Raw genomic sequence first — 72,089 nt, 5'->3', positions numbered from 1 at the left:
CGGTGCAAGGGTATTATTGATGAGACGTGGTCGGGTATATCGATACGAGGGACCTCAGCGACAGGTAGAAAGAGGTTCGGATGACGAGATGGAGGATGCGAACAACATTATAGGAGTTGTTCGGGAGACTGCTCTTGATTTAGGCGTTCGTATGGAGGATGAATACATGACGAACTATGATAGGCATATGCAGTACGAGGCATGGCAACGCCGGAATGACTACGAGCATTCCCGGCAACGAGAGCATGGCCGATGGGATTATCATCAGCGCCAAATTATAAGCCAGTTGCAGCCTGGCGAGATGTATTATCCGACCCGACCCGCATACTATCCCGCACATCAGCCAGAAATGAGACCACCCTATGATTCATATGATTATGACGCAGCATACCAGTTCACCTATAATCAGCCATGGAACCCGGACGCGAACATGAATTGGGATCCATATCCTAATTTTCCTCCTAACCCACCTCCTGATCAGTAGAGATAAGTTGGTAATTTTATTTTTATTTTAAACACTTAACATTTTATTACGTTTATGTAATGTTTGATATTCTTATTATTATTGTGTACTAATATTTTTCTTATAGTTTGAAAGTGGGATGCCAAAGTTCCATTTCAAATTGCATGTATGATTATATTTGTATTGTATGTATTCTCTTTTATGCACAAAACAGGGTAAAACAAAGCGTTTTCAAAGACTGGCATTAAGTTCAGCAAAAGCAAGTAATTTTGATGACAATGATGCAAAATGTATGTGAAATAACAACAAGACGGAATGAACAAATGACGTGCACCATTTATCATTCAGCAAACAAACGCCAATATATTTGGAAACTTTGGTAAAAATTTAATCATTTTCACACAAATCACCCTCAATAATTTAAATTGTTACTGATTTCTTGCAAATGAGGGCATTGCAAGATCTTAAGTGTGGGAAGGGGTTAAATTCTTTCGGATTTTAAAATTTTTATATTAAACACTTGGTTACCATTAAAAATACTAGTAAAGCAATAGTTGTATTAGAATCTAGTGCTCTCTGATAAAAAAGAACAGCCCTAGTCTTATATACTAACTACCCAATTCTAGTAAATTTTTCAAAATTTTCAATTAAATGAATTCAAAATCATGTTTATACATATTTATGAACGATAAAACTAGGTTTTAACACCGAAATTATTGTTACCTCGGAAAGGACATAAATTGAGAAACAAACTAAAATGTTAAAATTCATTTAAAATGGAATAGAGGACGATAAAAAGGAAAATAAAAGCCAAGTGTGGGAAAATTTACCAAGTTATTTTAAACATATGTCACATATATCTGTAACAAATAACTAAAAATACTTTTGCTTTGGACTAAACTAAACTGTTTTACCCGATGAAAGAAAAGAAGAGATGGATCTACACGATGAATCAATTCCATCACTAAAAGGAAGTAAAGTCTTCCGAAAAAGACACGCGCTTCTTGATTTAGGTCATGAAGTTGTCGTCCAGACCAGCTGTAGGTTGACGAAAAATCTAGAAAAGTCATCACTAAAATCAGCTGGAAATCCACGGACCTCAGCATTAAACAGGGTCGCCAAGTGGTCAGATTTATCCTAACCATGAGAAGGATTTATCTCGTACAATGGGGGGGCACCATGCAAATTAGCTGGATAAGACTAATGAATCAGATCCCCAGAAAGGATAATCTCCTTAAAGATTAAAAATCAGCTTTTAAGACTGATATTACTCAATCCTAGAGATTGACCTTAAAGATTGAGAATTACAAACTCATGGAATTCGATGATATCTAAACTCGAGCTTAAACGAGAAAATATTTTGATCAAAATTACAAACCGATTTGTTTTCTGAAAACCCTATTTTCAATACGTTCATTACCATTGAACGTAAAATCCTAGGAATTCACCTGGAATTCATTAGGTCACCTGAACTAAATCGGGTATCAACCGTAAGAACGGTGGTTGCATAACATGGTCAAAGACAGGACCTTGTGCCAGACCGAAAAATCAAAGGATGATCTTTACTATTGCTCCTACCAAGGATAGTTCTAGCATCCGACACGTTAATTAGACCATGAACAAATGCATGTCATTAGACATTGCCTTAACAGTTTCTTGTTCATCGCTTTCCTTTACAACCGGACGGTAGTTTACCGAAAGGTAATATACGGGACAAGTAAACTGGACGTGTTGCTTTCCAAATACAAGGTTAGCAAGTGGGTGACACAAAACCGCAAGTTTTGAGCTAAAATTTTCAAATCTGAAACCCACCAAACCCACAAAAATATTTTGCAAACACCGGTAAAGGGTTATTCCGGAAAACTTATCTAGGGTAAAAACTAGATTTCGAAAGATCAAATGTTTTCATAAAGATCCAATTTCCTTAATGGATCTAAATTTTTATAGTCATGTGGGACTGTAAACCATATCGTTACTACCATTGTTTATACCGCCGTATAGAAATCACTGATGTACAAAGTGTGAAGAATAAAGAAGTGATTCTAGTATTTCAAGACGATATTGCTTGAGGACAAGCAACGCTTAAGTGTGGGAATATTTGATAATGCTAAAAACGAACATATATTTCATAGCATTATTCCTCAAGAAAGACAAGCTTTTAGTTGCAATTGTTCTATTTACAAGAGATATTCGTTTAAATAATAAAAGGTGAAGACAAAAGACAGATTCGACGAATTGAAGACGCAAACGACCAAAAAGCTAAAAAGTACAAGATACAACTAAAAAGGTTCAAAATATTGATGAGGAACGTCTCAAAATGACAAAAGTACAAGTTACAAGACGCAAAGTACGCGATATAAAATAATACGCGAAGACGTCCGAAAATCCGGAACCGGGACCTGAGCCAAGAAGAAACGCCCGACGCAACGGACCAAAAATATCTAGTCTACTATGCACAAGAATATAATATAATATATATATAATTATATATAATTATATATTATATATATTATTATTATTATATTACGTCGGCAAGAAGAAAACAAATCCATTTGGCTGGATCCAGGCTGGCCATGCGACTCGCATGGCCAGAAGCACAAATCCATGCGAGTCGCATGGAGTGAGATTGCTGGTCAGGTCCTATATAAAGCCAGTTTTCTGCCGAGTTTTGATCATCTTTTTTCTCTTCCTCTTCATACGTAAATATATTTATATTTATAATTTATATTTTAATTTTAATTATAATTCTAATAATAAGGGTATGTTAGCGAATGTTGTAAGGGTGTAAGTCGAAATTCTGTCCGTGTAACGCTACGCTATTTTTAATCATTGTAAGTTATGTTCAACCTTTTTACATTAATGTCTCGTAGCTAAGTTATTATTATGCTTATTTAAAACGAAGTAATCATGATGTTGGGCTAATTACTAAAATTGGGTAATTGGGCTTTGTACCATAATTGGGGTTTGGACAAAAGAACGACACTTGTGGAAACTAGACTATGGGCTATTAATGGGCTTTATATTTGTTTAACTAAATGAAAGTTTGTTAATGTTAATATAAAGATTTACAATTGGGCGTCCCTATAAACTACCATATACACTCAATCGGACACGATGGGCGGGGTATTTATATGTACGAATAATCGTTCATTTAACCGGACACGGGAATGGATTAATAGCCACTAGAATAATTAAAACAGAGGTGAAATTACATTCAAGGGTAATTGGTGTAATTGTTAACAAAGTAGTAAAACCTTGGTTTACACGCAGTCGATAACCTGGTGTATTCATTAAACAAAGTATTAAAACCTTGTTACAATTCGAATCCCCAATTAGTTGGAATATTTAACTTCGGGTATAATAATAATTTGACAAGGACACTTGCAATTTATATTTATGACTGATGGACTGTTATGGACAAAAACCAGACGGACATATTAAATAATCCAGGACAAAGGACAATTAACCCATGGGCATAAAACTAAAATCAACACGTCAAACATCATGATTACGGAAGTTTAAATAAGCATAATTCTTTTATTTCATATTTAATTTCCTTTATTTTATATTTAATTGCACTTCTAATTATCGCACTTTTATTTATTGTTATTTTATTTAATCGCACTTTTAATTATCGTACTTTTAATTATCGAAATTTAATTTTATCGCATTTTTATTATTCGCAATTTCATTATCGTTATTTACTTTACGCTTTAATTTAAAGTCTTGTATTTATTTTATATTTTACATTAGGTTTTAACTGCGACTAAAGTTTTAAAATCGACAAGCCGGTCATTAAACGGTAAAAACCCCCCCTTTATAATAATAATATCACTTATATATATATTTGTATTTTTATAAAAGTAAACTAATATAGCGTTGAGCTTTATTTAAAGATTTCCCTGTGGAACGAACCGGACTTACTAAAAACTACACTACTGTACGATTAGGTACACTGCCTATAAGTGTTGTAGCAAGGTTTAAGTATATCCATTCTATAAATAAATAAATATCTTGTGTAAAATTGTATCGTATTTAATAGTTTTTCCTAGTAAAATATAAGCTATTTTATATACACCTCGTTCGACATCACCTTCTCATGGTTAGGATAAATCTGACCACTTGGCGACCCTGTTTAATGCTGAGGTCCGTGGATTTCCTGCTGATTTTAGTGATGACTTTTCTAGATTTTTCGTCAACCTACATCTGGTCTGGACGACAACTTCTTGACCTAAATCAAGAAGCGCGTGTCTTTTTCGGAAGACTTTACTTCCTTTTAATGATGGAATTGATTCATCGTGTAGATCCATCTCTTCTTTTCTTTCATCGGGTAAAACAGTTTAGTTTAGTCCAAAGCAAAAGTATTTTCAGTTATTTGTTACAGATATATGTGACATATGTTTAAGATAACTTGGTAAATTTTCCCACACTTGGCTTTTATTTTCCTTTTTATCGTCCTCTATTCCATTTTAAATGAATTTTAACATTTTAGTTTGTTTCTTAATTTATGTCCGTTCCGAGGTAACAATAATTTCGGTGTTAAAACCTAGTTTTATCGTTCATAAATATGTATAAACATGATTTTGAATTCATTTAATTGAAAATTTTGAAAAATTTTACTAGAATTGGGTAGTCAGTATATAAGACTAGGGCTGTTCTTTATTATCAGAGAGCACTAGATTCTAATACAACTACTGCTTTACTAGTATTTTTAATGGTAACCAAGTGTTTAAGATAAAAATTTTAAAATCCGAAAGAATTTAACCCCTTCCCACACTTAAGATCTTGCAATGCCCTCATTTGCAAGAAATCAGTAACAATTTAAATTATTGAGGGTGATTTGTGTGAAAATGATTAAATTTTACCAAAGTTTCCAAATATATTGGCGTTTGTTTGCTGAATGATAAATGGTGCACATCATTTGTTCATTCCGTCTTATTGTTATTTCACATATATTTTGCATCTTGTCGTCAAAATTAGTTGCTTTTGCTGAACTTAATGCCAGTCTTTGAAAATGCGTTGTTTTACCCTGTTGTGTACATAAGATAAACTGCAAACATATATACATATTTTTGAAGTTTGGTATATTACCCCACATTCAAAAATTATTAAAATCTAAGAATAAAAGTTAGACAATTATAAAAATGATTACAATATTAACAAAAGTATTAAACGTATCAATAATTACAAATTACAAAATAAAAAAAATAATAAGTAAACTAAGGATGATATTGGTACCAATAGGGGTTCCAGGCATAACCATAAGTGCTATAGAATGCTTCGGCAGGGTCATACGTAGGATATGGTGGCTGCATCTCTATAGACCAAGGAGGGAAGATGGGTTTCGGTGTAGGAATATAGTTTCTACCTATATGTTGTCAATGAGCTATGATTTGGTTCTGATGAACTTGCCAATCTTCAAATGCTCTCTGTCTAGCATTTTCGTATTCCTGAGAAGCTATAAACCTATGCATTTCTTGCATCTCATTCCCCCCTCCTACATTACCTTGCTGCTGGTTTCTCTCCACCTGTGGATGTCTACCATGGTATCGTACTGCGGCGTTATTTCGCCTCTTCAAAACTTTCGCACCATGGTATACATTTAAACCTATAGTATCGCGGGGTTCTGGTTCTTCTACTAATAATCCCCCCCGACTTATATCCACACCGAGATATTCACCAATCAAAGTAATAAAAATACCACCTCCTATTATGCTATGTGGTCGCATCCCCCGAACCATAGCTGATAAGTAATAACCCACACAATATGGTATACTTACAGCGCTTTGTGGGTCTCGAATACACATATGGTAAAACAAATCCTGTTCATTTACTTTTTCCTTGTTTTTACCCCTTTGTGTAATCGAATTAGCTAAAAACCTATGTATCACTCTTAATTCGGCTCTATCTATATCCAAATAAGAGTAATTTCCCCCTTTGAAACGGTGATGGCTTGTCATTTGACTCCACACACCGTGTGTATCAAAATTTTCATCTATCTTTCTACCGTTTAGTATCAATCCTCTACAATCGGCAGACGCTAACTCCTCAGGCATATATATACGTAAAGCCTGAGCCATGTCCAGTAGAGACATGTGGCGCATCGAACCGCCTAACAAAAATCTAATAAAAGAACGATCGGTTAAACTAGCTACCTGATCATTTAACTCTATACTACATAACAATTCTTCACACCATACTTTATATACAGGTCTACGTATGGTGAATAAATGTACCCAGTCATTAAAAGAAGAATTACCATACCTCTGTACAAGTAATTCCCTAATTGGCCCGGCCAATTCTACAGCTTCTAAGGGTCCCCATTCTATGACCCTCGGTACCTCAACAACCTTGGAATGAAGAGTATGCAAACCCCGTTGATATTTTGGATAATCTATCCAAAGTCTGTCAAATCTCAGGTTCGGGTGCAACTCTTCCAAGTGCATATCGGAAAAGGTCATGACTGGATGAGGTACATCCTGCTTGTAGTAGTTATCCACCTCCTGTTGTTCCAAATTCTCAGCAGGAGCATTGCGGGCTTGGGATGAAGATTCACCCCTTTCATTCTGCAAAACACATCAAACACAATTTTTGTGCATCCAAATATGCATTAGTGTCAGCAAAATCATCAATCAAAATAATTACAATGACATTATCAATTTATATCAAACTTAAGCTCATTTTCACATTTTTATCAAATCTACACTTTTTCAAATAAGCATATACGAAAATGTTCGCCAAGTTCATAAGCATTTAACTCAAATAACATGTCAAAATAATCATTACTAGCAATTAAACAAGTCTCAAACGGCATTATCTTTCAAAAATCAAGTTCATGAATTTTAGACTTGAAAAAGTCCACTTTAATTCTCAAAATCATGTTTAGGCTCAAAGTTTGGATCATTTAACTACCTAGACATGTTACACTACTCAATTTAGCAACAATTAATGACAAAAATCGGCCATAACCTGTTTATATCAAAAAGCCCCAAATTTGCTCAAGAACACAAACCCTAGATTATTCAAAATTTGAAGTTTAAGGCTTCTAATCATGTTAAACAGCATCAATCTAGGTTATACAAGCATAATACATAAACAATTTAAGCCTAATTACACTAAAAAGCATCAAAATCAAATTGGGGAAAAAATAGCTCAAGAACACCAAATTTCAGATTAAATGGTGTTTAGGTGTAGAAATTTACCGTTTTTCTTGAGTAATTCTTAGATAGCATCCTTCTCAACATGATTTTAGCAAAAAATTTGGTGATTAACGGTTAAAAATTGGGATTTTGGGGTGTATTTTTCGGGTTTTTGGGGTTTTTGTTCGCTGCTGTGTTTTTGAGTTGTGGAGTTGTGTGTCCATAAACTGATCGTTCAGCTCTTTTATTTTTTTTTCTGATTTTCGGTCCCTCCGCGAGTCGCGGGGATTAACCCTCCAAACTCCGCGACTCGCGGAGTTTGGTATTTTTTTTTTTTTTTTTATAATCATTAACTTATTAAAACAATTAAGTACTTAATTTTAAAATTTTGTTTCCCTTGTTATTTAGGACGAGGTCGTTTCGGATCGATGTCCTAGTCCGTCCTTCGACAAAATTTTAAAATTTGTCTTTTTGTAGCGATTGTTTTAAAAGCTAAGATTTTTGGGTTTTTTAATGTTTTTGGCATACTTTAAATCAAAAAGATTAAAAATAATGATAATAAAAGTTCTCGTCCCTCCCTTGGGTAAAGCAATTTCGGTTCAAAGACCTAGTCTTCAACTTACGACGAATTTTAAAAATCATATTCTTAACTTAATGAGATAAAGTAAATTTTTGTTTTTAAATTCACACAACTTAAATATAAAATTCAAAATTATTATTAAAAATTCACACCAAACTTAAAATTTAAAATGCATAAAATTAAAAATTAATATTTTAAAAATTAAAAATTCACACCAAACTTAATTTAAAAATTTATAAATTCATACTAAACTTATATTAATTTTTCAAATATTTACAATTTTAAATATATTGTTTTTATAAAGTTTACAATATTAATTTAAGATTTAAATATTAATTTTAAAAATATGGTAAAAATAAAATTAAAAAAAAATTTTTTTTTTTTGTCTTTTTATCCCACTTTAATCAATCAAATATTATCAAAAATATGCGCCCCTCTTTTCGGTAAAGTAATTTCGGTTCCAAGACCTAATTAAACTCATGACGAATTTTTGAAATATTTTGGGTTGATTGATTAAAGATATTTATACCTTAAGAATAAACGTTAAATTTCGCAGTGATGTAATAAATTTTTGAATGATATCAATAATTTCGGTGGCCAAACCTAATTTTATTTAATACCAATTTAATACTTTTTAGCGAACAAATTAGCGTTTATTATCAAAAGGTTAAAAATAAAAATAAAAATAAAAACTGTACAGACATACCTGTGAAATAGATTTCTTAGTTATATGATCTATCCCATTCATAAGATAGTCGGTTTAATTGGTTTTCCATGGCTACATAGGCGTAACCTCGAGCATTCAGTGTCTTTTCTTCTAAACATATGAACGGTCCGTCTCTGCATAAAGTAACAAATTCGGTATTTGAATAGGTTTGATTATTTGAACATTTACCTCCATGTGACCATTTTCCGCATTTGTGACATCGTTCTAGGTGTCGTGCTCTTCTTTTCGCTGCGAATTTTGATTTTCCTTTACCAAATTGTAACTTATTATCTTCGCATCTGGATTCTTTTCTAACTCCGTCCATTCTTTCTCTGATTACTGATACTATTTCACTCGGGAGTATGTCATTATTACGTTTAGTGATCAAAGCGTGTAGCATTAGACCATGGTTTAGTTCACAGGCAGTCTTCATTTTGTAAAAACCTAAAAAAAAAAAAAATTCAGAATGGGGGGAGAAGACTAGTTCTTTAGGGTCTGCTATGGAAAGACCATTCGGGTTCCATTTTCAAGAACTATACGAAAACAGACAATCTAACTCTAACAGAAATACATATTATCCTTTAAAGACTTGATTCTCCCCACACTTAGTTAGCTGTGGTGTCGAAATTGTGATTAACTTCGTTGTCGACTTCCATCGGACCATGTATGTAATGTTTAACTCTGTGACCATTAACTTTAAATTCCATCCCATTTGAATTTATTAATTCTATCGTTCCGTATGGGAAAACTCTTTTGACTATGAATGGTCCAGACCATCTTGATTTCAATTTTCCAGGAAATAGCTTGAATCGTGAATTGAAAAGAAGAACTCTGTCTCCTTCTTTAAATTCTTTTGAACTTCTGATTCTTTTATCATGCCATTTCTTCGTTCTTTCTTTATAGATTAACGAATTTTCGTATGCTTCATGTCTTAATTCTTCTAATTCGTTTATTTGACTTAATCGTAGACGTCCGGCTTCATGTAAATCAAGATTACATGTCTTCAAAGCCCAAAATGCTTTGTGTTCAATTTCTACTGGAAGATGACATGCTTTTCCATAAACAAGTCTAAAAGGTGTGGTTCCAATTGGAGTTTTGTAGGCTGTTCTAAAAGCCCAGAGTGCATCCTCCAATTTAATGGACCATTCCTTCGGATTTGATCCTACGGTTTTCTCTAGAATACGTTTTAAAGCTCGGTTTGTATTTTCAACTTGTCCACTTGTTTGTGGATGATATGCGGTGGAGATTTTATGAGTTACTCCATATCTTTTAAGAACTTTCTCAAGTTGATTATTACAGAAATGAGTACCCCGATCACTTATTAAAGCTTTCGGTGTTCCAAACCTTGCAAAAAGACGTTTTAAAAAGTTGACTACAACTCGTGCATTGTTAGTTGGGAGAGCTTGTGCTTCCGCCCATTTAGATACATAATCAATGGCTACGAGTATATATAGATTATTATGAGATTTTGGAAATGGACCCATAAAGTCAATACCCCAAATGTCAAATACTTCACATACTTGGATGACATTTTGTGGCATTTCATCACGTTGACTTATTTTTCCGGCCCTTTGACATGCATCACAGGATTTGCAAAGAAGGTGTGCGTCTTTGTAAATTGTAGGCCAATAGAATCCAGCTTCATAAACTTTTCTTGCTGTTAGTTGAGGCCCATAATGCCCTCCTGTTGGTCCTGTGTGACAATGGTTTAATATTTTACTAGCTTCATCTCCAAATACACATCGGCGTATTATTCCATCGGGACAACTTTTAAACAGATGTGGATCTTCCCAGAAATAGTGTTTTATATCACTGAAGAATTTCTTTCGTCTTTGGTACGATAATCCTTTTTCAAGGAATCCACAAACTAAGTAGTTTGCATAGTCTGCAAACCATGGGATTTCTTTATAATCTATCTTCAATAGATATTCATCAGGAAAGTTGTCTTGTATGGCTGATTCATTTAGAACTTCTAATTCGGGATTTTCAAGACGAGAAAGATGATCAGCGGCGAGATTTTCTGCTCCTCTTTTATCTCGGATTTCAATATCAAACTCTTGTAAGAGTAAGATCCAACGGATTAATCTTGGTTTAGCATCTTGTTTTGAAAATAGGTATCTAAGAGCAGAATGGTCGGTATAGACCACCGTTTTTGCTAGAACGAGATATGATCGAAATTTATCAAAAGCAAAGACAATAGCAAGGAGTTCTTTTTCAGTAGTTGTATAGTTCGTTTGTGCTCCTTGTAACGTCTTACTAGCATAATATATAGGTTGAAATCGTTTTTCAATCCTTTGTCCTAAAACGGCTCCCATTGCAAAATCACTTGCATCGCACATTAGTTCAAATGGTAGATTCCAATTTGGTGTTATCATGATCGGCGCATTAGTGAGTTTTTCTTTAAGAATATTAAAAGATTTGATACATTCATCTGAAAAGATGAATGGCGCATCCTTTTCTAGGAGTTTATTCATAGGAGTGGCAATTTTAGAAAACTCTTTTATGAAACGTCGGTAAAAACCGGCATGCCCTAGAAAACTCCTAACTCCTCTAACATTGGTGGGATGTGTAAATTTAGCAATTACATCTACTTTAGCTCTATCCACTTCAATTCCTTCTTTTGAAATTTTATGTCCAAGAACGATGCCTTCTTTAACCATGAAATGGCATTTCTCCCAATTAAGTACTAGATTTGATTGTTCGCATCTAATTAGCATTCGTTCCAGATTAACTAGACATAATTTAAATGTATCACCGAAGACTGAAAAGTCATCCATGAATACTTCCATGCATTCTTCTATCATGTCGTGAAAAATCGCCATCATACACCTTTGAAAGGTTGCAGGGTCGTTACAAAGTCCAAATGGCATTCTTTTGTAAGCAAAAGTACCATAAGGGCACGTGAATGTGGTTTTCTCTTGATCTTCGGGTGCTATTGGAATTTGAAAATATCCGGAAAATCCATCTAGAAAACAATAGTAACTATTTCCGGCTAATCTTTCCAACATTTGATCTATGAAAGGTAAGGGAAAGTGATCTTTTCTGGTGGCGTCATTTAATTTTCTATAATCAATACATACACGCCATCCTGTTACAGTCCTAGTAGGAATAAGCTCATTTTTCTCATTTGTAATGACAGTCATGCCACCCTTCTTAGGTACGCATTGAACTGGGCTTACCCATGGACTATCAGAAATTGGATATATCAAACCTGCATCTAGCAGTTTAATAATCTCTTTCTTAACTACATCTTGCATATTAGGATTTAGTCTTCGTTGGCGTTGTACATACGTTTTATGACCTTCTTCCATAAGGATTTTATGTGTGCAATACGAAGGACTTATTCCTTTAATATCATGAATCTTCCATGCAATGGCTGGTTTATGAGCTTTCAACACAGAAATGAGTTGTGATTTCTCATTTTTAGTAAGAGAAGACGATATTATTACAGGTAATTCAGATTCACCATGTAAATAAGCGTATTCCAAATGGTTTGGAAGTGGCTTTAACTCTAATTTCGGAGGTTCTTCTATCGATGATTTATATCGATATCTGTCTTCTTCTTTTAGCATTTGAATTTCTTCTGTTGTTGGTTCATATCCATTAGCTATAAGTGTAGCTAACATTTCAGCTTCATCAATTGGTTCATTACCTTCTCCCAAAGAACATTCTCCTGTTCCTTGTAATTCTGGAAATTCTTCTAATAATTCTGCATGTGCATCTATAGTTTGAATATAATAACATGTATCATCTGCAGATTGTGGTTGTTGCATTGCTCTATCAACTGAAAAGGTAACACTCTCATCCTCTATACTTAGGGTCAGTTTCTTACCGAACACGTCTATCATTGCTTTAGCCGTGTTTAAGAATGGTCTTCCTAATATGAGAGGAACTTGAGAATCTTCTTCCATGTCCAAAACAACAAAATCTACTGGAAATACTAAAGTACCAACTTTAACTAGCATGTTCTCCATTATCCCTCTAGGATATTTTATTGATCTATCGGCTAGTTGTATGCTTATTCTGGTTGGTTTCAATTCTCCAAGGTCTAGTTTAGCGTATAGTGAATACGGCATTAGGTTTATACTAGCACCTAAGTCTGCCAATGCTTCTATTGAACTAAGACTACCCAGAAAACATGGAATTGTGAAACTTCCTGGATCAGATAGTTTTTCTGGTATCTTATTCAACAGCACTGCTGAACAATTAGCATTCATAGTAACAGCCGAGAGTTCTTCCATTTTCTTTCTATTTGAGATTAGATCTTTCAAGAATTTAGCATATCTTGGCATTCCTGAAATCACATCAATGAAAGGAAGATTTACATTTATCTGTTTAAACATATCCAAAAATTTGGATTGCTCGGCTTCAAGTTTCTCTTTCTTCATTTTACTCGGGTAAGGAAGTGGTGGTTGGTATGGTTTAACATAAGGTTTATCCTTAACTGTGTTATTTTCATTAACTTTTTCAACTACCGGTTCTTTTTCCTTATCTTGATCAGGTTGTGGTTCTTGTGGAGTAGGAATAGTTTCATCAGAAGTTACAGGTATTTCAGGTGGTTTAAGTGTTGTACCACTTCTTGTGGTAATAGCTTTAGCTGTTTCATTCCGGGGGTTAGCATTTGTATCACTAGGTAGACTTCTCGGTTTTCTTTCACCTATTAACCTTGCTAGGTTACTCACTTCTTGTTCCAGATTTTGAATAGAAGCTTGTTGATTTCTAAATGCTTGAGCATTTTGTTCATTGGTTTGTTTCTGAGATGTGAAAAACTGCGTTTGAGTTTCAACTAGCTTCGTCATCATATCTTCTAAATTCGGCTTTTTATCATCGGTTTGTTGTGGTGGTTTGTTTTGAAAATTAGGTCTTTGCTGATTATAAGTATTATTGGATACTTGTTGATTGCTAGGACCTTGTTGGTTGTTGTATGGAATATTTCGGTTATAATTCTGGTTTTGATTGTAAATCGGTCTTGTCGGTTGATAATTATTCTGATAATTATTTCCAGGCCTTTGGTTTATGTATGAAATATTCTCTCTTTGTTCCATTGTTAATTCAATACTGAGACAATCTTTTGTCAAATGTGGTCCTCCACACTGCTCACAACTAATTCGTATTGAGTGAATATCTTTAGTCATCTTTTCCATTCGTCTCTCCACAGCATCTATTTTTGCGGAAATGGAATCTAAGTCATGGCTAGAATCGGCTCTAGCTGCTTTAGATGATCTAATGATATCTTTTTCTTGGTGCCACTCATGTGAGTGGGAAGCAGTGTTATCAATAATTTTGTAAGCATCAGTTTCGGTTTTCTTTATAATAGAACCACCAGCTGCTATATCTATGTCTTTTCTTGTAGTGATGTCGCATCCTTGGTAGAATATTTGTACTATTTGACAGGTGTCTAAACCATGTTGCGGACATCCTCTTAACAACTTTCCATATCTTGTCCACGCCTCATATAGAGTTTCATTTGGTTTCTGTGTAAACGTAACAATTTCTGCTTGAAGTCTTACGGCTTTAGATGCAGGAAAGAATTGTTTAAGAAATTTGTCAACTAAAACGTCCCATGTATCAATCGCCCCTTCAGGTAACGATTCCAACCAATCTTTGGCTTCTCCCTTTAAAGTCCAGGGAAATAACATGAGATATATCTGTTCATCCTCTACTTCTCGGATTTTAAATAGTGTGCAGATCCTATTAAAGGTACGTAGATGTTTATTTGGATCTTCCTTCGGCGCACCACTAAATTGGCATTGATTAGTCACCATGTGTAGAATTTGTCCTTTGATTTCATAATCTGGCGCATTAATGTCTGGATGAGTAATTGCGTGACCTTGGCCAGTGCGTTTAGCTCTCATTCGGTCTTCCATACTTAAAGGTTCCAGATTTTCCATAATTGAATTTGTTGAATCGGTATCACTAGATGATTCTGATTTAATGGTTCGTTCCTCAACAATCTCTGTTTGAATGATTGGTGGCTCCGGAGGAAAGTTTAATGGTTCAGGATCTACGAACCGTTCCTGAATATTTTTCGGATTCTCAATTGTGAGGTCGGGTTCAAAAAATGGATTATCGGAAATTTGAACTGAAGTACTTGGTCTACTGGATGACGATTCTAAAGAAAAATCAACGGCGGTTATATTTGCTAAATGTCTTGATCTAGTTACAGGTGGTGAATGTACAAAAGGTGATGAACGTCTTGCTCGGTGCATTCACTGAATATCCTATTAGTTTTAAAAAGGAAAGAAAAATTATAATAAGTTATCCAATCAATAGACTTTTCTGATTTTGCCCACGTTTCGAATAGCCAAAAGATGCAGCAGAGGGGCAGGATTCGTTTGGTCTCAATATAATTGAGGACTGTTTGGCTCCAATAACCCGGTCCACGTACAAATCCAACTATTACTACGAACCAGAAAATTTTGATGTCTATTAATTTAACCACTTAAAATAAATTTTCGTAATTTTAAGAAATTTAGATAAGAAGTAGAAAAAAAATCTATGTCCTAAAAACTAGAATAGCGAGAAATAAGAGAGAAAAAGAGTTCGTCGAAAAAGGTCGAAAAAGAAAAAAATGGTTGAAAAATAAAAGGTGACGGAAAAATAAAAGAAACTTATAAAAATTTAAAAATACTTAACTAACCTAATCTTATTACTACAACTAACTTAAAATTATAATCGCAAATTGAAATTACTAATTGGAATGATAATTGATACATAGTAAAAGGTCTAAAAATATTAAAGCTTACAAGGAAAAACTAAATCCCAAATGGAAATAACTTAAAAAGAAACTAAAACTTAAAAAGGCGTCGCAAAATTCTAAAGCACCTAAATCTTAGTCTAAAGAAAAAGCACTTAAGAAATTCTACGGCAAAGCCTAAAAATCTAGGAGTAAAAATAACTATAGCAAAAACTAAGTTTAAAATTAAATATGAGAGAAAAATACAAATATTATGCTACAGCGATTAAAAAGGGACAAAATATAAAAATATACAAAAAGTTGTAAAAAGTACAATTTTTATAAAAATATTATTTTTATATTATTTATTTAATAAAACTATTAATTTTACAATTTAAATAAATTAATTAAACTAAAAATACAAATTAAATAAAAAGTAAATCTTAAAATAAAACTAATAATAATAATAATAATTATTAGGGTTAAATAATAATAATAATTAATTAATACCCGTAATTAATGCTGGTTTAGGGTTTTTTGTCGCCTGACAGAGAAGCTCCGCGAGTCGCGGCAATTAATGCAGAAAACCCCGCGAGTCGCGGGGTTCAAAAATTCAGATGACAGCTTTAAATTCGACGCGTTTTTTCTTTATTTATTTATTTTTTTTCTTTTTCTGTTTTCTATTTTTATATAAATAAAAGATATTTAAATAAAACTTATATTTTTATAAACTAAAATAAAAATAAAGAAGCTTATAAAACTTAAATATTTAACAAAATCTTAAAAATGCTTATATTTTTGTTTTTCTTTTTATATTTTTGAATAATTAAAACGTATTTTTACAAAAACGAATTTTAATAAAAGTAAACAAAAAATCCTTTTTTTTTTATATATATTAGCGTTGCGCTTCCGGCTTTTAAGAGATGTTATTTCCCCGGCAGCGGCGCCAAAAATACTTGATGTTATGCGAGGTGTATATAAAATAGTTTATATTTTACTAGGAAAAACTATTAAATACGATACAATTTTACACAAGATATTTATTTATTTATAGAATGGATATACTTAAACCTTGCTACAACACTTATAGGCAGTGTACCTAATCGTACAGTAGTGTAGTTTTTAGTAAGTCCGGTTCGTTCCACAGGGAAATCTTTAAACAAAGCTCAACGCTATATTAGTTTACTTTTATAAAAATACAAATATATATATAAGTAATATTATTATTATAAAGGGGGGTTTTTACCGTTTAATGACCGGTTTGTCGATTTTAAAACTTTAGTCGCAGTTAAAACCTAATGTAAAATATAAAATAAATACAAGACTTAAATTAAAGCGTAAAGTAAATAACGATAATGAAATTGCGAATAATAAAAGTGCGATAAAATAAACTTGCGATAATTAAAAAGTACGATAATTAAAAGTGCGATTAAATAACAATAAATAAAAATGCGATAATTAGAAGTGCAATTAAATATAAAATAAAGGAAATTAAATATGAAATAAAAGAATTATGCTTATTTAAACTTCCGTAATCATGATGTTTGACGTGTTGATTTTAGTTTTATGCCCATGGGTTAATTGTCCTTTGTCCTGGATTATTTAATATGTCCGTCTGGTTTTTGTCCATAACAGTCCATCAGTCATAAATATAAAGTGCGAGTGTCCTTGTCAAATTATTATTATACCTGAAGTTAAATATTCCAACTAATTGGGGATTCGAATTGTAACAAGGTTTTAATACTTTGTTTAATGAATACACCAGGTTATCGACTGCGTGTAAACCAAGGTTTTACTACTTTGTTAACAATTACACCAATTACCCTTGAATGTAATTTCACCCCTGTTTTAATTATTCTAGTGGCTATTAATCCATTCCCGTGTCCGGTTAAATGAACGATTATTCGTACATATAAATACCCCGTCCATCGTGTCCGATCGAGTGTATATGGTAATTTATAGGGACGCCCAATTGTAAATCTTTATATTAACATTAACAAACTTTCATTTAGTTAAACAAATATAAAGCCCATTAATAGCCCATAGTCTAATTTCCACAAGTGTCGTTCTTTTGTCCAAACCCCAATTATGGTACAAAGCCCAATTACCCAATTTTAGTAATTAGCCCAACATCATGATTACTTCGTTTTAAATAAGCATAATAATAACTTAGCTACGAGACATTAATATAAAAAGGTTGAACATAACTTACAATGATTAAAAATAGCGTAGCGTTACACGGACAGAATTTCGACTTACACCCTTACAACATTCGCTAACATACCCTTATTATTAGAATTATAATTAAAATTAAATTTAAAATATAAATTATATATATATATTTTACGTATATATGAGAGAAGAGAGAAATAGATTATGAATTGTGATCAGAATTCGGTTGGCTTTATAGGGAATTTCGATTTTTGGGGCTCCGCGACTCGCGGTGAATTTTGCCTTCAAACTCCGCGAGTCGCGGAGGTTACTTTTACAGCTCAGAGGAGTTTGGCTCTTTGTTTACCGACGGTTTATAATATATATATAATATATATATAATTAATATAATTAATTATATATTATATTATATTTATATACATAGTTAACTTGTAATTTTTAGTCCGTTGCGTCGAGCGTTAAGAGTTGACTCTGGTCCCGGTTCCGGATTTTCGAACGTCCTTGCGTACAATTTTATATTTTGTATTTTGCGTTTTGAATCTTGTACTCTTGTAATTTTGAGACGTTTCTTATCAATAATTGGAACCTCTTTGATTGTCTTTTGTACTTTTGAGCTTTTTGGTCGTTTGCGTCTTCAATTCGTCGAATCTGTCTTTTGTCTTCACCTTTTATTATTTAAACGAATATCACTTGTAAATAGAAAAATTGCAACTAAAAGCTTGTCTTTCTTGAGGAATAATGCTATGAAATATATGTTCGTTTTTAGCATTATCATGTATATACATTTTAACTGAGTCGTTAAGTCATCGTTAGTCGTTACATGTAAGTGTTGTTTTGAAATCTTTAAGTTAACGATCTCAATTAATGTTGTTAACCCATTGTTTATTATATCTAATGAGATGTTAAATTATTATATTATCATGATATTATGATATATTAATATATCTTAATATGATATATATACATTTAAATGTCGTTACAACGATAATCGTTACATATATGTCTCGTTTCGAAATCCTTAAGTTAGTAGTCTTGTTTATATGTATATAACTCATTGTTAATATACTTATGGAGATACTTACTTATCATAATCTCATGTTAACCATATGTATATCCATATATATATCGTCATGTCGTTTTTACAATTTTTAACGTTCGTGAATCGCCGGTCAACTTGGGTGGTCAATTGTCTATATGAAACATATTTCAATTAATCAAGTCTTAACAACTTTGATTGCTTAATATGTTGGAAACATTTAATCATGTAAATATCAATCTCAATTAATATATATAAACATGGAAAAGTTCGGGTCACTACAATTACGGGGCTGTTGGACATTACGAAACCCTTGTCCTTTTGACGACATTACTACATGCTGCCTAGCCAATGGTCATAACGGTTACTTTTCACAAGACCAAGGATGGGAAGTCGTCTTAGTAAAACCAGAATGCATGACTTGTTTCTGGACTTATGAATTACGTGTCTTTATTTCTTTTGATGAACAACTTGCGTATTAACTAGAATTGCCTTTATAGCTGCCGAGTAGCAAAGTTATTATGTGCTATATTTCATCCTATATGTATAATAGTGGTATTGTAAGTTTGTAAAATATTGTATAAAATTTGAACGCGAAATATTATTGTAATCAGTTTTTTCATATAGAATTATAGTAGTTGAATTGTATATTAGCTACTAAGTATGAACTTAACAGGTAGGTACTACCCGAATTAAAACTATAAAACGCTAATATGAAGAAAAAGCTTTTATAAATGAGTTCATACTATGCTACGGAATACTATTGACTACTCTTAAAATTCTATATGATTAACTTAATTCTTTTGGGCTATATTTGAAGGAAATGGCACCGACTACTCGTCAGAATTTGAACATGAGCGAGGAAGACTTCCGTGTTTTCCTTGCTGCGAACATAGTCGCAGTGCAGGCTGCAATGCAAAATAACAACAATAACTCTGGATCTAGCAGTGGAACTAATTCCACAAGAAATCGTGTAGGATGCTCCTACAAAGAATTCACTGCCTACAAACCTTTGGAATTTGATGGAACCGAAGGACCAATTGGATTGAAACGGTGGACCGAGAAAGTCGAATCAGTGTTTGCCATAAGTAAGTGTACTGAATAGGACAAAGTTAAGTATGCTACGCATACCTTCACAGGTACTGCGTTAATGTGGTGGAACACCTATCTCTAACAGGTAGGACAAAATGCTGCTTACGCACTACCGTGGTCGGCATTCAAGCAATTGATGAACGAGCAGTACCGTCCTAGAAACGAAGTCAATAAGCTCAAGGTAGATCTTAGAGGGTTACAAACACAAGGATTTGATATTACCACGTACGAACGACGATTCACAGAGTTGTGCCTATTGTGTCCTGGAGCGTTCGAAGATGAAGAAGAGAAAATCGACGCATTTGTAAAAGGGTTACCAGAAAGGATTCAAGAAGATGTGAGTTCACACGAGCCCGCCTCCATACAAAAAGCAAGTTGAATGGCTCATAAACTCATAAATCAGATTGGGGGAAGAATTAAAAAGCAGGCGGCCGAAGAAGCCAACACGAAACAACTCAAGAGAAAGTGGGAAGAAACCAGTGACAAGGTTCACCAATACAACAACAACAACAATCACACCCATAATCACAATAACAATCATAACAACCGCAACAACAATCGCAACAATAACCGTAATCCTAACAATAACTACAACAAACGTCCCAACAACAACAACAATTACAACAATCATTTCAACAACAATAAAAATCCCAACAACAACAATGGCAACAACAATCAGAACAATAAATGTCTAAGGTGTGGAGGGTATCATCCAGATAAGTTCTGTGTAGTAGTGTGTACCAAGTGTAATAGAACCGGACATAGTGTAACGAAGTGTGATGTCTATGGACCAAAGGCATATAAAAATAACAGAACAAATAATTCCATTATTTGTTACAGATGCGGAAAGCCGGGCCATTTCAGCAAAGAATGCCCTAATCAAGGGAATAATAATGGGCAAGGCCGTGGACGAGTCTTCAACATTAATTCGGCAGAAGCGCAGGAAGACCCGGAGCTTGTTACGGGTACGTTTCTTATTGACGATAAATCTGCTTATGTTTTATTTGATTTGGGTGCGGATAGAAGCTATATGAGTAGAGATTTTTGTGCCAAATTAAATTGTCCATTAATGCCTTTGGATAATAAATTTTTACTCGAATTAGCAAACGGTAAACTAATTACAGCAGATAAAGTATGTCGGGATAGAGAAATTAAACTGGTTGACGAAACATTTAAAATTGATTTAATACCAGTCGAGTTAGGGAGCTTTGATGTAATAATTGGCATGGACTGGTTGAAAAAGGTGAGAGCAGAGGTCGTTTGTTACAAAAATGCGATTCGCATTGTGCGTGAAAAAGGAAAACCATTAATGGTGTACGGAGAAAAGAATAACGCGAAATTAAATCTTATTAGTAGTATGAAGGCGCAAAAACTAATAAGAAAAGGTTGTTACGTCATTCTAGCACACATCGAGGAAGTTAAACCTGAAGAAAAGAACATCAGTGATATTCCCATCGCAAAAGAATTTCCCGATGTATTTCCGAAAGAATTACCGGGATTACCCCCACATCGATCCGTTGAATTTCAAATAGACCTTGTACCAGGAGCTGCACCAATAGCTCGTGCTCCATACTGACTCGCACCCAGCGAAATGAAAGAATTACAAAGTCAGTTACAGGAACTTTTAGAGCGTGATTTCATTCGACCAAGCACATCACCGTGGGGAGCTTCTGTTTTGTTTGTCAAGAAGAAGGATGGTACATTTAGGTTGTGTATCGACTACCGAGAGTTGAACAAACTTACCATCAAGAACCGCTACCCACTACCGAGAATCGACGACTTATTTGATCAACTACAAGGCTCGTCAGTTTATTGGAAGATTGATTTACGTTCTGGTATCATCAAATGCGGGTGAAGGAGGATGATATTCCAAAGACTGCTTTTAGGACGTGTTACGGTCATTACGAGTTTATGGTTATGCCGTTTGGGTTGACTAATGCACTTGCTGTGTTCATGGACCTCATGAACCGAGTGTGTGGACCATACCTTGACAAGTTTGTCATTGTTTTTATCGATGACATACTTATTTACTCAAAGAATGACCAAGAGCACGAAGAACATTTGAGAAAAGTGCTAGAGTTGTTAAGGAAAGAAAAATTGTACGCTAAGTTTTCAAAGTGTGCATTTTGGTTGGAAGAAGTTCAATTCCTCGGTCATATAGTAAACAAAGAAGGTATTCAGGTGGATCCAGCAAAGATTGAAACCGTTGAAAAGTGGGAAACCCCGAAAACTCCGAAACATATACGCCAATTTTTAGGACTAGCTGGTTACTACAGAAGATTCATCCAAGATTTTTTCCAAAATAGCAAAACCCTTGACTGCATTAACGTAAAGAGAAGAAATTTGAATGGAAAGATGAACAACAGAAAGCGTTTCAATTGTTAAAGAAAAAGTTAACTACGGCACCTATATTGTCATTACCTGAAGGGAATGATGATTTTGTGATATATTGTGACGCCTCAAAGCAAGGTCTCGGTTGTATTAATGCAACGAATGAAAGTAATTGCTTATGCGTCTAGACAATTGAAGATTCACGAGCAGAATTATACGACGCATGATTTGGAATTAGGCGCGGTTGTTTTTGAATTAAAGACTTGGAGGCACTACTTATATGGAGTCAAAAGTATAATATATACCGACCACAAAAGTCTTCAACACATATTTAATCAGAAACAACTGAACATGTGGCAGCGCAGGTGGATTGAATTGTTGAATGATTACGACTTTGAGATTCGTTACCGCCCGGGGAAGGCAAATGTGGTAGCCGACGCCTTGAGCAGAAAGGACCGAGAACCCATTCGAGTAAAATCTATGAATATAATGATTCGCACTAACCTTACTACTCAAATAAAGGAGGCGCAACAAGGAGTTTTAAAAGAGGAAAATTTAAAGGATGAAATACCCAAAGGATCGGAGAAGCATCCTAATATTCGGGAAGATGGAACCCAGTATAGGGCTGAAAGGATTTGGGTACCAAAATTTAGAGATATGAGAGAAATGGTACTTAGAGAAGCTCATAAAACCAGATACTCAACACATCCTGGAACGGAAAAGATGTACAAGGATCTCAAAAAATATTTTTGGTGGCCGGGTATGAAAGCCGATGTTGCTAAATACGTAGGAGAATGTTTGACGTGTTATAAGGTCAAAGCGGAGCATCAGAAACCATCAGGTCTACTTCAACAACCCGAAATCCCGGAATGGAAATGGGAAAACATTACCATGGATTTCATCACTAAATTGCCAAGGACTGCAAGTGGTTTTGATACTATTTGGGTAATAGTTGATCGTCTCACCAAATCAGCACACTTCCTGCCAATAAGAGAAGATGACAAGATGGAGAAGTTAGCACGACTGTATTTGAAGGAAGTCGTCTTCAGACATGGAATACCAATCTCTATTATATCTGATAGGGATGGCAGATTTATTTCAAGATTCTGGCAGACATTACAGCAAGCATTAGGAACTCGTCTAGACATGAGTACTGCCTATCATCCACAAACTGATGGGTAGAGCGAAAGAACGATACAAACACTTGAAGACATGCTACGAGCATGTGTTATTGATTTCGGAAACAGTTGGGATCGACACCTTCCGTTAGCAGAATTTTCCTACAACAACTGCTACCATTCAAGCATTGAGATGGCACCGTTTGAAGCACTTTATGGTAGAAAGTGCAGGTCTCCGATTTGCTGGAGTGAAGTGGGGGATAGACAGATTACGGGTCTAGAGATAATACAAGAAACTACCGAGAAGATCATCCAAATTCAACAACGGTTGAAAACCGCCCAAAGTCGACAAAAGAGCTACGCTGACATTAAAAGAAAAGATATAGAATTTGAAATTGGAGAGATGGTCATGCTTAAAGTTGCACCTTGGAAAGGCGTTGTTCTATTTGGTAAACGAGGGAAATTAAATCCAAGGTATATTTGACCATTCAAGATTATTGATCGTGTCGGACCAATAGCTTACCGACTTAAGTTACCTCAACAACTCACGGCTGTACATAACACTTTCCACGTCTCGAATTTGAAGAAATGTTTTGCCAAAGAAGATCTCACTATTCCATTAGACGAAATCCAAATCAAAGAAAAACTTCAATTCATCGAAGAACTCGTCGAAATAATGGTTCGTGAGGTTAAAAGACTTAAGCAAAACAAGATACCAATTGTTAAGGTTCAAGAAGATCAGATGAAGAAGAAATACCCGCACTTATTTCCAGAAGATACGTCAACACCTCCAACTGCTTAAAATTTCGGGACGAAATTTATTTAACGGGTAGGTACTGTAGTGAGCCAAACTTTTCCATGTTTATATATATTAAATAAAATTGATATTTACATGATTAAGTGTTTCCAACATGTTAAGCAATCAAACTTGTTAAGACTTGATTAATTGAAATAGGTTTTATATAGACAATTGACCACCCAAGTTGACCGGCGATTCACGAACGTTAAAACTTGTAAAAACTATATGATGATATATATATGGATATATATATAGTTAACATGATATTATGATAAGTATGTACCTCATTAAGTATTTTAACAATGAGTTATATACATAAAAATGAGACTATTGAATTAAGAAACTCGAAATCGATATATATATATAACGATTATCGTTATAACAACGTCTTACTAATTACATATGAATCATTTTAAGATATTGATACACTATATATAAACATGATAAATGATAAGTAAACATATCATTAAGTATACTAACAATGAACTACATATGTAAAAACAAGACTACTAACTTAAGGATTTCGAAACGAGACATATATGTAACGATTATCGTTGTAACAACATTTAACTGTATATATATCATACTAAGATATATTAATATATCATAATATCATGATAATGTAATAATTTACCATCTCTTTAGATATAATAAACAATGGGTTAACAACATTTAACAAGATCGTTAACCTGAAGGTTTCAAAACAACACTTACATGTAACGACTAACGATGACTTAACGACTCAGTTAAAATGTATATACATGTAGTGTTTTAATATGTATTCATACACTTTTGAAAGACTTAAAACACTTATCAAAGTACTTCTACTTAACAAAAATGCTTACAATTACATCCTCATTCATTTTCATCAACAATTCTACTCGTATGCACTCGTATTTGTACTCGTACAATACACAGCTTCTAAATGTATTTACTATTAGTAAATACACTCCAATGATCAGCTCTTAGCAGCCCATGTGAGTCACCTAACCATGTGGGAACCATCATTTAACATCTAGCATGAAATATCTCACAAAATATGAAAGAACCCGTCCTAATCCATCTGGACGAAGTCTTCAACAGCTGATTCCATTGCGATGATCGACTCCAAGTAATGTCCTTAAATTGAGCAAATGCACAGCGGAAGACTTAATTCGTACCTGAGAATAAACATGCTTAAAAGTGTCAACCAAAAGGTTGGTGAGTTCATAGGTTTATCATAACAATCATTTCAATATCTTAATAGACCACAAGATTTCATAATCATAAACATAATACACTCGCAAGTGTATGTAAAGCATTCTAAGTGGTTGAGCACTTGGTAACCATACTTAACTATTAATCAACGTCGCATATTCCCTTTATTATGAAATCTCACTACACTGTACCAAGTGTAGTTACGAAACGAAGTACTGTGTAACCGTTAAATACTGGTCGTCCAGTCCGGTTGGGGTTGTCAGGCCCGATAGATCTATCAACAGGATTCGCGTTTACAATACCCATGTAAATAGTAGTTACCAAGCTACAGGGAAGTATGCCAGTGGTACAACTCAACGTAGAATGTATTTTTAAGTACTTGTGTCTATTTCATAAACATTTATAAAAGCAGCGCATGTATTCTCAGCCCAAAAATATATATTGCAAAAGCAATTAAAAAGGGAGCAAATGAAACTCACATATTGTATTTTGTAGTAAAAATACATAAGACGATATTGAACAAGTATAGGGTTGGCCTCGGATTCACGAACCTATATCATTTGTATAATCATTAATACATATAATCGTAATCGATTAAATTTGTATATTAATATATTTCATATATTAGTAATTTATTGACTATTTATTTAGGTATTTAAAATACTTAAAATTTTGTATACTTATATATATTTGTTTTCAATATTTGAAGGAATTAATTAATATATATTATTAATGTAAATTTAAAAGGTAAATCATTAATGTTAATATGTTAAATTTTTTTAAAATAATTTCAATAAGGATTATAGTGATAATATTATATTAATAATAATAATAGTTTTTGATAAAAATAATAATTTTAGTAATAATGATAATTTTAATAATAATGATACTTTTAAATGATAAAATGATAAATTTAATAATAATAATAATAATGATAATAATAATAATAATAATAATAACGATAATATTTAAAATGATAATAATATAATAATTCTAATAATAATTCTAATAATAATTATAATAATATTACTAATAATAATGATGATAATCATAAATGATAAGAATAATAATAGTATTAGTAGAACATAGTTTTATACCATATTATTTTCATCATCGCCATGAGATCATCATTTTCGTCATTGACATCGTTATTATGTCATTATCATCATCATCACGAAATCAACTAACATCACTTATTTATCACCATCGTTAATTACCAATCATCATTAATTTTATCAACTTAATAACACCTTAAATAAACATTGTGAACTCTTGTTTCAGCCCGTGATTACTCGGCCCAACAGACCCATCGTTTAATTGATAAATGGCCCAACATGTGTCTGACCCAACTGATTTTGGATGACCCAGTATAACAGGCTCGGTTAAAGGAAAGAAATAAAAAAAAACACGAAGCAGCAATAGGATAGTCGATGGCTTCAGAAATCATATGCTCCTTTGAATTAATTCGTTGAAATCATCAGGGAATCGACAAGCAATTGACAGCAATCAACGATTATTTCATTGAAACCATAAGGAAATGATTGATGAATTCGATTAGGAACAAGATTTAGGGTTCATACTCAACATCGATCGATTTTAGTAAGGTCTCTTACTTTTCCATTTAAATTATAATTTTAATTATCAAAATTGATATATGTTGCATCGATTGATTTCAAATAGTTAACAATTTAGAGTTTTTGTTAATTGTCTGATGTGTTTGGTTAGATACACCAATCCTCTGATAATAATAGTTTTGTTGTTTTTGGGTTTTTAAATAGCAAAACGAAACAAAAGGAAGATAGTGAGTATGCAGGTGGATTTGTGGATTTGTTGTTGTGAGTTCGGCTGTAAAACAGTAGCACAAAGAATGCTTTAGTGGTGGTCTTATGGTGGTCCTTGAGGGCTTGTTGATGATGGTTTTGGTGTTCTCAATCGAACAAGGAAAGAAGCAGATACAGGAAAGAAAGAAATTAGTTGTAGTGGTTGTGTGTCAAGGGTGGTGATAAATGAAAAAGATGGTGATATTATGGAGATCATTGGGTTTGTGATGGTGATTGTAGATGATAGGGGTGGTTATATGGTGAGCATGTGTTATGTGATTAACTTGTTCGAAACAGAAATAAAAGTAGCAACATAGTAGTATAAACGGGGAGCATCAATAGTCCATGGCTACAGCAGTAGCAACTCGTGTTGATGGCTGCAACAGGATGTTTCAAATAGCGGCTGCAGAAATATAATAGAAACAGAAATTTGCGAGCTGCAGCAGCAGTTTATAGGCGACTGTTGGGGTTTTGATGAAAGTGATGGTGGTTTGATGTGATGGTTCTAGGTGGAAGGTGGGTGAGGTAGGTGGTTGGCGGTTTAGGGTGGTCTTCTTGTTCGCTGTACAACAGCAACATGGACAGTGATGATGGTGTTCGGTTTTATTTTGGGATGTTTGTTTAGAATAACCACGAGCAGAGATGATGATCAAAGGTGTTTGTTTGTGAGTGTTTGAATGGTGATCAAGGTGGGTTTTTGTGTAAGTGTGTGTGCTTGTGCATAAGTATATGTATATATAATTAAGATATAGATTAGTTAGGCAGTGGGAAACATTTATCAATCAATAACAGTAATTCAATATCAATTCAATCACGGAATTAAATAATGAAATGTGATGTGGATATATTTCATTTTTCTCTGCATACATACAAACATATATAAATTCATATTATATTATAAAATTTAATAATAATAAATAATATAATACTGAATTAGAAGTCACACAATGCACAGTAACAAATAGTAATCAAGAATGATATAGAAGTAATCATTTAGCCGTCGGAGATATTTCTTCCTACAGTTTCTCGCGGATTATCATATCGTGTCCATTGCTAAACAGTTAAAATAGAAAAGTGTTCCGAAAAATTCCCAATTTTTAATTTAAGTCCATTTATTTATTATTGTCACTATGGTATAAAATTCGATCATTAATTATTAAACAAAAATTAACTCATTGTCCACTCCCGATCCTAGGTAAAATATAAAAAAAATGTTGAAATTTATTAATTAGCTCCTAAATATATTTTTAATAAGTCTAAAATTTATCTAGCTCATTTTCGAATCACCGTTTATTTTATAATCATATAAGTTTGAATTTAACTTGCTTACTATCAATCGAAACATCAATGAGTATTACAATTATTTAATATTTATTTATTTATTTTTTTATAGACATTATATATATAGATATATTTTAAATAATAATTATTATAATATCCTATTTTTATTTTATTAATTTTAATAACAACAACAAATAATACTTCAAATTATATTTCGAATTATTATTTATATATATATACACACATATCTATTTACAATTTATTTGTTCGTGAATCGTCGGGAATGGTCGAATGTTAATTGAATATATGAAATAGTTCAAAATTTTTGAGATCCAACCTAACAGACTTTTCTTATTGTGTCAAAAATATTAAATCGTATCGAGAGTTTGGTTCAAAATTAGTCGAAATTTTCCGGGTCGTGACAGTACCTACCCGTTAAAGAAATTTTGTCCCGAAATTTGATCGAGGTCGTCATGGCTAACAATAAAAATGTTTTCATGACGAATATGAGTTGATAAATAGAGTTTTATCACTATTGAGTAATATGAGTAAGACAATTCGATTACTCGAAGAGTACGAATGAACTATCACTAAATAGTGAAACGAGAAAGACAAATTTCATCATAACTTTTGACTAGTCATGGTTAAATTTTTGGAAAATAAGTTTCGTCTTATCTTTTGACGTTGTCTCAATTGAATTCCGGAATTCAAGGGATTTAAAAGAAAATCTTGGAAATCTATAGGATTTGATTCTTCGGGATTTATGGAAAATTAGGATCCTCTTTAATTTAATGCGATTATCTGTCTCGATTGCTTTGTCTGGTATCTTCTCTATAAATGAATTTCTTTCGTTCCATTATTTTCACCACTCCAATTCCTTCTTTCTCGATCTATACTTTCAAACGATTGTGAAAATGCTTAATCCAGTTCTGATCCTTGTCCTCATCCTTACTGTCGCAACATTCATCCTCCTTTTCCAACTTCCACCAGAGGAATCTACTTTCTTCTACTTCGCCTTTGGGGTTATAGTGTTTTTAATTCTCCCGTGTCTTTATGTTGCGATAAACATTGACATACACGGTTTGTAATTTATGCGTTGTTATCGGGCTTTATATTCACCCTTATATTTCGAAGCTCTATGCTTTTGTTTTCTCTTCCCGTCTTCAAGTCAAGCGAATAATGGTCCAGAATTCGTAGATATAGAATTTCGAATGATTATAATGTTCTAAGTAGGAAGGAACGTGATAGCACGATTTGATTTTCAAATTTATCAAAATTACTGAAGATAGAACTATCAAGAATATATTCTTCTTGATATGTTCGGAGGTTATGTAGAATGAAAGAGTTATGTAACATGACACATTATGATGGTATAATCTACTGTGAACCATCATCACATTTCATTAGAAACACTGTAATATAATCACGTTGGCCAAGCGCATTATATTATACTAACTCATGCTTCAATTCCCAACACTTCCCCACAATTCATTCATAATTTATACTTAGATTTTACAGAAGTTTTCAATATAATGGAATATTGAAAACACGAAGAGGTAGATAATTTCGGACAGGAATATTTATGAAAATATCCTCAAGAATATCGAAGATATTTATGATGATATTTTGGAATTTCTAAGTTCGAATGTTGATGAAGAAAAATTTTCCGCAAGATTTTAACGTGACTTCGGAGCAAGATATTCTCTAAATATTTCATCGGACATTGAATCATTTGGATTCTTTGAAGGCAAGTTTAGTCTTTGTGATTTGTCCACGGCTTCCTTCATAGTTTTGCATAATCCGCTTTTTCGATACTAAATTTTCTATTGAGCGTTTTCAACACTCCCTTCTTTATCGTCAAACTTTTGGCCGTTTAGGCCATCTACAAATTTTTTTTTCTTTTCTGTTTCCTCTGCATTTAATGCTACGATATCTGAATCATCGGTTATCAATCCGAGGTGGTTTCAAGAGAATTGTGTTTTTAGATGATTAAACGCCGATGGTAATATTGTGGAATATAAAAGGTTCTCTGGTATCGATAAAAGAGCACACATATATATCAAAGTGATAATAAGGTTGTTTCGAACGAAAAGTCGAAGTTGACTTGCTGGAGCTGTGAAAAAATTAGCTACTTTGTAAAGGGATTGCAAAGTCACTTTTGGTAATAACAACGCCAAAGGAGCTAGCACAGATACGTGTTAAACGTTTACTCAAGTTCCGAATGTTTTCAGGTGCATAAATATATGCATCGATCTTTTCTTCCGTAGATGAAGTGCGTTTGGTTCATCCTCTGAATTTAGGTGTTTTCAAGTATCATGAAAGGTTTGAACGCAGATTGTAATCGTCAGGATACAAATGAGGTTTAAGATGAAATCAAGTGGCAAACTTGAAGAATTGTTTAGTTTCATATGTTATAATCAATATTTTAATTCATTTTTAACTGTCCAATCTTGATAGTCCACAATCGATAGTCCACAGTTAACAGTCCAATAATTCATATATAATTTAATTTATAATATTCGAATTAATTAATACGTATCGTGACCCGTGTACGTCTCAGACTCGATCACAACTCAAATTATATATATTATTGTAGAATCAACCTCAACCCTGTATAGAGAACTCGATCATTACTGCATATAGAGTGTCTATGGTTATTCCAAATAATATATATAAATGCGTCGATATGATATGTCAAAACCTTGTATACGTGTCCCGATATTTAAAGTGCGTAAAATAAATAACAGAAATTAAATAACGATAAATAAAGTGCGTAAAGTAAATAACAGAAATTAAATGATGATAAATAAAATTGCGAGAATGTAAATTGCGATTGCGATAAATAAAACGTAATCAGTTAGCTAGGAATAATTAGCTAGGAACATTTAGCGTGGATTCTTAACAAAATTTCTCATAGTTAATTTGTTTGTTTCTAACAAATTTTATTTTGTCAAATGTTTTCTTCATTATGCCACTTGTTGGATTCTGATAAATCAAAATCCAAATATAAAATTGGATGAAAATGGTTATTCCGTGGTGAATGGATTTGTATATCGGTGAATGTAAGTAGGATAGTAAATGACTGTTGAATCAGATTCGAAGAATGTACAGTGTAACTTATTAGTGTAAAATCTAAATATTCCTCGGGTATTACCTACCCGTTAAAATATTTTCAACGTTAACAGTTTGTACGAAAGAATTTTTTTTTTTATTACAATCTTTATGAAAACATATATACATATATATTTTCTTCAGATGTAATCATGGATTCATTGAGTTAATATGATATTAAACTCATTTGGTTTACCGTTAGAACTAGAATACATAATCTCTAAAACATTTAGAGATTACTTTAATCGTCATGAAGAACGAAGATAATCGATGTAGAACGATAAGTAGAACGATGATTATACTCGAGGTACAGAATGAGATGTTGAGGCATGGATTGTTGATGGTACTGATGCTGTTACTGATGGTACTGTTGGTGCCGATGATGTTGCTGAAGCTGGTAAATTTTTACACCATATTCTCCAGATTGATTACTCGAGCGTGAAGTTCGTTGACTTCTTTTATTATTCCGGGATGATTGTCGGTCGGAACGAGCGGATGAATAAGGTTTAGAATCTGAGTTATGATATAATCGTGCCGAGATATTCAGGAAATGAGGGTGAAAATGGTGTTACGAATAGGTTCGCCGATAGGTGCTTCAGGTTCTTCATCAAGAGATGAATTCGGTTAGTGGAAGGGATCGCCTTCTGCGCGTCTCCATTGATTAAATCGACTACGAACCCATCAGATGAATTGGGGATGGATGATTGGTTGATTCATTCTGGTGACACTGCTTTCGGAGCTTAGGTGAAACTCCATATCGGAATAGCTGTCGGAATCCGAGGAATTCGAACTGGTTGAGGGATTCATCTCATACGATCAGATGAAGGATTTTTAATAAGAAATAGATTATAGGATGTAGATTAGTACCCTGCAATACATAATTCACATATGCATATATAATACTAAAATCCATAAGTTACAGAGGAATCTACGGAATATGTTAGGCAAAGGTAACTATAACAGATACGATAAGATATGAATTTATCTATACACTGTCTATGCAATAGAGGCAGTAAGACATGTCTAGACTAAAAATGATGAGCAGGTAATTTCCTAAGGATGATAAGCAGATGATTTCCGACTAGAAATGATAAGCAAAACTTTTGACATGCAGACACGGTCGAAGTCCAGACTCACAAATGCATCTAAACAACTATCAGTTAGACACACTAATGCAAGACATGGTTCGCTAAGACCACCGCTCTGATACCAACTGAAAGAACCCGTCCTAATCCATCTGGACGAAGTCTTCAATAGCTGATTCCATTGCGATGATCGACTCCAAGTAATGTCCTTAAATTGAGCAAATGCACAGCGGAAGACTTAATTCGTACCTGAGAATAAACATGCTTAAAAGTGTCAACCAAAAGGTTAGTGAGTTCATAGGTTTATCATAACAATCATTTCAATATCTTAATAGACCACAAGATTTCATAATCATAAACATAATACACTCGCAAGTGTATGTAAAGCATTCTAAGTGGTTGAGCACTTGGTAACCATACTTAACTATTAATCAACGTCGCATATTCCCTTTATTATGAAATCTCACTACACTGTACCAAGTGTAGTCACGAAACGAAGTACTGTGCAACCGTTGAATACTGGTCGTCCAGTCCGGTTGGGGTTGTCAGGCCCGATAGATCTATCAACAGGATTCGCGTTTACAATACCCATGTAAATAGTAGTTACCAAGCTACAGGGAAGTATGCCAGTGGTACAACTCAACGTAGAATGTATTTTTAAGTACTTGTGTCTATTTCGTAAACATTTATAAAAGCAGCACATGTATTCTCAGCCCAAAAAATATATATTGCAAAAGCAATTAAAAAGGGAGCAAATGAAACTCACATATTGTATTTTGTAGTAAAAATACATAAGACAATATTGAACAAGTATAGGGTTGGCCTCGGATTCACGAACCTATATCATTTATATAATCATTAATACATATAATCGTAATCGATTAAATTTGTATATTAATATATTTCCTATATTAGTAATTTATTGACTATTTATTTAGGTATTTAAAATACTTAAAATTTTGTATACTTATATATATTTGTTTTCAATATTTGAAGGAATTAATTAATATATATTATTAATGTAAATTTAAAAGGTAAATCATTAATGTTAATATGTTAAATTTTTTTAAAATAATTTCAATAAGGATTATAGTGATGATATTATATTAATAATAATAATAGTTTTTGATAAAAATAATAATTTTAGTAATAATGATAATTTTAATAATAATGATACTTTTAAATGATAAAATAATAAATTTAATAATAATAATGATAATAATAATAATAATAATAACGATAATATTTAAAATGATAATAATATAATAATTCTAATAATAATTATAATAATATTACTAATAATAATAATGATAATCATAAATGATAAGAATAATAATAGTATTAGTAGAACATAGTTTTATACCATATTATTTTCATCATCGCCATGAGATCATCATTTTCGTCATTGACATCGTTATTATGTCATTATCATCATCATCACGAAATCAACTAACATCACTTCTTTATCACCATCGTTAATTACCAATCATCATTAATTTTATCAACTTAATAACACCTTAAATAAACATTGTGAACTCTTGTTTCAACCCGTGATTACTCGGCCCAACAGACCCATCGTTTAATTGATAAATGGCCCAACATGTGTCTGACCCAACTGATTTTGGATGACCCAGTATAACATGCTCGGTTAAAGGAAAGAAACAAAAAAAAATCACGAAGCAGCAACAGGATAGTCGATGGCTTCAGAAATCATATGCTCCTTTGAATTAATTTGTTGAAATCATCAGGGAATCGACAAGCAATCGACAGCAATCAACGATTATTTCATTGAAACCATAAGGAAATTATTGATGAATTCGATTAGGAACAAGATTTAGGGTTCATACTCAACATCGATCGATTTCAGTAAGGTCTCTTACTTTTCCATTTAAATTATAATTTTAATTATCAAAATTGATATATGTTGCATCGATTGATTTCAAATAGTTAACAATTTAGAGTTTTTGTCAATTGTCTGATGTGTTTGGTTAGATACACCAATCCTCTGATAATAATAGTTTTGTTGTTTTTGGGTTTTTAAATAGCAAAACGAAACAAAAGGAAGATAGTGAGTATGCAGGTGGATTTGTGGTTTTGTTGTTGTGAGTTCGGCTATAAAACAGTAGCACAAAGAATGCTTTAGTGGTGGTCTTATGGTGGTCCTTGAGGGCTTGTTGATGATGGTTTTGGTGTTCTCAATTGAACAAGGAAAGAAGTAGATACAGGAAAGAAGTAGATACAGGAAAGAAAGAAATTAGTTGTAGTGGTTGTGTGTCAAGGATGGTGATAAATGAAAAAGATGGTGATATTGTGGAGATCATTGGGTTTGTGATGGTGATTGTAGATGATAGGGGTGGTTATATGGTGAGCATGTGTTATGTGATTAACTTGTTTGAAACAGAAATAAAAGTAGCAACATAGTAGTATAAACGGGGAGCAGCAGTAGTCCATGGCTACAGCAGTAGCAACTCGTGTTGATGGCTGCAACAGGATGTTTCAAACAGCGGCTGCAGAAATATAATAGAAACAGAAATTTGCGAGCTGCAGTAGCAGTTTATAGGCGACTGTTGGGGTTTTGATGAAAGTGATGGTGGTTTGATGTGATGGTTCTAGGTGGAAGGTGGGTGAGGTAGGTGGTTGGCGGTTTAGGGTGGTCTTCTTGTTCGTTGTACAACAGCAACATGGACAGTGATGATGGTGTTCGGTTTTATTTTGGGATGTTTGTTTAGAATAACCACGAGCAGAGATGATGATCAAAGGTGTTTGTTTGTGAGTGTTTGAATGGTGATCAAGGTGGGTTTTTGTGTAAGTGTGTGTGCTTGTGCATAAGTATATGTATATATAATTAAGATATAGATTAGTTAGGCAGTGGGAAACATTTATCAATCAATAACAGTAATTCAATATCAATTCAATCACGGAATTAAATAACAAAATGTGATGTGGATATATTTCATTTTTCTCTGCATACATACAAACATATATAAATTCATATTATATTATAATATTAATAATAATAAATAATATAATACTGAATTAGAAGTCACACAATGCACAGTAATAAATAGTAATCAAGAATGATATAGAAGTAATCATTTAGCCGTCGGAGATATTTCTTCCTACAGTTTCTCGCGGATTATCATATCGTGTCCATTGCTAAACAGTTAAAATAGAAAAGTGTTCCGAAAAATTCCCAATTTTTAATTTAAGTCCATTTATTTATTATTGTCACTATGGTATAAAATTCGATCATTAATTATTAAACAAAAATTAACTCATTGTCCACTCCCGATCCTAGGTAAAATATAAAAAAAATGTTGAAATTTATTAATTAGCTCCTAAATATATTTTTAATAAGTCTAAAATTTATCTAGCTCATTTTCGGATCACCGTTTATTTTATAATCATATAAGTTTGAATTTAACTTGCTTACTATCAATCGGAACATCAATGAGTATTACAATTATTTAATATTTATTTATTTTTTTTTATAGACATTATATATATAGATATATTTTAAATAATAATTATTATAATATCCTATTTTTATTTTATTAATTTTAATAACAACAACATATAATACTTCAAATTATATTTCGAATTATTTATATATATATATATATACACACATATCTATTTACAATTTATTTGTTCGTGAATCGTCGGGAATGGTCGAATGTCAATTGAATATATGAAATAGTTCAAAATTTTTGAGATCCAACCTAACAGACTTTTCTTATTGTGTCAAAAATATTAAATCGTATCGAGAGTTTGGTTCAAAATTAGTCGAAATTTTTCGGGTCGTGACAAAATAACAAACTAACGGAGCCTATATGATTGATCAACATTCACGTGAATGATGGTGTACACAAACACTTTCATTTTGCAACTTACATGCGTCAAACTACTCTCTCTCTCTAAAGTGTTCTTCCATTGTTCTAAGTGTTCTTCATCATCTTCATCAAAATCTAGCTCAATCTAGTTCATAAATTCATACATAAACCAAGTTATAAAACAACTACTCAAGAACACACCAACAACACTTCCAAGTTTGCTAGCTTACTTCCAATCTTGCAAATCCACTTTGAGTGATCATCCAACCTCAAGAAATCTTTCTTATTTACAGTAAGATATTTTTCTAATACAAGGTAATACTCATATGCAAACTTTGATTCAACTTCTATAACTTTAACAATCTTATTTCGAGTGGAAATCTTACTTGAACTTGTTTTCGTGTCATGATTCTACTTCAAGAACTTTCAAGCCATCCAAGGATCCTTTGAAGCTAGATCTATTTTTCTCATTTCCATTAGGTTTATCCACAAAACCTGAGGTAGTAATGATGTTCATAACATCATTCGATTCATATATATATAACTACCTTATTCGAAGGTTTAAGCTTGTAATCACTAGAACATAGTTTAGTTAATTCTAAACTTGTTTCCAAACAAAATTTAATCCTTCTAACTTGACTTTTAAAATCAACTAAACACATGTTCTATATCTTTATGATATGCTAACTTAACGATTTAAAACCTGAAAACACGAAAACATCGTAAAACCGGATATACGCCGTCGTAGTAACACCGCGGGCTGTATTGGGTTACTTAATTAAAAACTATGATAAATTTTGATTTAAAAGTTGGTCTTCTGGGAAAATTATTTTTCTTATGAATATGAAACTATATCCAAAAATCATGGTTAAACTCAAAGTGGAAGTATGTTTTTCAAAATGGTCATCTAGACGTCGTTCTTTCGACTGAAATGACTACCTTTACAAAAATGACTTGTAACTTATATTTTTGACTATAAACTTATACTTTTCTGTTTAGATTCATAAACTTAAGTTCAATATGAAACCATAGCAACTTGAATCACTCAAAACGGATTTAAAACGAAGAAGTTATGGGTAAAACAAGATTGGATAATTTTTCTTGTTGTAGCTACGTGAAAATTGGTAACAAATCTATATTAATCATATCCTAGCTAACTCATATTGTATTATACATATATTCTAATATATTATGTAATCTTGGGATACCATAGACACGTATGTAAATGTTTTGACATATCATATCGACCCATGTATATATATTATTTGGAACAACCATAGACATTCTATATGCTGTAATGTTTGAGTTAGCTATACAGGGTTGAGGTTGATTCCAAAAATATATATACTTTGATTTATGATCTAGCCTGAGACGTGTATACACTGGGTCGTGGATTGATTCAAGATAATATATATATCGATTTATTTCTGTACATCTAACTGTGGACAACTAGTTGTAGGTTACTAACGAGGACAGCTGACTTAATAAACTTAAAACATTAAAACGTATTAAAAATGTTGTAAATATATTTTGAACATACTTTGATATATATGTACATATTTGATATAGGTTCGTGAATCGACCAGTGGCCAAGTCTTACTTCCCGACGAAGTAAAAATCTGTGAAAGTGAGTTATAGTCCCATTTTTACCATCTAATATTTTTGGGATGAGAATACATGCAGTTTTGAAAATTATTTACAAAATAGACACAAGTATTGAAACTACATTCTATGTTGAATCGTCATACCGGATATCGCCCTTGTTGAACTTGGTAGCCTAAGAATTGGTGTTTATTATAATTGCCACCAATTGACGCGAATCCTAAAGATAGATCTATGGGCTTTGACACGCCCCAGTCAGAGAATTTGAACTGCTTTAGTACTTCGATATTTATATATGGGGATATTCTAGATGCATTTGTTAATTTCAGTTACCAGGTGTTCAACCATATGAATGATTTTTATACAGATTGCATGTTTTTGAAAGATGAAATCTTGTGGTCTATTATTACAATTTGATATATAGGTTAAACCTATAACTCACCAACATTTTTGTTGACGTTTAAAGCATGTTTATTCTCAGGTGATTATTAAGAGCTTCCGCTGTTGCATACTAATTTATGGACAAGAGTTGGAGTCAGCATGCTTGTATAATATTGTTTAAAAACTGCATTCGAAGACATATATTGTTGTGTAATATTATTGTAAATCAATATGCATTGGTAGTGTGTAAGTGTGATATTTTTAGATTATCATTTCTGGATAATCTAGGTGGTGTCTTCTTAACCTTGTCGATAAAATAAAGGTTATGGTTTGTTTTAAACGAATGCAGTCTTTGAAAAACGTCTCATATGGAGGTAAAAACCTCGCAACGAAATCAATTAATATGGAACGTTTATAATCAATATGAACGGGACATTTCACATACGAGTAGAATTGTTGATGAAAATGAATGAGGATGTAATTGTAAGCATTTTTGTTAAGTAGAAGTACTTTGATATATGTCATGAAGTCTTCCAAAAGTGTATTAATACATCTTAATACACTATATGTATATACATTTAACTGAGTCGTTAAGTCATCGTTAGTCGTTATATGTAAGTGTTGTTTCGGAACCTTTAAGTTAACGATCTTGTTAAATGTAATTGATCCATTGTTATTACACTTAAATGAGATGTTAAATTGTTATGTTAACATGTTAACATGGTGTATTAATATCTTAATATGATACATATGTATTTAGTAAGACGTTGTTATAACGATAATCATTATATTTATCGTTTCGAGTTTTCTTAATTCAATAGTCTCATTTTATGTATATAACTCATTGTTAATATACCTAGTGAGATACTTTCTTATCATAATATCATGTTAACTATATATATATATATATATATATATATATATATATATATATATATATATATATATATATATATATATATATATATATATATATATATATATATATATATATATATATATATCATATAATTTTTACAAGTTTTAACGTTCGTGAATCGCCGGTAAACTTGGGTGGTCAATTGTCTACATGAAACTCATTTCAAATAATCAAGTCTTAACAAGTTTGATTGCTTAACATGTTGGAAATATTTAATCATGCAAATATAGTTTTCATTTAATATATAATCATCGAAAAGTTCGGGTCACTACAATAGCATTTCGTATGGTGTGAACCACGGAGCCGGTAGCACCATGACGCGAGAATGGTTAACCATATAGTTTGTGTATGTGTCGTTGTATAGCATAATATATTATTTCAGTGAATATGCTATTGATTACGCTAGTTGCGGTATTTGGAGGTTACTAGCTTATACTCGGAGTTTGTATGCTAATTGTTATTGCTAGCGATTATACAGTGTATGTAAGTGTATGCAAGTATGTATATTATATATGTATATGTATAATTATTGCATTCACTAAGCTTTGCTTACCCTCTCGTTGTTTACCTTTTTATAGGCTCGGGTGTTGACAAGGGTAAGGGCGTTCGATTGGATTAGAGATCCCGCTTTGTTTTGATAGGGGACGCTTTTGGATGTGTTAGCTTTTGAAGTTTGACCGAGAGTTGGGTAGTTTAACCCCCAAACATCATGCTCTAGTGTCGTTTGGAATTTAAACTAATTCGGTTGAAACTTATATATTTTGTACGAAACTCGTATTTCGGCCATATGTGGGCCCGGGTTCGTAAAACTTGTTTTATTATTGAAACGTGTTAGTTTTACATATTAGAACATGTTGTGAAAAGCGTTTCGTCTAAATATGTCGGGAAGTGGGAGATCTTTAATTGAAATTTGACAAAACCGGACAGAAGCTGTTGGAGCTTGTGCGCCGCACCCTAGGGTGCTGCGCGCCGCGCACCTATGATGAATAAAAAAATATATATTTCGTGTATTCGGTTGGATATTGGGTTGGGTTGTTACAGTAATTCTACAAGATTACTAACCCACTTAATGAGCGAAAGATTATATATGCAAGAAATGTAAATCGACACAAGAGATAACGTGGTTATATGCAATCGTTGTGATTGCTTTAGTCCACGGACCAACTAGAGAATGTATTTACTGAATATTTGTGGTGTGTTTACAATGAGTTACAAGAGGGTCTATTTATAGAATGGTTTAAGGAGTAAGCTAAAAACAATTCCTTGAAACTTCATGTGAGTTTTCTGACAGCTTCATGGAGGCTTCATGTGAGTTTTCTGACAGCTTCGTGGAAGCTACATGTGAATTTCCTCACAACTTCGTGAAAGCTACATGTGAGTTTCCTAACAACTTCGTAGAAGCTACATGTGAGTTTCCTAACAACTTCGTGAAAGCTTCGTGTGAGTTTCCTGGAATCTTCCCTCTAATTGTTTAAAGTTATCCATATCTCCAACAATATTGGCCTTATATGGGGGCCTAACCCAAGTACACGAGATCATGAAAAATGCACAAAAAGATAAACAACAAGACTCGGGCTAAAAATACTCAAGCTATAAATAAGATTACAGACTATAACAATAACACATGAGATGCATAAAGGGAAGCATCAGTAGCAGCGGAATAAAATCAGCATGTAGAACCAAGCAGCAACAGTGAAGTAGATCAGCATGAAGAACCAACAGCAACACTACGAAGTGAAAGAGAAACAGCAAGCAGTGACACGAGGATCATCGGTATGCAGAAGCATTAGCAGCATCATCTATTCTTGTTTTCGAAAAATACACTTCACGCTTTTATGTAGAAATTTTAAAAAAAAAAAAATTATTTACTTTTCTCCAATCTAGTCTTCTTTTTCTATTGATACAAAGAAGAAAAAAATACACTCTAGCTGATCCATCTTAGTTGCTCCACACTCAACCTTATCTCATCTCTACCTTTTTTTTCTTCTTTTGATTATTTTCTATTTTAAATAAAAAAAATCTTTTCGTATGATCTTCTCAAATCTCCTTTTATTTCGTTTTACTTTCCAAAAAAAAAAAGCCTCGTTCTTTTCTATGTGGTAATATTACCATAAAAGAAATCGTTTTTTTAGTTTCTTTCGTTTCTAAATTTAATCATAATTTTTTACTCCTAATCATATTCTAAATCTTCTTTTCTAATCATATTCTAAATCTTCTCAAAACTTCCCACCAATTTCTTTCCTTATTTACCTCAATCAAATCTCCTTCAATTTTTTATAATCTCCTCTATATTTCTTTCCTTTATTATTCCTTTATGTAAAATAGAAAATAAATAAATAAATATCACCGCTTTCCAATTGCAATGAGTTACAGCATTCCTTCGGCCCAACTTCTCTATTCAAGTCTGAGCACACTTTTGGTCCGACTATAGCCCAATTATAGCTCAACAGCTCCTTTGGCCCGGCAAACAGAGTCTCCACAATACATGGACAACAGCTCCTGAGTCAACAAATTAAACTTGGCAAAATCATTGTACCGACATTTTATTATATTTATTTGCCTTGGAGCCCAATCCAAACCATTTATCCGTATTATATATTATATACTCTACACATCATTCAATCATCATTCATAAACAAGCAGTGGCGACTCCATATAGAGTGAAGTGGGGTAAAAGGACCCCATTAGCAAAAAAAATTTATGTATAAAATACTACTAAAATTGTATATGACACCACTAAATTCATAGATAGGACCCCATATATTTTTAAAATTAGCGATTTTTATGGAAGTAAATAGTCATTCATTAGGAAAAAAATTTACAATATTCTACTCATATTGTATAGGACCCTATTGAATTATGATCCTAGAATCGCCACTGTAAACAAGGTTGCAAAATTCGCTATTCGGAGATTAATCGGTCGGGACTTTAAAAGGATTAATTGGTAATTCGGGGATTAATTGGATTGTACTGTATACATTTAAATACTAAATTTTTAAAATTATATGTGTAAATATAGAAAAAAAATCATAAATATAAAAATAAACTCTAACGTAATTGTCTAAAATTATCTATTTTTCTCAAAAACTATATAGTTCTAGTATAAATTCATGTTAAAATGTTAACCATTTTTAAATTTGACCAACTTTGATTACCAAATTCGATTTACACCCATCAATTGACGTTGACCGTTTAATTAAACGGATTTTTGAAAATCGGAACGGATTGCTCTTAAAAATGATTAATCGGGGATTAATCGACGAGTAATCGGGTTTTTTGCAACACTGTTCATAAACCTTAATTTAAACGCTACATAATAATTCAAATTTAGTAATCTTTCGATCTCTCCTTATCAGAAACTCGTAATTAATAATCGACAAAATCGGAGGCCATGGCGAATCTCGAATGCCGTATGTACGAAGCTAAGTTTCCAGACGTGGATATGGTGGTCATGGTTCAAGTCAAAAGCATCGGTGAGATGTATGCTTACGTGGCACTACTCGAATACAATGACATCGAAGGTATGATACAGTTTTCTGAGCTCTCACGACTTCATATTCGAAGTATCAATAGTTTGATAAAGGTAGGGCGCATGGAGCCTATGATGGTCTTGCAAGTAGACAAACAAAAAGGGTATGTGAATCTCAGTAAAAGAAGAGTTTCTGAAGAAGATATACAGATTTGTAAAGATAGGTATAATAACAGTAAACATGTTCACTCTATTATGCGTAACGTCGCTAAAACAATGGAGCTTGATCTTGAGGTATAATTATATTATATACTTTTATTAATAATAAATCAATGTGTAATTACGTGATGTATTTAATTACTTATTTGTGAGTGTTTGCCTGCCTATGCTTATCGATCTCTACAGTTAAGGTGTTTGAGCTGTTTCAAGCAAAAATATTAGTCTTGTCTCCATCTCACTATGTTCTTACACTCTTACAGGCGAAATTGAAACTTTTTTTTGGCGAAAATAATGATCAAGCATATTTCCGCCTAGGATAGAAACACGCTTGAGTGCAATAGAGGAGGGTTTTATTAGTTCAGCGGCGTTAACCTCCGGTCCGGTTACCGTGATAACCCTAGCCGAGATGATGATCTCGGGAGGGTGGCTAAGGGCTGACCGCTGGCCGATGGACGGCGCTCCGATTGGCGGCGAAGGGAAAAACCCTACCAAGGGTGGTAGGTAAAAACCCTAGTGAGAATGTGTCCCGATTGGGTACCCTAATTGATTGGTGACCCCTCTATTTATAAGAGAGAATTAGGGTTTAGGAGGGAGACTTAATAGCGACCCATGGACCAAGCCCAATTACTAGGCCTGATGGGTACCGCCCATCATCAAGTCCCCCAAGTTCGGTGTGACATATTAATGTCATATCGAAGTTACAAATATGTCACCGCAAATAACTCATCACATAACCCGCACCGACTGCGAAGTCAAATGCATAGCGAATTCACATAGTAATGTGATGACGGGATGTAATAATTCCGCACGCCATGCGGTCATATGGTGAGTGGGAATCCGTAGGGTGGAACCCTGCACAGTATGGACCACACATCATAACTATGCGCGACACAGCCCCATTCATTGCAATTATGCGTGATACGACCAAATGTGACGCATGCATGTTAACCGCAGCTACTCGCGATGCATCCTTGCGCTTAACGCAATGCAGCGATGTGAGCATGCTAACTTTTACCACCATCCGCAATGCACAAAGCAGCGATGTTGCAAAAACAAAACTGAAGGGATACTGATAGTATGCCATTACTCCCCCCAGTTCGGTATGAAATGTGAAAACATGTCATGGCGAACTATAAATAAGACCACGTCAAAATGACATCCTGAAACAACTAGCTAATCGGAACTTGTAGTTGTATACAAGGCATCTCAGACTCACGGAGTCCGATCCCAGAGTCATATTGAGGCACCCCCAACACATATTTGTGAGGGGTGTCAAGTAACCATGCTCTTACGCAGCGTAATCATGGACATTTATGCATTTGATTGTAATTGCCTATCATCGCGAATTAAGACAATTCACACAATGTGCGCATAAGTTAACCAAAACTTATGCACAATTTCGGGCGCTGCGTAAAATAAACCAATATTTTAACAAAAAGCCCGTGCGCGAGTCCGCACGAAAAAAGTTTATACTCATAAGTTACAGCATCACTTGCTCTGTCACGTACTAGGGGTGCACTTAGTTGTGTGGTAAGGCAATGCTAACTAAAAACCAATGTTTTTATACTTAAGAGTTTCCCCAAGTAAACCAATACTTAGGATAATTTAATATGCACAAGCAAACCAATGCTCGTATTTTAAGTCGACTTGGCAGCCTTCTAGTCTGCGTGGCGGTTGGCTAGGGGAAAACCAATTCCCTTCACCTGCCGTTAGTAGCTAGCCTTGTAACCAAACAGGCTTCTGCCGCGCGGGGGCTAGAGGACACCCCTTAAGTAGGCAGGAACCGCACAATAAACTATTGATAAAATATGTGCGAGAGATTTATTGGCCTTTGAAAGTTATTATATCCGCGACGCGTTTAATCTTGCCATGAACAATAGAATTTTGAGGACAACATAATTCCACTCATTGGTTCGTAAACCGTAGACAATCCTAGCGGGATTGCGAGTAATGTGGGGTTTAAGGATCTTAGAATTTAACTCTCCGGTCCGGCTACCGTGAATAACCCAGATCGATATGATGATATCGATGGGGTGGTTAAATGTTAAGTCCACCATCGATAACGTTCGTTGATCGATGGCCCCGTGAAGGTTGTAGGTTACCGTCGTAAAAGACTGACCTGTTAACCCTAACCACGAATGAATGAATGATGATTTACGTAATTTGATTATCGATTCGATAAGGTATGATTTACGTAATGTTGCGTCTTCCGTCGAATGATCGTAATCATGTGACAAACCGGGAATAACCCGTATAGCTAATCATACGGTTAAAACCCAAAAACCAATCGTGAAGACGATTCTAGGCAAGGAAGTAGGCAAGAAGTCATATGAAGAAGAGGTGTATCATGGTCGTAAAGAACATAACCTGATAATTTGGGTGATCAAGTCCAAGTAGCTATATATTACCTCTTTAATGTCGCTGCATGCCAAATGAGGTGCGACCATGGGTTTACGCAGAGCCACCATGGTCTTAAGCAACGTGCGAAATGCACAATTTAAATCACGCAACACGTGCAAAGGAAAAGTGCGCGCAACACATGCAAAGTGTTGCGCAACACACATAAAATCTTGCGACCACGGACTTATGCGAAGCCGCCATGGCGAAAAGAAAAGTGCGCGCAGTACACACAAAGTGTTGCGCAACGACGAATAATCTTACAACCATGGTCTTACGTGGAGCCTCCATGGCGCAATACAATAGCCGTAAAAGTTTTTTAGGCTTAAGGTCGTCGCCACAGGAAACAGATCTTCCCTATCAGTTAAAGCCATATATCCATATATCATGGTAGCCCCCATTTCACGACTGCTAAGTATTTAGTGGTGTTGAAATCCAACATTAAGTTGACACCACCTTCAAAGGTGATACATAAACGCACATAGAAAAGAACTACGCAAAGCATTACATAAAGAACTGTGCTCAAATGGGCGAGCAAAAGGGGCATAGAAAAGACCGCGCATTGCGTTGTGCAAAAGACCCTGCACAAATAATCGCTAAAAGAACTACGCAAGGTGCGCGAAGTAAAAATGCGGCCATGGGCTTATGCGAGGCCACCATGGCGCAATGTGCGCGGATCACAGAAACTGCGGTCATGGACTTACGAAGAGCCACCATGACGCTAAGAAAAGTGTGCAATGTGTTGCGTGTTGCAACTCGCACGAACAATTTGCAGCCATAGGCTTATGCGGAGCTGCTGAGGCGCAATGTAAGGTTGATCCAAGCATGTACAACGTACAATAGAGTCGCGAGAAGCGCGAATGGTGCTATGCGGAATTAATGCCATAAGTGACACTCAACGCGTAAAAGTAGTGTGGAAAGATACCGTGTATTGTTGAAGCGTGTTGCGAAATATTTGCTTCATAACTCTATGCCTTTACCATAAAGAAGGTAACGAAGTGCGTCAGTTCCGACAAACTAGTATAGTCAACGACGACACAACGAAACATGAAACGGAAGCGACCCGGTGTTATATAGAGGCATAATGATGCTCCACCCAAAGGGGAGATATTCCTAAGAACACATGTTGTGCAACTGGCCACCAAAAATAAGTTGTACGGCCGCACATGAAAGTGGAACACATTTTTCCCACTACTAACCTAGCACAATGCTAGCCCCCATTTTAATACTACTAAGTATTTAGTGGTGTTTAAATCCAACGTTAAATTGACACCACCTTTGGGAGCGATGATCGTGTATGGAACAAGAATTAAAATGCTACGATTTACCATTGTAATGGAAATGTACAAGGTATAGTACCCAAAAGAAATATAAACTGCAACCGTGGCCTTACGCAGAGCCACCATGGTGCAAAGTGCGCACAACACATTCAAAGTGTTGCGCAATGCACAAAAAATCATGCAACCATGGCCTTACGTGGAGCCGCCATGGTGCAAAGGAAAAGTGCGCTCAACACATGCAAAGTGTTGCGCAACGCACATAAAATCTTGCGACCATGGATTTATGCGAAGCCGCCATGGCGAAAAGCAAAGTGCGCGCAGTACACACAAAGTGTTGCGTAACACACAAATAACCCTGCGACCATGGACTTATGCGGAGCCACCATGGTGCAAATGCAAAGTGCGCACAACACATGCAGAGTGTTGCGCAACGCACAAATAATCCTGCGACCATGGACTTATGCGCAGCCGCCATGGTGCAAATGCAAAGTGTGCGCAACGAACAAAAGTTAGTAACAACCAAAAAGTTAGTAATTAACTCTTTCGTTTCCACGCAAAGACCAAGAAAGGTATGCAATCGGGTTGCGAACTAAGGACCGTACAAGGATATGCAAAGAACCGCATAAATGACATGCTCAAACATACTTAAAGAGCTGTGCAAACGTCTGCATTAAGTGCCACGCAAAAGTCGTTCGAATGTGTTGTACAAATGGTTAAACTTGGGAACTACGTTTAGAAAAACTGGCGATATACTTCAAAAAGAGATAGACATATCCTCTTAAAGTTAAAGATATACTCAAAAATATAATACTAAATTATAGATATATGTTATCCGGTAATTTTGAGTTATATCAATTTTGGTATATTATGCCAACTCATTCCCAAATTTAAATCAATTAGCTAATAAGCATGAATATCACAACTGATATCGGTAAACATGTAACTTAATTAAGTAATTAAATAATACTATCAAAAAAGATAATATTGATTGTTTGAGAAAATCACTTGACATCCTGGTATTTTTGACAGTTGTACCTTCATGAATAAAACTTGTGTATTTAACCAAAAATATGGGAACTGAATTACAAGTTCCTCTGAAGATTACTCCATGACCCGGAACACACCCCTATGACAATTCTCAAACGAACACAACCATTCGATAAATTAATCGATTATTCTGGTTAGCCACAATAATACGCTAGAGAATTAAAACATCAAGCCAGTGTCAAATACGTGCCATTCGTCACGGGAGTTAGGATGCGCTACAATCAGCCCGACGACATAACGACATACCCGGAGACATAATGAAGGGCAACTGATGATGTGCCTGGAGGCGTTAGGATATGCCCGGAGGCGTTACGATCTGCAAGGAGGCAATGCGATCTGCCCGTAAGCGTTAAGATCTACGCCGGAGCGTATCCGCACAGCATTGTTCAATATCGATCTGTGACATTAATGGTACTATCGAATGCAAGGGTTTCTTGATCGTTATTGCCAACATATGCGGCTATACAAACCAGTACCGATTCCGCAAAATTTTTAGCTAGTAGGTCGTTCAAATATGTAACCAATCGTTGTTTTACCATGCTCATAAATATCAAGCAACAATTTTGATTGTAAGTATTATAATATAATCATAATAGTTGTATCAAAACAAAAGCACATAGCGACTAACGAATCCCGTGTTATTGTGCTATTTAATTGGTTACAGCTCCAACACATTTAAAAGCTAATATATATATCAATAAACAATAAATACGAGCAGAACACTTACAAGAAGATCTATGAAGATGAAGATGAGACTCTTGCCTCGACTCTCAATGAAAGCACCAATTGATCAAGCATATTTCCGCCTAGGATAGAAACACGCTTGAGTGCAATAGAAGAGGGTTTTATTAGTTCAGCGGCGTTAACCTCCGGTCCGGTTACCGTGATAACCCTAGCCGAGATGATGATCTCGGGAGGGTGGCTAAGGGCTGACCTGAAAGGACCCGTTCATATACATTATAAACGATTCACAATAGTTGATTACATCGCGAGGTATTTGACCTCTATATGATACATTTTACAAACATTGCATTCGTTTTTAAAAGACAAACTTTCTTTACAACGAAAGTTGACGGCATGCACACCATTTCATAATACATCCAACTATAATTGACATAATAATAATCTTGATGAACTCAATGACTCGAATGCAACGTCTTTCAAAATATGCCATGAATGACTCCAAGTAATATCCTTAAAATGAGCTAATGCACAGCGGAAGATTTCTTTAATACCTGAGAATAAACATGCTTTAAAGTGTCAACCAAAAGGTTGGTGAGTTCATAGGTTTATCATAACAATCATTTCAATATATTAATAGACCACAAGATTTCCGTTTATAAATATATGTACACTCGCAAGTGTATAAAAGTATTCTATAAGTTGTAGGCACCCGGTAACAAGCCTTAACGTTCATGTTTTACCCTCTGGAGTACACCAGATTAGGTGTGTTTAAAATAACCTCGAAGTACTAAAGCATCCCATAGTCGGGATGGGGTTTGTCAGGCCCAATAGATCTATCTTTAGGATTCGCGCCTACCGTACATAGACAAGTAGTTTAATGTTACCAAGCTAAGGGTATATTTCTGGTTTAAACCCACGTAGAATTAGTTTTAGTACTTGTGCCTATTTCGTAAAACATTTAAAAAACAGCGCATGTATTCTCAGAACAAAAATATATATTGCAAAAGCAATTAAAAAGGGAGCAAATGAAACTCACAATACTGTATTTCGTAGTAAAAATACATATAACGTCATTTAACAAGTGCAAGGTTGGACTCGGATTCACGAACGTATCAATATTGAGATTCAATATTGCAGGAAAGTACGTAGACGCAACGGAGATGATAAACACTAGATTGACCTCACGAGCATACCCATGAACCATACTCATCACCTCCATAGCTATAACCCATAATTTCCTTAGCTTCGACTCATTCAAAAAAAACTATTTTGAAATCACTCGGACAACACTCCGCCGTAATATTTTATGTATACTAATAATATCTTGAAATAATACAGAGCAATATATATATATATATATATATATATATATATATATATATATATATATATATATATATATATATATATATATATATATATATATATATATATATATATCGATTAAGAGAGTTTAAAGAAATATATTTTCAAGTTTCTATGAAATAATGAAACCTATTGAATTCTATTTATAATAAAATTTTTATTTATTAAAATGAATTATTAAAGTGAATTATTAAAGTATGAATTATTAAAGTGAATTATTAAAGTATGAATTATTAAAGTGAATTATTAAAGTATGAATTATTAAAGTGAATTATTAAAGTTAAAGTAAAGTAAAAGTAAAGTAAAGGTAAAGTTAAAGTATAGTAAAAGTATAAAAACTATGTATGTATAATACGCGTATAAATATATATAATATTAATTTAAATCGTTATATATATTTAATGAAATAAAATATAAATATCGTTATATTTATTATACTGGTTAAGTAATGAGTTGTCAAAAGTGATTCTAGATATTTATAAAAGTTATATACGTTTTAATAATAAAGTTCTTTTTAAACTGAAAACGTCTTTGTACGTTTGAAAATAGATTAATAGAATATTATGGAAACCAATTCTCCACTAACTTTTGTCTAACTTTCGTAAATGACACTTTTTGTTTTTATTTATAAATAGCTTTACAAATTATTCTGAATATCGTTAAGAGGAATAGATTTTCTCAAATCATAGTGGACCTCTCAACAGAGACTTGTAATCATAATTCAATGTTTCTGATAATTCAATCATTTAATATATTTTTTTTATTTCGTCGAAAATCATATTGAAACAAATACGTTCGTGTAAAGTATTATACGTTTAATACTTTATTAATATTCTCAAGTTATAATATATATATACATATACATATCTATTTATATATAATGGTTCGTGAATCGTCAGAATTTGGTCGAGGTTATAATGAATGTATGAACACAGTTTAAAATTCTTGAGATTTAACTTAACAAACTTTGCTTATCGTGTCGGAATAATATAAAGATTAAAGTTTAAATTTGGTCGGAAATTTTCGGGTCGTCACAGTACCTACCCGTTAAAGAAATTTCGTCCCCGAAATTTGATAGAGGTCGTCATGACTAACAATGAGAATGCTATTATAACGATTATAGAGTTTTATCATGTTCAAGAAGAATGGATAAAATAATTCGATTACTCGAAGCGTGTGAGTGAAGTTATCGTAAATGAATGAAAAAAGATAATAGTGATTCGTCGTATCTTTTGACGTCATCACGATTGATCTCCGAAAAGAAAATCTTTGTAATCTATATTGGATTTGATTATTCGGCGATTAAGGAAATTATGATCCTCTTCGAATTAATGCGATAATCCATTTTGATTTCTCTGTCGGATATTTCACTATAAATCCACCTCATTTGTTTTCTTACAACTCACTTCTTCTCAACTCATATTTTAAAGTATTTGTCAATATGCTTCATCCAGTGCTGATTCTTGATATACTCCTCACTTTCATATCTGTCGCTCTTCTTTTTCATCTGCCTCCGGAAGAATCTATTTACTTCTACTATACTCTTGGTTTTATAGTGTTTTTAGTTCTCCCGTATCTTTATATTGCTATATGCATTGATATATACGGTTTGTGATTTCTGGGTTGTTGTTGGGTTTTATATCTTCCCTTATATTTCAAAGTCCTTGCTTCTTCTATAATCATTGTCATCCACAGTTAATGCTCTCTTCTATTTGCTATGATTTATACTCCCATTTCTAGTTCGGAGCTTTGTCCTTTCGTTTCTTCTTCTTGCGATTAAGCACCGCTTGTAATGGTCCAGAATTCGCAGATATAAATTTCGGAATGAACATTGTTAATGTTCTAGGAAGGAGATTGTAATGGCACGATCTTGACTTGTCAAATTACCAGAATACCTCGGAAAAGGCCGAATCATCAAGAAATATTTTCTTGATATTTAGAGATCAAAGAGAATACAAGAGTCGTGTAACATAGCACATGATGACGTTATGATCTGTGAATCATCATGTTCCATTTAGAAACTCAGCATGAATTACTGTAATATAATCACGTTGATCAAGTGTCATTATATTATACTAACTCATGCTTCAGCTCCCAACACTTCTTCAAGAATATTCCTATTTTAAACTCGAATGTTTCAGAATTTAGAAACTAAAATAGTTTCTTTTATGATATAATACATATAGCGCGAAGAGGTAAATGATTTCAGATAAGAATAATTATAAAAATATCTTCAGAAGTATGGATGATATTTATAATGAAAGATACGATGATATCTTAGAATGTCTAATATCAGAGGATAATGAAGGATATTGTCCGCAAGGGTTTAGAGTCAGGAGCAAGGTATTCGTTAATGACTTCAGCAAGTACTGAATCATTTGGATTCTTTGAAGGCAGGTTCAGCCTTTGTGATTTGTCCACAGCCTCCTTCATACTTTGCTCAATCCGTTTTCCAGTTCCAAAGCTTCTCTTTTTCTGAGCTTTGCCAATATACTATCCTTTATCATCCAACTTTTTACTGTTAAGGTCGTTTACAGTTTTTGCTGCTTCATCAGCATTTTTCAAAATTTCGAGAAATGGTTCGCAGTTTAGGGTGTTTTTCAGAAATTTCTCATTCAAAGAATGTAAGTCTTCGAGGTAGACGTTGTGTGTATATGTAATTGTTGATGTAGACATGCTGCGAGGTTTCAAAATACTGATTTCTGATTCTCAATAATTGGTATGGCAATTCTTGTTATATGGTACGAATGAGTATATGATAGGGTTTCGATAATTATAATGATTTTTTTTTTTTTTTTTGGAAAGTCAAAGATCAGTGAAGTTGTTGGTAAGTTTATTGCTAATGTGGTGAATATAAACGATTCCCCGGTAACGTTGGTGAAAGGGCAACGTATCTATCGAGGTTATAATAAGACTGTTTTGATTGAGAAGTCGAAGTTGACTTGCTGGAGCTGTGACAAAACTGTCTATTTTGAAACGGAATTGAAAAGTTATTTTAGCTAGTAAATGCCAAAGAGTCTAACACAGATACGTGTCGAACTATGACTTGGGTTTTGAGAGTTTTTCAGGTGTATAACTGTGGGTAACATGTGGTTGGATCATCATCTCGATTGTTCCTTAGTTGAAGTGTCTTCAGGAATTTCGAAGGGTTTGAGCACATATTGTAATCGTTAATACATATGATGTTCTAACACAGTTTTGAAGTCAAAGTATAGCTTTGAAAGATATAGGAATCTAAGAGTGATGATACTGGTTATATTTCGAATTGAATTATGCGATTTCAAAATCAGAATATGTAATTGAATTTGAATGAGTATGATTGTTTTGATTTATATGAAAGAATGGATATTGTTGTGAAAGTAGGGAGTATAGTTGATGATTGTTGAATCAGTTTCGAAAAATGTAATATATTAATTGTGAATTTATATATCTCTCGGGTATTACCTACCCGTTAAAAATTTTTCACAATTAATATTTTGTACAAAAGAAGTTTATTACAGTCTTTATGAAAATATATGTGTATATTTTCTTTAGATGTAATATAGATTTAATGAGTTAATATTAAATTAAACTCATTTGTTTTATGGTTGGAACTAGAATTGAGTAATCCCTAAAACTTTATAAATTGCATAAGTATTTCTTCAATAATATTGAAATTATGAATCATTACTTTGTTATTTGTTGGTTTTTGTGAAATTCTTGTGAACTTCGCAAGGTACGAATGATGTTATTTGAAAAGTTTCGAGTACATCGATGATGAAAGTGTAAAATCAAACATATATTCGAATAATACACTTGATTTATTATGAATTGGATTTTTTTATTGAATTGAGACAGAGATTGTAATTAACGATGGTTAAGTTACGGACGAAGGACGTACATCATTGCATATTTGTAATATGAATTAACTGAGTAGTTAAGATTCACACATAATAGCTTAGTACGAGAAGATTTATTATGGTTTAAAAATTTATACATATAAAATATACATATAAATCTTTCGATTGGAAATGAGTTAATACTTCCTAACTCGTTGATACAATATATTTGTTGTTGATTCGTAATGATGTCCACAATGATTCTTAAACTGACAGAGTTTGTGATGTTACATGTGCTGTTGATTCTGACGATACTGACGGCACTGACTGTGTTGATGATGCTACGGTCCTGTTGATGCTGTTGGTAAAACAATTCTAGCTTGTAAATCGTACACCATTTTCGATCAAAGTTTCTACTCTACCATCTCCGTTCACTCATCCGATTTACGGTCAGAATTAAATAATCTCTAAGATTTTGGAGATTACATAACTGCCGCAGAGATATCTCTTCAATGAAGTTTATGAATTAATACTTCATCGTTTGTTGTTGTTGATATTCCTGGATATTTACAGGGCGTATGACGTTGATGTTTGAGATACATATTGTGATGTTGCGGTGTGGGATGTGGATGTTGTTGTTGTTGGTGGTGATGGTACTGTTGGTGTTGCTGATGGTGGTACTGTTTATGCTGCTGGTGCTGCTGCTGGTGTTTGTAACCTTTGCACCATATTCTCCAAAGCCACTACCCGAGCGCGAAGCTCGTTGACTTCTTCTATTACACCGGGGTGATTGTCGGTTTGGAAGAGCGGATAAATAAAATCTAAAATTTGGTGTAGTATGTAATCGTGACGAGATACTCTAGAAATAAGAGAGAAAATGGTGTTTCGGATAGGTTCGCCGATAAGTGCTTCAGGTTCTTCGCCAAGAAGGCAATGTGGTGGATGGAAGGGATCACCTTCTTCTTGTCTTCAATGATTAAGGAGGCTACGAACCCATCCCCAATTCAACCAGAATAGATGATGACTAATTGGTTGATCCATTCCGGTCACACTGCTTTTGGAACTTGAGTGGGATTCCATTTCAGAATCCGAGGGACTTGAACTAATGACGAATTCCATTTCGTACGATTGAATAAAGAATTTTTCGATATGAAATGATTTTCCGGCTATCGGGTGGTATTCTAATTATATAGAGCAAAAGGTTTCGTAGATTACGGAGGAATTTACGGAATATGTCAGGCAAAGTTTAAAGTAACAGATACGCTAAGATATGAATTAGCAGATACGCTATGAGATGAATTTTGTCTATACACTATTCATGCAATCAATGCAATAAGATGTGTCTAGACTAAGAATGATAAGCAGGTAATTTTCGACAAAAATGATGATCAAAACTTTTGACATGCAGACACGGTCGAAGTCCAGACTCACTAATGCATCCTATCGACTATTAGTTAGACACACTAATGCAGACCTGGTTCGCTAAGACCACCGCTCTGATACCAACTGAAAGGACCCGTTCATATACATTATAAACGATTCACAATAGTTGATTACATCGCGAGGTATTTGACCTCTATATGATACATTTTACAAACATTGCATTCGTTTTTAAAAGACAAACTTTCTTTACAACGAAAGTTGACGGCATGCACACCATTTCATAATACATCCAACTATAATTGACATAATAATAATCTTGATGAACTCAATGACTCGAATGCAACGTCTTTCAAAATATGCCATGAATGATTCCAAGTAATATCCTTAAAATGAGCTAATGCACAGCGGAAGATTTCGTTAATACCTGAGAATAAACATGCTTTAAAGTGTCAACCAAAAGGTTGGTGAGTTCATAGGTTTATCATAACAATCATTTCAATATATTAATAGACCACAAGATTTCCGTTTATAAATATATGTACACTCGCAAGTGTATAAAAGTATTCTATAAGTTGTAGGCACCTGGTAACAAGCCTTAACGTTCATGTTTTACCCTCTGGAGTACACCAGATTAGGTGTGTTTAAAATAACCTCGAAGTACTAAAGCATCCCATAGTCGGGATGGGGTTTGTCAGGCCCAATAGATCTATCTTTAGGATTCGCGCCTACCGTACATAGACAAGTAGTTTAATGTTACCAAGCTAAGGGTATATTTCTGGTTTAAACCCACGTAGAATTAGTTTTAGTACTTGTGCCTATTTCGTAAAACATTTAAAAAACAGCGCATGTATTCTCAGCCCAAAAGTATATATTGCAAAAGCAATTAAAAAGGGAGCAAATGAAACTCACAATACTGTATTTCGTAGTAAAAATACATATAACGTCATTTAACAAGTGCAAGGTTGGACTCGGATTCACGAACGTATCAATATTGAGATTCAATATTGCAGGAAAGTACGTAGACGCAACGGAGATGATAAACACTAGATTGACCTCACGAGCATACCCATGAACCATACTCATCACCTCCATAGCTATAACCCATAATTTCCTTAGCTTCGACTCATTCAAAAAAAACTATTTTGAAATCACTCGGACAACACTCCGCCGTAATATTTTATGTATACTAATAATATCTTGAAATAATACAGAGCAAATATATATATATATATATATATATATATATATATATATATATATATATATATATATATATATATATATATATATATATATATATATATATATATATCGATTAAGAGAGTTTAAAGAAATATATTTTCAAGTTTCTATGAAATAATGAAACCTATTGAATTCTATTTATAATAAAAATTTTATTTATTAAAATGAATTATTAAAGTATGAATTATTAAAGTGAATTATTAAAGTATGAATTATTAAAGTATGAATTATTAAAGTGAATTATTAAAGTATGAATTATTAAAGTAAATTATTAAAGTATGAATTATTAAAGTGAATTATTAAAGTTAAAGTAAAGTAAAAGTAAAGTAAATGTAAAGTTAAAGTATAGTAAAAGTATAAAAACTATGTATGTATAATACGCGTATAAATATATATAATATTAATTTAAATCGTTATATATATTTAATGAAATAAAATATAAATATCGTTATATTTATTATACTGGTTAAGTAATGAGTTGTCAAAAGTGATTCTAGATATTTATAAAAGTTATATACGTTTTAATAATAAAGTTCTTTTTAAACTGAAAACGTCTTTGTACGTTTGAAAATAGATTAATAGAATATTATGGAAACCAATTCTCCACTAACTTTTGTCTAACTTTCATAAATGACACTTTTTGTTTTTATTTATAAATAGCTTTACAAATTATTCTGAATATCGTTAAGAGGAATAGATTTTCTCAAATCATAGTGGACCTCTCAACAGAGACTTGTAATCATAATTCAATGTTTCTGATAATTCAATCATTTAATATATTTTTTTTTATTTCGTCGAAAATCATATTGAAACAAATACGTTCGTGTAAAGTATTATACGTTTAATACTTTATTAATATTCTCAAGTTATAATATATATATACATATACATATCTATTTATATATAATGGTTCGTGAATCGTCGGAATTTGGTCGAGGTTATAATGAATGTATGAACACAGTTTAAAATTCTTGAGATTTAACTTAACAAACTTTGCTTATCGTGTCGGAATAATATAAAGATTAAAGTTTAAATTTGGTCGGAAATTTCCGGGTCGTCACATGACCGCCGGCCGATGGACGGCGCTCCGATTGGCGGCGAAGGGAAAAACCCTACCAAGGGTGGTAGGTAAAAACCCTAGTGAGAATGTGTCCCGATTGGGTACCCTAATTGATTGGTGACCCCTCTATTTATAAGAGAGAATTAGGGTTTAGGAGGGAGACTTAATAGCGACCCATGGACCAAGCCCAATTACTAGGCCTGATGGGTACCGCCATCATCAAATAATAATACAATATATGGTTGTAATTTTGTGTTACAAATTTTTTACCCCTAAATATCATTCAACTTTTTAGGGGCCGACATCCCTCTAAAGCAGTGTTGTAAACGAATGCGGGAATCGGTCGGGTCAAACGCCGGTCAAAAGTTAGTAATTCGGTTAAAATCGGTCAAATCGAAGTTGTGTTACTTTTTATATTATATTAACGATAATAGCGATTATAGGTGCAAACTGGTATATGAATGTTTTTTGGCTTTAAATAATGTGTATATATACTTTTATATATATAAAAGTCAGTGTCAATCAATGTCCGTCTCGACCCCCGTCTGTACGTTTTAAGGTCCCGACCGTCTTTCTAAACCTTGCTCTCATGTCTGATATCATCCGCCATTAAAGTGTTTGATTGTTTGATTAACACGATCTAATGACACTGATTTTCGTTTCAATCTCTGCATGACAGGATCTGTACATTCATGTTGGTTGGCCATTGTACCGGAAGTATGGCCATGCATACGAGGTAGGAAACCGCTAGCTGAATGAGTTATTTGATTCTTAATGACATTGCATGCTTATATTGAATGTGTATGTTAATTGATTTCAGGCGTTTGAGCTGATTAAGGATGATCCTGATCCTGATTCCATTCTCAATACACTTACGCGTGAAGTTAAAGAAACTGGTCCAGATGGAGTAGAGGTAGCTTTATATATTAAGTTTTTTTAATTAGATATGAGTTTCTTTATATCTGCCTATTCACTTTTAATTAATCAACTCGTTATATATTAGGTGACAAAAGTGGTTCCTGCTTTGACAGAGGAACCCAAAGATGCATTAGTAAAGAACATCAAGGGAATGATGATGCCTCGACAACCTTTGAAGATTCGTGCACGTATTGAGATGGAATGCATTCAATTTGATGGGGTTCTTCACATTAAGGTATCTCATTTACGCAATTGCTTTTTAATTAACAAGCTGTAATTTTTTTAAGGTACTCAGAATTTTACTACCATATATAGGATGCTATGAGGAAGGCCGAAGCTGCTGGGAATGAGGTCTGCCCTGTTAAAATGAAGTTAATTGCTGCTCCATCTTATGTTCTTACCACTCTAACTTTTGACAAGGTAAACAAAGCATTCTGATTGTCTAGTAACTTATTGCCAACTCGATTGATATTATTTCATCTAGGCCTAAGGCTGGTTATCTTATCTTGGATATGTTTAATCTTTTAGCGAAGGTTATTTGTGTTTGTTATTATTTGTATTTACTTAATGTACTGGTCTAATGTGACAACATGATATGATTTTCATACTTGATCAATACTTTGATATATGTGAACATTAAGTTATGAATTCTGGTATACTATTGGTAGACAAAGATATTAAAGCTGTCTTTAAATTCATAACTAGTTATAAATTGTAAATTGATTGTTTGTGTATTTGTGTTGCCAGTTTCTTTAGGCTATGCTTTTATCCTAAAGTTTGATGATGTTTATTAATTATTTATGGCTTGATAGGAGCAAGGAATTTCAGTTCTCAATAAAGCAATTACTGCATGTACCGAAGAAATAGAGCACCACAAGGGTAAACTCACCGTAAAGGAGGAACCGAGAGTGGTGAGTTTGTAGCAAGCATTACATTCCTTTTATTTGTCTCTATTGTAAAAAACAAGTTGATCTTAGAGAGTTTGAAATTTCGACATGATTTGTTGGTACAGGTGAGTGAACCTGATGATATATTGCTGGCTAAACGGATGGCTAAAGTAAATCAAGCCAACGAAGAAATTGAAGTAGATGATGACAGTGAAGAGGAAGAAGAAGATAGAGAATTGATTTAGGCATGAAGAGAGTTATTGATTACTATTTACTAATTTTGTTTTACTTCACTATATATTTGAATCTTTCATTGCGATCCTTTTATATAAATTCATAGTAAGTTTTTTTACTATCATAGCTATATATTAATCAAATCATTTAATTATAATTAATAGTGTTGTCGTACATTTGCTTGGTTTTTTCCGGGTTAGAACTTAGAACTACTTAGAAACCTTAAGGCAAACATTGCAAGACATGAAAAATGTTATCTCAGGAAAGGATACTCTAAGACACCATATTGGTGTTTAATATTCCCTCCAAATCTAATAAGATTCACAATGCCAAGATCAAACAATTAATAGCAATTGATTTGGTGGTTGGTGAATCTTTCATGATTAACTATTCAGGAAAAAACACGTACGGATTCAAAAAAAATGGTGGGTAGCACTCGTGCAGTGCAGTCGTGCGGCAAAGATGGGTACGAATTGATGAAACCGAAAGCAGTGAAATCAGGAATGGAGTTGATAGAAGTTTCAACAATCAGTTCGGAGAAGGGATTCGATTTGTACTTCTGTCTATTTTTCAGTATCTACTAACTAACAATATGATGGAGTCCAATCTCTGTCCTATTTTTTTTCGTTCCCATTTCATAGAGCGTTGAAAAAGATGCAGGTAACAAGGCAAGCATGCCGACGCATGGATCTAGTGATTCTGCGTTCAAAGGAGGTTATAAGAGAATTGCACCCAAGGGATACACCTGTGGGAAATTGCAGCTATATGCCTTCAAAAATATAAGAAGATAGAATAAAATATGGGCCAAATGTTTAGGAAAATTGTGATGTTTTTGCAAATCAAGTAAAATAATAACTCAGATGGTCATTTGGTGAACACACATGATAACTAAAATGATATCACTGGATTACACATGTTATGGAAAATAAGGAAGATGGCGTTAACAACACCGAGATGAATTTTCATCATTAGAATTGGACACTTCAGAAACTCGAATTCAAACAGCAATGAAGGAGTTGTACAACTAAAAAGGAGGAGGAACAGTTGAAATTTTAATAACCTTAAAACTGTAAAACTTCCTTTATGTACTAGCCTTATTGCATAAATTATTATGGAATTATCTAATTTATGCCCTAAGGGACAATTACCATCAGCAGCCACTTTTGCAATTTGAACATCGGAATGTTAAAGTACTTGGAAATGTGTTTGAGAACAAGATCGGTAAAGACTTTTAGCAAACCACTCAAAACATAAACTGTAGAGGCACAACACTACTTGCCAAAAAAGATAAAACTAGACCCTTTAACACAAAACACGCATGAGCTATATTTCCAAGTTCCAACTCTAGATTTTTCTGCCAAATAATTACAGCTGTAAGTGATAGGTTTTACTTACTTGACGAAGTCCTATTTCCTTTTTCGACCACGAGGCAAGTTCCCTGAAGTATCCTTCGAAGTACTTGTAACATTAGTGGCATCGTCTTCCTCGATGTCTTCATCTTCACTATCACCATCAAAAGTCTCGGTTTTGTCTGTCGATTCTTCCTCATCTTCGTGTATTTTATCAGTAGTATCCTGATTTGAAAGTTGGTCTCGGAGCTCTCTCAATTTGGCTTTCTTTGAGTTTAACAGACCAAGAAACTGAAAATATCCAGTTGTTATAATTGTTGCAAAACATAATATGCAAAGATCATAATGTTGAATGGAAAAAATAACTTGGACTATACTGATAGCACAAACTTGTGGATCAAGGGCATAACTTATTACTTATATATACCTCTTTTAATTGGTTAAAATAGATTTACGTGTGTGTGTTAGTACCTTTGTATAAAGTGTTGTTTCAAACTCTGCTTTTTCGTTCTGGAGCTTCTCGCTTTGTGCTAAACACTTCTCAGCTTCTGCTTTCAGTTTCTCGTTTGACTTTGTCTTCATGACAACTTCTTCCTGTTTATTAAAATAGAAAATTTATCAACTTCCAATGCATATAAATCTCTGATAAAAATTAGCCTTGTATTAAGTATAAATATTATATAGCAACATAACATGTAACAAATGCAACATTTGCTATATCTGTTATTTTGGGTAAATATGATATTATCCAACATTGGCTATATCTGTTATTCTCCCAAATAAAAACAGATGTTGTAAATAACTTGAGCATAGTAAGTACCTTATTTTGGGTTAAACAAAGGGCAAATTTCTTTAATCACAAAAGCAGGAGTTTTGTGTAGACTTTTTGTAGGAAATTCACATGAAAAATAAAATAGGATTCCCAACCTATACAGATATACTATATACTATTCTGTATCATATTACAAGATGAAGATATGAATCGAAACAACAACAAATAATCTTACACTTAAGCGTATATTAGCATTCATTAGGAAGTCCAATATTCCTGCTGTAATCATTTTACTGTTTTCAGATGGTTTAAATTTCCATCGCCATTCTAGCTTCATACCTTCTTTCTCAAAAGTCCAAGATAACTGCAAATGAAATTACACCACGATAAATTCAATAAATAATAAAAGAAATCGGTTTGGATCAAACATTTAAATCTTCTAAAGACGAACATGAACATTCTTTGACAAAAGTGATGTACAAACAGTGTTCACAAAACTTTTCTGCCACAATGGTTTTAATCAATTTAGCCACAGTATAACCATAGGTCCATAGGCAATATAAATGAGCATATGAATGCTTATAGACATAGTTATCGATCACTTTTTATTATCACTTGACACATCTAAATGGTTTTAACCTCTGATTTGGTCTTAGGCTTGGTTGTGCAAATGTTCAATGAAAAAAAAAAAAGTATATCTCGAGTTTGTTGAAGTGCATCTTAACGGTTCAGCCACAAAAATCAAAATCTTCCATTCAACAAAAGCTTTTCGACAAACATGGAACTCTGTGAACCTTACAAGCTATAAATTTTTGATGTTTCTCTAGCCGTTGCAAATATCACAAATGTTAATAGTAAAACGTTTCTAGTTTACAAAGCTTAGTAACAACTAATACCGGTTTAGCAGACATATTAATCGTTTAATTATTTTTTTTACGGCCAAGTATGGGATTTGTGTGTGGCTTATAACTCTACGTATTTAATTAATCATTTAATTAATCATTTTTATTAAATAGTCAATAGTCAATTAATTTATAGTAAGAAAAAAATGCCTACTCTTTTAAAGTCACCTCCGCCGGCATCAGTAAAGGCGTAAACGGAACCAGGATGTTGAAACCCTAAATATCGTTCTGACATACTTATGTATTCCGATACCGGTTGGTCCCAATTAGACGCTCTATCTTTCACCTCATCTTCTGATGCTGCAATTAATAATCAAACAAATGGTTTAAGTTAGGGTTTAAAATGAAAAATAAATTAGGAGTAATTGATATCGAGATTGAAGTAAGAAGAAAACCTGTGCAAGTCCAAGCGTGAAGGCCATCGGTGATATCGAGATTGAAATGAGAAGAAAACCAGGTGCCTTTTATGAAAATTGGTTGGGGGATTTCAAGTTTTAAGCATGTGTGTTTTGGAGATTCCATGGCGATTTCAAGTTTTTTGTGTGAGCGTGTTTGGGAAGGAAAGGGGATTCTCGGAGGTTTTATTTCATCCCGCCACGATTAATTAAATTATTTTTAGGCGTGGAAATTTTACAGTTGGTCCCTGTGGTTAATCATAAATTACATAGGCCGTCCTTAGCTTCTAAAAGTTATACCCCTATTCCCTGTGGTTATATGTTTGTTCAGCGCTGGTCCAAATATTGACGTCAGTTTAGTCTGTCCGTTAAGTAAAAACGTGTGATAATCACGTGATGGGCTTATTGGTAATTTCACTACCTAATAATATAATAATCCCCCACCGTGCCCTTTATCCATCCAAATCGGAAAAAAACCTAACGGGGCATAAAGCTTTTAGACAGTGGAAAAAGCTAAAAGCTAAAAGTTACTAGAAGTAGCGTTTTGCTAAAAGTTACTACTCTACCAAACACTAAAATAGATCTAAAAAACTAACAGCTACCGGCTACCATTTAAAAGTTACCAGCCAAAAGCTACCTGCTAGTTTTGTCAAACATACTCATTGCGTCCTTCAAATGGTGTATGCATCAAAATAAGGTACGACCAAGGTTCCACAACCCATTGTGTCCTTCAAAAGGTGTATAATGGTGTATTTACCAACTCTTTCAATACTTCATATTTCGTTTTCTCAAAGTTCCACAACCCATTTTCTTTCGGCTCCAGCCTCCGGCAATATACAACATTTACAAGTTTTTGACTTTTTGTAGGTTTCAGTTTCATGACTCACCGGAAACATATCACCTCATCCTTTTTTGAAACTTAGTTTTCTTTTATCCAAATATGTCATTTCTTCGGCCCTTCATATTTATTAAATCAATGCAAGAAAACATGCATATAACTTGATCTGGTGCTTTGCTCGTTTCATGTAGTAGCCGAAGTTAACCGAGATTGATGAAAAAGTGATTATTTAGATACTTAAACTAAAAAACTTATAAATAATCATATTGACATTTTATAGACCTACAAAACAACATTATTATAACGCTAGGCCTTGATTAGACTGTTTCTAACCGTGGCGGTGATGTCAAAGGCAAGTTATGTACTTTTTGTTGATGTGGCAAGGTCAAGAGATGAATTATAATAAAGGGGAGTGTCAAATTTGAGAGTTAAATTTGTGAACGGGTGATGTGGTACAATTTTTTTGGTAGTTGGGTATATAATTTATTAATTAATAATCTATAAAAATATGTGATGAAATCTGATTGGCTGAAATATATTTGACACCACCGTCAACTTTTCGACTGACGCCCCGGGCGTCAAATTTTGACGCCGCGTTAGCAAGGGCGTCAAAAAATTGTCAAATGGGATGACTAACGCTGCGTTGGGATCAGTCTTGTGCTTCAATTGGTTTTGGTTACACCATTGGGCCATTGGTTGAAAGTTTTGGAGTTCTGTTAGACTTACTAGACCTAGGTAGCTGCTAGCAGTAGACTAGTTACGCCCATTTGAGAAGCTTTGAAAATTTGGCTTAAACCAATGTAAGAGTTCTATTTGCATAAATAATTAAGTTTGGAATCGATAAATTGTTACTAGTGTTTATAGAAAGATATTGATATGGAAGCCCATGCCATTCACTTCTTTAACCATTCAAGTGCCTTTGGGCTTTGGTTATTACATGACCCATTTCAACTCAAAACCTAACCTAGTTGCTTTTGATCAGTCTAGCCACTGTGGTGGAAAATCAATAATGTGGCCAATTTGATATGCGAAAGTCAAACAAAAACTAAACAGATATTTTTAGAATTAATACAATACACATATAGTTGTAAAAAAAGCAAATTGGTCTCTATATTCATTAGTATGTTATAAACACAAAGGTCATTTTTTATTTTCTCAAGTGGTTCAATGTTTTAACTTTTCCAGTTTCATCATTCTCACTCATACTTGCAATATTTCAAACTAGATAGTCAGAACCTCAAATCTTATTTGAATGTTTGAGCAAAATCAAGTAAAGTCATTGTTAATATATGAGGTATCTGACATATAGCAATGAAGAAAGAAACATATACAAGATTTATTATTCCAATCACGGCGTGCATATTAAACCTCAAGTGTACAGTCATTTCAGAAATGAATCAAAGACCTAAAAATGTACTCTAAATGTAGTTAACAACATCTTACAACGACACCGCTAGAGCAGATTTTTGATGTACTAAACCCTCAATATACACTTCCCCTCGAGACTATCAACATTCTCGTTAGTTGCTGTTGCTGCTGGCAACATATTTCTCAACCTCAGGTCCAGTCTGCAATTCAAACAAGATGGAACCAAAATTCACATCATTGTTAGTTAAAACAGGTAAAACTGAAACAAAAAGAAAATGAATAAAACGAACCTCGACCACCTGGGCATTATTGACAGCATCAGACTGACTATCAACAGCTGTATCATGTGATGATAAGGAGAGTGACACAAAACCAACTATAGTGTCTGCTATCTCCACAATATTCTTGCTTTTGACAGTTTCACCCTGTGATACAGTAATAAACAGCAAGTCACAACCAGCAAAAGCACAATCTCATGATTTAATCAAAACCGACATATTCGATCCAAACCAACCTGCAGGTTACGAACAGTGATATCAGGTGTGGTTCCATCAGTCTTCTTCTTTGACTTCCTTGACCTGACTTTAGTCTATAAAAAAGATCATCAATCAACTTTACTGTTATTATAATAATAATAATAATGTAAAACTGTTATGATTCCATTAAAAGTAGCAAAGACCGACCTTTAGCTGTGCACTTTTCTTCTTCAGTTTAATTGAATTAGCTTTTGGTTTATCAGATGCCTCATTCTTTGCCATCACAATCTCAATCTGAAATAAATAGTGATGAGTTAATGACTTATAGTACAGTAACTTTTTATGTAAAATAGTCCTTAAAGCAGGTGAATGAAAATGAACAGACCTTAGCCTTTTGTAATAGTTTTCCAGTGAGTTCATCCTTGGTTCTGAGAGTTGAAATGGAGATCACTGTTTCGGTTCCAAAAAACCAAAGTTAGTAGTATATTTTGATTTACACAAAGAAGTTTTCGAAACAAGATCCTTACATTTCTGAGTCGCTAGTCCACTTCCCTTCAGAATTTCAGAAATTACGACAGCAGTAGGTATGGCTGCAATCATAACATATCAATTGAAACATTAACCTCAAGTTTTAGAGTTTGCGTTAAGTCGTTGATGACTATTAAAGAATTTTTTTTAATAAAATAGTTTAAAATCTAACCCTTTCCCAAAGCAGAAAGCTCGACGCTTTTGTAACTTTTGATGTAACTCTGTCACCATTAACAATTCAAATCAATTCGTGAATGAACGCCATTAAAGACACCACAAGTACTAAACCAGCCAAAAGAACTTCAAGAAATACATTAGCCAAGAATATAAGTAAAGACACACATTAACTCTTCATGAGAATTTGAAAAACCCTAATGAACACACACTTTAATAAATTTATTTACAAGATTATGACGTTAAACCTCAATAATAACACTTCTAATCCATTTTTATACAAGGTTGTTACATTAAACCCAAATGAATATGCATATTAGTGACTTTCTCACAACTTTAACTCAAATGAAACACATATTAACCAATTCTACACCATGATGATACTAAACCTTAATACAAAAAAACAGATATCGAATCATTACATACAATAAATCAATAAAAGGCACATTTGTAAATTAAACCTTATCGAAGACACACAATAAATCAATTGCAGATTTTTGTGAACCTCTAACCCTACTGTAAATTGAAATCACAGAGATTGAGATTGAAACCTAGTGAAACAGAGAACCGTTACGCAAGATTCAGATAATCAATTGCAAGATCACAATAAAATTATTTATTATTTACAATTACATAATCGAACACCAAGTAACTACCGCAATTGAGATCAAATACGAGAATATGAATATACAGAATTGATCAGAAACAATCAATCAAAATCAAAATAAACTCCGATCAAACAAAAAGTGATTAAGAACGGAAGAAACCCTAACCTTAGCGAGATTTAGGTAAAAAACGAAAGGCTTTTTAGTGTTAGAAACTTGAATTCTATGAGTCTTCGTTGCTGCTCCTGCATTACTCTGTTCAGCATCCATGGCGGTTTGTTTTATTGTTTATCTAAAATTCGATTTTTTTTCTCTCTAATTTGCAGTGTGTGTTGATAGAAGTGTAACTGTTGATGCAAATTGGACGAAGACGTTGTTTATATTAGTTGGTTCATTCAGGTAAAAAAAGGTGCCACGTGGAGGTCTTGAATTGGTTGACTCATATGGTGGTTTATCAGGCGGTTATATGTAAACGGCAATTCGTTAGTTAGTTGCAGAAGCTTCTAGTTGTACCGCCGAATTATGAAAACGAGTACATTACTTATTTCTTTTTCTATTTATTTAATTTATTACTCCGTATTATATACGGAATATATTATTTATTGTTAATTAATTTATTTTGAGAGAATTGTATTTCATCAAGCACAGTCCATGAACAAACCAGATACGGACTTGAATATATGGAGACTTCACCAAAAAATGTAACCGGCTTCCGTGACCTACGGAAAAAATTCTACATGTAGTATCAAATCCTCAAGAGGCACATGTTAAAATTTTTTGCACGCACACCAAATCAATCAGAATTCACATGAGCTAAATACATGCTAGAGTGTCAAAAGATACCAAATTTGTCGGAGTCACAGCAGATTTCAGGATTTATCTCCTGCGTGGATCAGACAAAGCACGCAAGCCTAGTTAATAATTTACGTTGGACAATAACAACAACCTTCGGTGAAGTCGTGGAAGTCACCAGAAAATACATACGCTCAAGAGAAGATGCAAGCTTCGGAACAGGAAAGGAAAAGGGGCTGGACAACGACCGGCGTGGACATGGAAGGCACAACCATGGGTATGACAATAACCGTCATGGCAAGCGGGCGTACGATACCACCAGCATGGCAGCATCAACGCTTCAGTACCACCTTGTTAAAATGCAATGCAAATTTAGATAATATGGAATTAGTAATGTATGTAAATATCTAGATATTAAAATGTAAAAGAAATATCTAGATATTAATGAGGAAAAATCTAGATGTTAAAATGTAAAAATCTAGATATTTTTATGTGGTAAAAATATCTAGATATTTATCCATGGAAAAATCTAGTGTGTAGAAGTTTCCATGGAGTAGTATAAATATGGGTGGTGATTTCATTTGTGAGTAAGTTGTGAGAGTGAAATAAGAAGTGAGTTGTGAAGAAGAGAAGAAGAGTGTGAGTTAGCGAAAGTAGAGAAGAGAAAGCTTGTAAGTAATATTGTAATTGTGTTATAATATATAAATATATATATATAAATGGATAGTCAATTATTGATACACAAAAGTAATATTATTGTATTACCTAAACTTGTGATATTTTTGCTATAAATAGCCATGAATGCAAGCATTAAACTTGCACCATTTCTCACACTTACAAAGTGTTTCTTTCTTTCTCTCCATTATCATCTTTGTTCTTACACTTCATTATTAGTATTCTTAATCAAGAATCAAATCACTAAAGGTAGTTATAAGCCTACTGAATTATAACATCAAGAATCAAACCACTAAAGGTAGTTATAAGCCTACTGAATTATAACACGTTATCAGCACGATAATCTTAATACTAATTATGGTTGGCTCTGCCACCTAAATGATATATGGTCGGTTATACCACCTGAATAATATATGGTCGACACTGTCGTCTAATTATCATTTATGTTACTAACATTTATATTTCAATTATCTAACATTTATATGGCCGACACTGTCGCCTAATTATCATTTATGTTACTAACATTTATATTTCTATTATCTAACATTTATATGGCCGACACTGTCGCCTAATTATCATTTATGTTTACTAATATTTATATTTATGTTATATAACATTTATTAATGATTGCTTACATATGGTCGACACTGTCACCTACTTATCATTTATGTTATATTAAATTTATGTTTAATGTTTATATACTTATGAATATAAAGTGACTATAATTTATCATGTTGTTTGTTTTAATAGAAAATGTCGAATCTGGAAAAGCTTAAATTTACTCCTTTAGAATCAACTGGAAACAACTACATGCCATGGGTTATAAAAGTAAAAATGCATCTTAAATCAATGGGAATTCTTGAAGCCATAAATGAAAACAACACTTGTTCTGAAAAAGAACAAGCAACGGCATGTTGCTTTATTCATCAACATATTGATGAATGCTTACAAAATAATTATGTGACTATAGAAGATCCCCATGTTTTATGGGAAGGTCTCAAAAGCAGATTCAATAATCAAAGAAAAATTTTACTTCCAGCTGCTATGGAACAATGGAGAACATTAAGGTTCCAAGACTTTAAGAAAGTAAATGAATATAGCTCAGCTCTGTATAATACATGTTCACAACTTAAATTCTGTGGACATGAAATAAGTGATGCAGACATGATGGAGAAAACTTTCTCCACAATGAATGCTGCAAACATCACAGTGCAAAGAAATTTGAGAATGCTAAAGTTCAAAACATATCCTGAACTTAATTCATATCTCTTAGTTGCAGAGCAAAATGATGAGCTATTAATGAAAAATCAGCAATCTCGTCCTACTGGTACACTTGCAATCCCTGAAGCAAATACTGCAAATAATTATAAACAGGGACAAGGATGCGGGCAAGGTCGTGGTTATAATTACCATCACCATCATCATGCCAAAAGCCATAACTATGGTAGAAACCATCCTTATGGTAATGGTAATGGGCGAGGACGTGGTCGTGGTAGTGGCCGTGGTGGTCAAAGAAATAATAATCCACGAAAATATAAATATCAACCACAAAACAAGCCCACTAAACAAGATGTTGAAGAAAATTCTTCTAAAAATTCTGAAGAATCTTGCTACAGATGTGGTAGAATGGGCCACTGGGCTAATACTTGCCGAACATCTAAACATCTTGTTAAGATGTATCAGGATTCGCTGAAAGATAAAGAAAAGGAAGTAAACTTTGTGGATAACGTCGATCCAACAGTCACTGAGAAACCATCTGATTTATATGAAGATTTCTTGAATGTTTAAGTTGTGTGTCTTTCGAAAAATAAACGATTTAATATCGTCTGTCTTTGTCATTATGTTTTCTAAATGTTTCAGTACTATCTATTTGCGTATAAAATATTGTGTAATATTAATGTACTCACTATTTATTTCTTATATATGAAGTTCAATATGAATTTTGCTGGAATACAACATCAATCAAGTGGTGGAGATCTCTGTATAGCAGACAGTGGAACTACACATACTATACTTAAATCCGAGAAATATTTTATTGATCTAAAACCAACGAAAGGAACTATACATACAATATCAGGACCTGCTAACTTGATAAAAGGGATAGGAAAGGCAAATTTCATACTACCAAATGGTACAAAATTTTTAATAAATGATGCCTTATTTTCTCCCAAGTCAAGCAGAAATTTATTGAGTTTCTCCGACATATACCTTAACGGGTATGATTATCAGTCAGTGACAACAGAAAATGAGAAATATTTAAGTATCACTGACAAGAGTCATGTGGTTGAAAAACTACCAAGACTTAGTTCTGGATTACATTATACACATATAAATGTACCAGAAATACATATGGTAGTTAACGAAAAATATATTGATCCTGGTGTATTCAGTTTATGGCATAACAGATTAGGCCATCCGGGATCAACAATGATGAAAAGGATTATTGAATGTACTCATGGACATCCACTAAAGGATAGAAAAATCCATCATGATACAATGGTTCCATGTACATCTTGCTCTCTTGGAAAATTGATAACTAGACCCTCACCACTTAAGGTTGAGAAAGAATCACCAATGTTTCTTGAAAGAATTCAAGGTGATATATGTGGACCAATTCATCCACCATGTGGACCATTTAGATATTTCATGGTTCTAATAGACGCATCTAGCAAATGGTCTCATGTTTGTCTGTTATCAAGCCGTAATGTGGCATTTGCAAAATTTCTTGCCCAAATTATTAAATTGAGAGCTCATTTTCCTGATTACACCATTAAAAGGGTGAGACTTGATAATGCTGGTGAATTTACATCTCAAGCATTTAATGACTATTGCATATCTATAGGAATTGTTGTTGAACATTCTGTTGCTTATGTGCATACACAAAATGGTTTAGCCGAGTCATTGATTAAACGTTTACAGTTAATCGCTAGACCATTGATAATGAGAACAAAACTCCCTGTATCTATATGGGGTCATGCAATTTTACATACTGCTGCATTGATTCGCATCAGACCAAGTGCAAGTCATAAATATTTCCCCCTACAACTTGCTTTTGGTCAAGAGCCAAATATTTCCCATCTTAGAACATTTGGTTGTGCAGTGTATGTTCCAATTGCGACACCACAACGTACAAAAATGGGTCCTCAAAGGAGGTTGGGAATATATGTTGGATATGAAACATCTTCAATATTAAGGTATATTGAACCTATGACAGGTGACGTTTTTACAGCACGTTTTGCTGATTGTCATTTTAATGAAACATTGTTCCCTAGATTAGGGGGAGAAATGAAAAATAAAGAAAATGATGTTTCATGGTGTGAACCTCAATTAAAGTATCTTGATCCTCGCACAAAAGAATGTGAGACAGAAGTTCAAAAGATAATGCATATACAAGAACTTGCAAATCAATTGCCTGATGCATTTACAGATACAAAAACGGTGACAAAATCATATATACCAGCAGTAAATACTCCAGCTCGAATTGAAATTCCAAAAGCTGGCAATAACGTCACTCATGAATCTTTGCCACGTCAGAAACGTGGAAGACCAATTGGTTCAAAGGATAAAAATCCTCGAAAAAGAAAATCAGCTGATAATGAAGTAAAAGAAAGTGTTCAAGAAGAACCACAAATCAGTACTCCTACTGCAGAGGAGATTGATGATGTCAATACAGAAATTGCAATCAATTATGCATATTCAAAAATATTATGGAACCGAAATGAAATGAAAAATCTTGATGAGAAATTTTCATTTAATGTTGCATATGACATCATGAATAATGATGATGATCCAGAACCAACATCTATGGTTGAATGTCAAAATAGACATGATTGGGCTCAATGGAAAGAAGCAATACGAGCTGAATTAGAAT

The 72,089-nt window shown here is 33.5% G+C and overlaps 3 protein-coding genes across 3 annotated transcripts; 1 reads left to right on the top strand and 2 right to left on the bottom strand.

The window, feature by feature from the left end:
* The first annotated feature begins 42,723 nt into the window (after positions 1–42,723).
* Positions 42,724–59,442, top strand: LOC139893278 (eukaryotic translation initiation factor 2 subunit alpha homolog). Its single transcript, XM_071876434.1, has 7 exons — positions 42,724–43,104; positions 57,985–58,041; positions 58,126–58,218; positions 58,309–58,458; positions 58,539–58,643; positions 59,036–59,134; positions 59,236–59,442. The coding sequence occupies exons 1-7, from the start codon at positions 42,733–42,735 to the stop codon at positions 59,353–59,355; spliced, it is 996 nt and encodes a 331-aa protein (XP_071732535.1). The 5' UTR covers positions 42,724–42,732; the 3' UTR covers positions 59,356–59,442.
* A 1,207-nt stretch (positions 59,443–60,649) lies between these two features.
* On the bottom strand, positions 60,650–62,901 carry LOC139893277 (DNA repair protein XRCC4-like). Its single transcript, XM_071876433.1, has 5 exons — positions 62,763–62,901; positions 62,522–62,667; positions 61,701–61,829; positions 61,165–61,287; positions 60,650–60,984 (listed from the first exon to the last, which is right to left on the bottom strand). The coding sequence occupies exons 1-5, from the start codon at positions 62,887–62,889 to the stop codon at positions 60,751–60,753; spliced, it is 759 nt and encodes a 252-aa protein (XP_071732534.1). The 5' UTR covers positions 62,890–62,901; the 3' UTR covers positions 60,650–60,750.
* Positions 62,902–64,992: 2,091 nt separating this feature from the next.
* LOC139893276 (uncharacterized) lies at positions 64,993–67,228 on the bottom strand. The gene is made up of 8 exons (XM_071876432.1): positions 66,920–67,228; positions 66,145–66,193; positions 65,972–66,034; positions 65,830–65,894; positions 65,652–65,738; positions 65,483–65,557; positions 65,259–65,393; positions 64,993–65,168 (listed from the first exon to the last, which is right to left on the bottom strand). The coding sequence occupies exons 1-8, from the start codon at positions 67,019–67,021 to the stop codon at positions 65,121–65,123; spliced, it is 624 nt and encodes a 207-aa protein (XP_071732533.1). The 5' UTR covers positions 67,022–67,228; the 3' UTR covers positions 64,993–65,120.
* Positions 67,229–72,089: the final 4,861 nt, after the last annotated feature.

Source organism: Rutidosis leptorrhynchoides, chromosome 2 (assembly GCF_046630445.1).
Source record: "Rutidosis leptorrhynchoides isolate AG116_Rl617_1_P2 chromosome 2, CSIRO_AGI_Rlap_v1, whole genome shotgun sequence".
In the NCBI taxonomy this organism is placed as follows: domain Eukaryota; kingdom Viridiplantae; phylum Streptophyta; class Magnoliopsida; order Asterales; family Asteraceae; genus Rutidosis; species Rutidosis leptorrhynchoides.
The sequence above is the reverse complement of the archived record's forward strand: the minus strand, read 5'-3'. Positions and strand labels throughout refer to the sequence as shown.

Bases quoted from the DNA above. Each gene is read 5' to 3' on its own strand.
- LOC139893278 (XM_071876434.1), top strand. From the start codon at position 42,733: ATGGCGAATCTCGAATGCCGTATGTACGAAGCTAAGTTTCCAGACGTG. The intron at 58,459-58,538 runs GTATCTCATTTA...TACCATATATAG, and splicing joins ATGGGGTTCTTCACATTAAG to GATGCTATGAGGAAGGCCGA. The intron at 58,644-59,035 runs GTAAACAAAGCA...ATGGCTTGATAG, and splicing joins CCACTCTAACTTTTGACAAG to GAGCAAGGAATTTCAGTTCT.
- LOC139893277 (XM_071876433.1), bottom strand. From the start codon at position 62,889: ATGGAATCTCCAAAACACACATGCTTAAAACTTGAAATCCCCCAACCA. The intron at 61,830-62,521 runs GTAGGCATTTTT...TTTCATTTGCAG, and splicing joins GCGGAGGTGACTTTAAAAGA to TTATCTTGGACTTTTGAGAA. The intron at 60,985-61,164 runs GTACTAACACAC...GGATATTTTCAG, and splicing joins AAACAACACTTTATACAAAG to TTTCTTGGTCTGTTAAACTC.
- LOC139893276 (XM_071876432.1), bottom strand. From the start codon at position 67,021: ATGGATGCTGAACAGAGTAATGCAGGAGCAGCAACGAAGACTCATAGA. The intron at 65,739-65,829 runs GTCTGTTCATTT...TATTTATTTCAG, and splicing joins AACTATTACAAAAGGCTAAG to ATTGAGATTGTGATGGCAAA. The intron at 65,394-65,482 runs GTTGGTTTGGAT...ACTGTATCACAG, and splicing joins TCACTGTTCGTAACCTGCAG to GGTGAAACTGTCAAAAGCAA.